This window comes from Pinus tabuliformis, chromosome 9 (assembly GCF_031772625.1).
Source record: "Pinus tabuliformis cultivar Carrire ecotype Pingquan chromosome 9, CPIR1, whole genome shotgun sequence".
Lineage (NCBI taxonomy): Eukaryota > Viridiplantae > Streptophyta > Pinopsida > Pinales > Pinaceae > Pinus > Pinus tabuliformis.
In genome coordinates, this window is record NC_142307.1 from 1,554,214,834 (window position 1) to 1,554,286,922 (window position 72,089).

The window sequence follows — 72,089 nt, forward strand, 5'->3', positions numbered from 1 at the left end:
GTGTGTTTTTTTTTCTTTTTGTTTAACTTTTATGTTTTTTTTGGCATGGCCATGCTAATTTGTGACTTGATATTTTATTTTTTCTTATGTGCTCTTTTATTAATTTTTTTTGCTTTCATTTGTCTTTGGGTCCAGTGGTGGGGAAATTAAACAAGTCTTTACAACTTTTATTGTGGGTCTAGTTCCAAAAGTGTAGTGAGCAAAGGTGATGGAGGTATGTATTGAGGAATTTACTTGTTTACTAGTGCATAATTCTATGGTTCCATGCTTGTTTTAATTTAACTTGTTTGTTCCTTCAGGTTAAGGAAGGTGGAGAAACATTGATGAAATCATTGAATATCTTTATGTGAGAGATGTGGGACACTATAGCAAAGGTAATGTAGGTAATATATTATGAAGAAATCACTAACTAAACTACTAAAATGTACTTGTGAGAGATTGCAATAGAGAGCAAAGTTAAACACGAAGATAAAGGTGAGTTCTCTTGGTGTAAATCTCCATATATGATACACTATATAAGTATATGTGATCCTCCCTCATCTATTTTGGGTTTATGATTTTTAGTGTTTGCGTAAAATGTACTTTCTAGTGCTTATTCATAATATCTCAAAACATTTTGTGTGTTTAATATGTTTGCATAATGTTTTGTTGAGTGCAATGCAATATAGATAATGGAATGTGGAGGACCACTAATGAAACTACCGAATATATTTATGAAAAAGAGATTGTAGTAGAGTGCAAAGAATACAAAGTTAGAGGTGAGTTCTTTTTTGATGCAAAACCTATATATGATTTGTTAAGTAATTATTTTTAGTTGAAATAGAACATTTCTCCCTCTTTATCTTTTTAAGTTTTATCATTAGTTTTTGAATAACTTGTACTTTCTAGTGCATAACATGACTTGTAATATTGTTATTCTCTAATTAAGATTTCTCATAAGATATTTTGATATTTGTTCCATGTTTCTTAGAATATTTTTTATTTTAATATATAATTCATAATATTTTTTTGGTGTGCAGGGTGTTCTTGGCCAGCGATCAATGCATGTTGGGAATCGAGATTGCAGTTCAATGTCCCCAACTGTTGTTTAGTTTTTTTTTTTTTTGGGGGGGGGGTTATTTTTCTTGTTTTTTTGCTATTGTTGGTTGCGTCTTTTGTTATTTTTGTTGTTTTTTGGAGCATGGCCATGCTAATTTGTGACTTGATATTTTATATTTCTTATTTGCTCTTTTATCAATTTTTCTTGCTTTTGTTTGTTTTTGGGTCCAGTGGTGGGGAAATTAAACATGTCTTTACAACTTTTATTGTGGGTCTAGTTCCAAAGGTGTAATGCGCGAAGGCGATGGAGGTATTGAGGAATTTACTAGTATAATAACACATAATTATATGGTTCCATGCTTGTTCTAATTTAACTCATTTGTTCCTTCAGGTTAAGGAAGGTTGAGAAACACTGATGAAGTCATTGAATATCTTTGTGTTAGAGAGATGAGGGACACTGTAGCAAAGGTAATGCAGGTATATAATGTGGAGAAATCACGAGCTAAACTACTGAAATGTGCTTGTGAGGGAGAGATTGCAATAGAGAGCAAAATTAAACACAAAGATAGAGGTGAGTTCTCTTGGTGTAAATCTCCATAAATGGTCCACTATTTAAGTATATGTGATCCAAACTCCTTATTTATTTCAGGGTTATGATTTTTAGTGTTTGCATAAGATGTACTTTCTAGTGCTTATTCATAATAGCTCACAACATTTTGTGTGTATTTAATATTTTTGCATAATGTTTTGTTGACTGTAATGCAATATAAATAACGGAATGTGGAGGACCACTAATGAAACTACCAATCATCTTTATGAGAAAGAGATTGTAGTAGAGTGCAATGAATACAAAGGTAGAGGTGAGTTCTTTTTTGGCGCAAAATCTATATATGATTTGTTAAGTAATCCTTTTTAGTTGAAACAACATTTCTCCCTCTTTATCTTATTTAAGTTTTGATTTTTAGTGTTTGAATAACATGGACTTTCTAGTGCATAAGATTACTTGTAATATTGTTGGTCTCTAATTAAGATTTTTCATAAGATATTTTGATATTTGTTTCATGTTTCTTATAATATTTTTTAGTTTAATATATTATTCATAATATTTTTTTGGTGTGCAGGGTGTTCTTGGTCAGCGATCGACACATGTTGGGATTGCAGATTAATGTCTCCATCTATTCTATTGTTTCTTTTTGTTTTCTTGTTTTTTTTGGTTAGTTTTGTTTTTTTTACTATTGTTGGTTGCATCTTTTGTTATTTTTGTGTCTTTTTTGGTTTAACTTTTATGTTTTTTGTTGTATTTTGGAGCATGGCCATGCTAATTTGTGACTTGATATTTTATTTTTCTTATGTGCTCTTTTATTATTTTTTCTTGTTTCCATTTGTTTTTGGGGTCCAATGGTGGGGAAATTAAATAGGTTTTTACAACCTTTATTTTGAGTCTAATTCCAAAAGTGTAGTGAGCAAAGGCGATGGAGGTATGTATTGAGGAATTTACTTGTTTACTAGTACATAATTATATGGTTCCATGCTTGTTTTAATTTAACTCATTTGTTCCTTCAGGTTAAAGGTGGAGAAGCACTCATTAAGTCATTGAATATCTTGTGTGAGAGAGATGTGGAGCTCTATAGCAAAGGTAGTGGCCATGGTGTAGAGGGTAAGTTATCTTCAGGGATGGAGGGTGAGTTTCTTTTTGTTTTTGTTTTTCCACCACCATTGCTCTTAATTGTTTGCATTTGTGAGTGTGGCCTCCTAAACCAAGTCAAATATCCCAAATAGTAGTAACAATCCCACCTTATAACATGCCCTTGTAGAAGAGTTATTCAATCAAGATAGACAAGATATGTGGACAATTCATTAGCATGAGAAGATATGCAAGTCAAGCCTCCTTCATATGCATGGATATGTGAGTCTTTCAACCTTTCAAGTGGACAATCTTCAATTGAATACATGGGATTATGTGCAGATAATCCTTTTCCAATGAATAATATGCAGTTAATGATGGACAATAACATGTTGTAACTAAATACAATGTGCTTACTGGAAATGCCAAACCAATTGTTGTTTTTCAATTCTGTGGGTAAGGTATACTAGATGTTTTCCTTTTAGACACCTTTAATCTCCTCAAATAGGTTGATCTTGTTTGTGTAAAAAAGTATTGCCTAGTCTTGTTGCAGAAAAATCTAGTAGATCAAGTGAATGTACTCATTGGGAAAGGACCAAACCCTATGGAGACAATCAGGAAGGGTTGCCATTATTACCTCAACAACCTTCCTCCTATCGTTTAGTGGGATTTCAACCACAAGGGAGGTTTCTCTATGCCACCTACAAGGGGTATTATAATATTATGGCTCAATATGATTTTTTTTTGGAGGTTTCAAGATAGGTAGAGGCCTTGGCAGGGCCTAAAATGACCAAGATATTCAAAGTTAGGGTTCAACCTCTCTAAGGTTTTACCAATGACAAAGGCTACTATAAGTTAGGCTTTGAATGATGTTCAATATTAGGGCATGCAATAGCATGTGGCAACTTTAGAAAAGACCTTAAAATGATATTCAACAAGAAAGGAACAAAGGGTTTCCATTACAGACTAAGGCTAATGTAGGTAAAAGGGTTTTTGGATTGTTAGATATGTGTGAACAAGAATAAATAGAGATGATGACATCCCTTCTAGGTTGTGCAAGACAACTTATGATACTAGATTTTGCTTTTATATCGTTTATGTAAATTATCCTATAATTTAGAGCCACCCATATTGAACAAGACAACACCTTATGCACAAATTGTTTTTAAAACCCTAGCAACTGTCCTAGGCATTTAGGAGAGAGAGGGTTTAGGGAAATTTAATTTAGTTTTAAGGTTGTTGAGCACACTTATAGACTAATTTCTTAACCTATAAGGCAAATGGAGTCATAATGAAGTTAAATTCCGAGGAAGTGCCTCACAGATCATGTACAAGCCAGCCATTAAAAGTGTCCATGCCAATATGTCATGCTGAAAAGTGCACTATGTCACCCTCCCAAGAGGAAAAGGAGTGATGTGACATCAAAATATCTCAAAGCATTGGTGCTCCAAGGTGATGTAGAATCCTGTCCTTGTCATCTCAAGGATGACCATCATCATCTAGGCTTTGAATCAAGTGATGCACATCAAATAGTGTCATGGCCAGCCTAGGGCCATCCTAGGTCCATTGCGCACATCATCAAAATCTCCAAAACTTAGCATCAAGGGCTCAACGTTTCAATATTTGGGGGTTCCTTCAATTGTCAAGCATTATGTGAAGTCCTCAAATAACTCAACACTCTTTCGTATGTAGGAAATGTTGCACCAACAAAACCAGTCTCTCTTTGCACTATGTTGTTGGCAGCTCAAACTAGCAGGGGACCTACAGGGGATTCTTAAAGGGTCAAATGCTAGACCAAGGGCAACAAATGGAGACTTAGCCCACTATCACTTCCACTAAGGCTCCTTACTATTTACAGAATTTCACTCATGGGAGGAGACTTGGTATATATGGAGTCACAAATGAAGGATAAATCAACAAATGAATATAAAGTGACTCAAACAATCCCTTTCCAGAATAGGGTAAAAAATGGAGCTTGCTTGCTTTCTAAGCAAGGTACAATGTTTTCTAGGAGAAGGATGTGGGGAATTGAGGGTTAGGTTTAGTGAATATGACTTGTGAAAGAGTTTCCCAATCCCTAAAGTCCTTGTTGAAATTGGTATCCCAGATGGTTTTTGAAGAATTGTGTTTTCAAAGGAGTGGGACCACACGGGACCCCATGTGGACCTAGCTTAGGTTAAGAGGCAAAAATTTAGCAACCAATGATGTTCTTAACCCAGACAAGGAGGGAAAAAGGATCAAAGCAAGAATTTTTACTTAATGGTGTCAAATTGATCCTATGAGGCACTAGCCTTGGGGATTCTAGGGCAAAGTTTGATCTCGGAGATAGGGCTTGGGTTATCTCACAACTTCACCGTCAGAATGGCTTCAAAATTGGAGGAGGCCTTGAGGACACACCAGTGCAAAAGAGGCTAGGAGATTGAACATTTTGAAGCGCTACTTTGTTGGGAAAATGATGCCCTAGGTGACCCAACTTGGCTAGACCTAGAAGAAGGTGAGAAAGGGTTGATTTTTTAGTGACCACCTCTTGGTAGATCAATGCCTTAGTCTTGGGAGAATGGCGTCTAGGATAAATATGAATGAGGACATTGTCTCTAGTCAAGGAGGCCTTAAGACTGCCTCGCTTGCCTTCTAGGGCAAAGGGAAGCAACCTTATAGCTTTATACTTCGACTTGCAAAAGGTGATGGCTTATCAAGATGAAGTCGTTGATAGAATTATCCCTAGGAAATTTCATTCAAAATTACATGGCCCATACATTGAAAGATGCTATATAGAGACAAAATTCCACAATTTAAGCAGTAAATGCATGCAACAATTAGCCCTAAAAAAATGGGGAAATTCCCAATCCAATGTATATGATAATGTAAAATAAGAATAGCATTAAAAGCATGTAGTTACATGTAATATAACATATCCAACCATCCACAATTTGACAATAGAGAAGCTCCAAAATAAGTTAACCAAATCCAAAAATTAAAATTCATCCATAAAGCTCTAATTCATCCTCCAAGAAAAAGTGTGAAATTCTCAAGAGAGAGAAGAGATCCAATCCAAAGTGATGATGAGCAACTGAACTCATCTCTCTTGTATTGATACACTAATGAGGAGTTTGAATTAGTCTCCTAGGTCTACATAAGCCCCAAAAATAAAATAATATGCTGATAACCTAACTTTTGGTGACAAGCCCACCAAACTAGCTCACAAATGAAATAATTAGCCTTTTAAGAGGTCAAATGATAAATAATACATGTCGTAGAGCCCTCCAAGAGGCCCGATGAGGTCCATAGGTGCCTCAATGAAGAATAGACCCTCAAAAGTGATGCACAAGGGGTTGGCCCCTTATTCTTCAAACAATAAACCTATGGTGCTCTCAGTGGGTGTGGGGGCACAATAATACTCTCATGGGTCTCCAAATGAGTTGAAAATGCATGTAGATCATCTGTAAGGGCTTTGATGATGGTGTAGGTGATGCCACATCATCTTACAAGTCCTGGCTCAACTGCCAAGTGCATGGTACATTTGTGGGGTTGGCTGGGCAAAGGTGAACCAGGTGCATCTTCCTCGTCCAATAGGTGAATCTCAAACAATATTTGAACATCCTTGGGGATCCATGGGGTATTGTCTATTGTTGTGGAGGCCCATGGCTCTCAACACACACCCTACACGTGCTAATGTAGCCCTCTGAAGGGTTATGACCCCATATAGGGAGACCAAACCCAAGATGGAGACCATCTGCAATCCTGCATAAGATCCAATGTGTCCCCTAGCCTTCCAATACAAGAAGTCATTAGAGAAATTGAATAAATGAGCTTACCAATCATGGACCACAGGTGGGGACTTCATAACGACCTGCGCTTTCATAATGGACTTTAAGATGTGCCAATCTCTCAAATTCCAAATGGGGTTAACCAAGTATCTTGTTAGGTGGTTTCTACTTGTAAAGGGATAATATGTTCAAGGTACATCCTTTAAAAGGTGGTGGTATGTGATAGAGGTGAATGAAGTAGGGGATGAGAAGGGGCAGCCTTGGGCCACATACTGGGGTACAAGGGTAGCTAATTAAAGGGAAACCCACACTTGGGTTTATAATGTATAGGAGGAAGCAATCGTGGTACATCGTACATGAGGTGCCCCGACCTTGATTTTTCCACCCTTCTTTATATGTATTTTGCTTTTTTATGATTTTTCTTTGATTAACTGCTCGAGGCTCAAGGGGTAAGAGCATGATGTGTGAGATATAGCAGTGAATACCCCTTTTAAGGTAGGGTGGTTCATTGCCCATCGGGGGTTGGGACAATCATGGGTTCCTATATGATGGAGGCTCATAGAACCTGTAGCAACCAAGGTGATGGCCATGGTGATGGGGTAGAGCTCATGTATGCTTTTGCCCACGTGTTAAATGTGTTTGTCCCGACCATCTTTTGCATTTTGTGGTACATTTTCCTGTTGAATGTGGCCAGTTATGCTTTTATCTTTCTTTTTAGTTGCATCAACCTTCGGGGCATCATTCCAGGCCTAACCCAAGGTGTGGGCAAGGGGAAGGGGAAAGCTAACCTTATGTGGATCGAGTGGAGGAATGTGGACCCAGGTGGGAGAAATGATGAATGGGGTAATAATGAGTGGAAAGGGGGTAATACATGCGGATAAGGGAGTGGGACCATGCAACCAAAATCAGGGTTTCCCGTGAAATACTGTCCCTAAAGCCAAATGGTCAGTAAAATAGATCCCATGGGACTAGAATCCAAGGTTAAAATCCAAAAGGGGTCTAGGGGACAAGAGCACAGATCTAGCCCATTCTTTCCGCTGAATCCCCCCTTTAATCCATGCCAGAAGTGTCCATGATAAGCAAACTACAATACTTTATTACCAAATGATAAGGCATACCTTTAGGTTCGGGAGGCCCACCTTCAAACATACGATCATGGCAGATGGGTGAGGGACAACATGGTTGGCTTAGGTGGTAGAGAAATGGCACTATGAGCTAGTTGGTGGCGACAAGGGGTTGCTAGTTGTCGGTTGAAGACCATCTTGGAGAAAATTAATCTCCTAGAGATATCACCCACAAAATGGTGGGTAACACATTGGATAGTACAACTTCTATTGCTAGGTTGAGGAGGTGATTGCCAAGAAACCTTTGTTGTTGTGATGTGGACCACCTTACAAAACCTCGTCAAGATCAAGTGTAAATCAATTAATTATTAGGTAACGAAAATCGTAGATGCATCGTAGTAGCCCATACTCAAAGTTAGGGACACAACCAATACTTCACACAAAGATCACCATAAAATATTTAACTAGACCTAAACCAAGTCTCATATAGGTGTTTCCTCTCTTATGTTTGGGATGGCTAGGTGGATAATCCTATTAGGTGTTTCCAACTCCCAAAGGGAAGTGACAGGTCCTAGGTCAACCCATCAATATTGGTGCATTTGTACATGGTGACAATGGAGTGGGCAAGACTTCAGGGCCAAGGGACATAGCCAAGTGACTAGCTAATGGTGGTGGTCCAACATCCCGGGTATATGGATGCAAGGGGGGAGCAATCGTGGAGGCATGAGTTATCCCTTTCATTGTCTTGCTTTAACCACCCCTTTAGTGTGCATTTTACCTTTTTATCATAATTTTTTGATATGGGTGCATGGCTCAAGAGCCCAAACTTGCATTTGAGAGATTTAGCATTTATAATTCCTCAAGATGAGGCGGTTTATTGCTCGTTAGGGTTGGAGCAATATAGGGCTCCTTTTATGTGTGGAGCATTAAGTGCTCTAGGAATTAGGTGATGGTTATGTGGGCAGAGCTCATACTAGGATTTTGTCCACATGATATATTTTTTCCCAACCATTTTTGCATTTTTCGTTTTTCCTTTATCGTGGCTTTCTTTGCTTTCATCATTTTTTTAGATGCATGAACCTCTAGGGCAATGTTCTCTGACCCAAGCACAAGGATGGGGATGAGTGTGTCAATCTCCATGATCAAAGGCTACCTTCCCGAAGAATGGATATGGGTGCATGGCTCAAGAGCCCAAACTTGCATTTGAGAGATTTATCATTTATAATTCCTCAAGATGAGGCGGTTTATTGCTCGTTAGGGTTGGAGCAATATAGGGCTCCTTTTATGTGTGGAGCATTAAGTGCTCTAGGAATTAGGTGATGGTTATGTGGGCAGAGCTCATACTAGGATTTTGTCCACATGATATATTTTTTCCCAACCATTTTTGCATTTTTCGTTTTTCCTTTATCGTGGCTTTCTTTGCTTTCATCATTTTTTTAGATGCATGAACCTCTAGGGCAATGTTCTCTGACCCAAGCACAAGGATGGGGATGAGTGTGTCAATATCCATGATCAAAGGCTACCTTCCCGAAGAATGGATATGGAATAGAGGGAATGATGGAAAGTGGCAAGTATGGAATATGATGGCCATCCTACTTCAATTAGAGCCTACCTAGTATTATCCTTTTTATAATCATAAGGCCTTAGAAGAGGTCCCATTGGACTAGGATCAAAGATTAACCACCCAAGTAAAGTGAGGGAACAAGAATACAATGAAGATCGATCAGTCATTTAGATCACCCTTTGATTCATATTAGTATCCCTTAAATTAATAAGCAAAAGCATAACTACAAAATGGTAGAAGTACCTGTCGATGGATGACCACCTTCCTTCAAGAAGAAATGACAGATGGGAGAGAGAGATCTAACTAGAGCATATATGTGGAGGGTCCATGGCATCATGTCAAGTGTTGGTTGGTAGCCTCTCCAAGGAGGAGAAAAAATTCTCCTATGGGTTACCCACTTTTCAATGGATAACATGGCTCTCGCTTATTATGCTAGTTGCTACTAGTAAATTAAACTAATGCTGCAAATGCTTGATGCAGATCAGATCTATTGGTGTAGCTTGATAAGAAACATGTTTACATCTTGCATACAAGATTTGTAACCTCCCTTTCAAATTTTATGCATATAGGGTTGGCTTGGAACAAACATATTTGAAATTGGAATCATAGACAAATAAGTTTAAGGGCTGACCATATCCTAAATAATATTGTTGTAGAGCATTACAACTACGGATTCCTTTGTAGATTTCTACGTCTTGTAGCAACCTTAGATGTTTGATATTAAGAGGAAGATTGTTTTGAGATAATCTTCTATGTTGTGACTATAATAGGTTTGTGCACTTCCACACTCTAAAAACCTTCAACATATACTTACCACAAATAAGCCCCTATTAACGTTTCATGGAAGTCTTTTTGTTGGGACAAGTGGGTTTAATTCATCAACCAATAATGTACTCTTTTTCCTTAGTAATCTCTTGTTGAATTTTGCTCCCATTTTACACTATTTTTTGTTCTTGCCTTGATTTTTTTGGGTTTGAGATGGAGGATTTGGAGGTAACACCTTCAAAATTCTTGAAAGTTCCTTACAACGCTGCTCTTCCACTGCCAACTATGACATATCTCAAGATCTTAATGTCTAGGACAATATAACCCTCTTCTCATTTCTTTTTTATGTTACTTTTGTAGGTTCTAATTCCAAAATGACCTAAAACTCGCCCAACTGAGGTGATGCATGAACAAAATATTCCTCTTTTTATCTTTCGAGAACACAGGTCCCCATTGTAGACCTAGAGAGATATATCACACTTGGAGCATTGTTGATGAAGTTGATGAAGCTACTGAAACATTGAGAGAGAAAGAGAGAGAGATTAGTGCAGTAGAAGCACATGTAGATGGTGAGTCTCTTTCATCGCAAAACACATGTATGCTTTACTATGAAATGCTCATTTCAATTATAATGATGTTCCTCCCTCCTTAGCTATTAAAGGTTTGTGATTTTTGGTCTTTGTATAAAGTGTACTTAGTTTTGCATAAGAGTTTTGGCCAGTGTTTAAGATTTCTCATGACATATTTCAATATCTGTTTAATTTTTCTCTTGAGATTTTAGGTGTTTTTAGATGTTTCCATAAACTTTTATGATATGGTTTTTGTTGGGTTTTGTTTGTGGGGAAATTAAGGCAGGTCTTAATAACCTATGTTTTGGATATACAGCAAATGCACATCCCACAAGTGTAGTGGGTGAAGGCGCTCATGTGGTATGTATAGTTCTATTTGTGTTAATTTAAATTAGAAACATCTTACATTTTTGTCATTTATTTAAATATTAAGTGCAACACAATGTGGAGGAATTAACATGAAGGAAAAATGATGAAGCTATTGAAATATATATATCAGAAACACTATATTATAATGAAGAGGTAGAGGTAGAGGTGAGTTTTCTTTTGGTCAATCCACACGATTTTCTATGAAATCCTTCTCATTGTGGCCTTTGGCCTCTGTGATCTCAATTTAATACTTGATGGTCCTAATTTAATAATTATATATTTTTTTGGTGTGCAGGATGTCGTCCTTGATTGGCCATGGATGTTTTTTGGGCTTGTAGAGGAGACTGCATGTCTATTATTTCTCTGTTTATTTTGTTTTTGCTATTTTTATTTGTTTTTGCTATCATTCTTTGTATCTTTTGCTCTTGCCTATTGTTATTTTGTTTTTCTACAATTATAGTTGTTTTTTGATGCATCTGTGAGCATGGCCATGCTAATTTGTGGTTTGGTGTTTTGTTTTTTTGTGTTCGCTTTCTCTTGTTTTTCTTACTTCCGTTTCATGGCTTTTGTTTTGGAGTTAATGGATGGGGAAAGTAAGGCAGGTGAAGATTTCATGGATGCAATGAGCAAATGTGAAGAAGGTATGTATGAGAGAATTCATTTGTTTATTGCTACAAAATTTTATGGTTTTCTGTTGTTTTAATTGAACTCTTTTTGTGCTTCTTATATCATGTGTTCTCATGTAAATTTATAGGGTAAAGGAAAGTAATTGGAATCTTAGGGCAAAAGCAAAAGTTGCCTCTCACTGAGTAGCATTTGTAGATATGGATGAAACAAAACAAAATTTTCAAGCCCAGTTATAAACATACTACTTTTTGTTTCAAGCCTTGTTATAAACATACTAGTCTTTGTTTAAAATTAGGAGGGGGGATTGGGCACTTTGTGCCATTGGAGAGTGTGGGTTTCTCACTTGTATTTCAATCTCAACAATTTCATTAAAACATGACACATTTGTCCTTTCAGCTCCATAACATTTGTAACTTTCTTCATCTTAGATGGTTGCTTCATGTTACTTAGATTCTTCTCCAACTCCCAAATACACTTCTCTTCTTCAGACTTCAGCTCTCAATCTTGGATAAGGAACCAAAAACATCATGGAATCCCTCTATCACCCTCTCTTAGAGGAATACATGTTTGACAAAAAATTACCATATCAAGGCAATAAAATGAACAAAAGAAATTTGGCCTCCCTAGAGTTATGGGAAAGAGTGTGTCCAACTTTGGTATGTGCAAGGTTTAGAGACAAGCATGGACTTCAAACTCACTCCAACAACTCCCTTTAGACCTCATCATACATACATCTTTTTGCTATTTTTTTAATCAACTTCGGTTGGGCCTTAATTGATAGGATATAACTTTTTTAGATGTTTTGGTTTGAAGTTGTTTTCTGAATTCATTGTATTTGACTGCAATATGATTATTTCCTTGGGCTGGGAGTCCTCTTTTCATTGTACACAGAGAGGGACTTGTGGACTAATTGTTAAAATTGGCAACTAGGGCCAAACTCCATGTGGGTCATCTTATTTATGGCAGCTGATATTTTTCTTGAATTCCTCTCATCGAGAGGTGTAGGATCGATCTAACGATCACCCGATTCCAATAAGTATTCATGGAGATATGAATTTATTTGTGTTATGGGACAATTCGTCAAGGTCGGCTAGCAACTAAACTGCCCCCTCTTGTGCTCCACGTTTTGGTATAAATACAAGTGCCTTGCAAGTCATTTACACACACAACTCTCTTGAGATTTCCTCTTGTCCATTTGTTTTGGGTTTTAGTGGAAAGAAGAATCTCTAAGGGATAAACGTTGTCCTAAAAGGATGCCCTAAAAACAGTCCTAGATGATGCCCTAGCAACTCTACACATGATCTAGATTTAGGACGCAGCCAACCCTAATCCTCTACGCTGTCAATGAAGAAAGCCCTCATCTACTACGTTGTCCCAACGGTGACCCTAACCGGAGTTATGGAGATGCCCTAAATATGCAACCATGGAAATGAAGGCAAAAACCCTAGCCGCAGGTCTAAGGAGGAGAGATGCCCTAATCTTAGTTGCTACGCTGCCTCATGGAGATGGTACCTAAACGCTGTCTTAGAAGAGAAGTTCTACACAAGTAATTCCCTCGCTGTCATGGAGCTCTCACACTTAAACGCTGAGGTAAAGAAGCCACCTCCAGCTATCCTTAACGTTGTTCTCTAACTATTGTTTTGATTGTCATAGATTAGTGTATTAATGGAAGCCTATTGTTGTCACCTAAACGCTAAGAAGAGAAGACATTGGCATTGCTATGTGCTAGGCCGCAAACCATAGCACTATAGCTAGCCACCTTGAATATGACAGTTGGATGTATAGTGCAACATAGTGCACAATGTGACAGCAATGGTGCAATGGTACAACAATGTGACAACAAGGTACATGGTGCTGCAAACTCATTGGACAGCACAATGATGGGACAACAGCATGTTGGGACAGCAACATGTTAGGACAACAGCATGTTGAGACAGCACAATGATTAGGACAACTATGACATTGTGCAGCAGTGGCACAATAGGACAGCAGCAACAACAAGTACATGGTGGTTGTACATAGTGGTATGGTACATGGGACAACTGTTTTTAGTGCAGCAAGTTCATGGTGCTACAATAGTATGGTACATGGGACAACAACAACAACAAGGTGCAACAAGCATAGTGCTGCAAGCACATTGGGACAACAGTATGGTACTTGGTGCAGCAAGTACACAAAGCAGCAATGGTGCAACAAGCATATGGGTGACAACATGGTGCAGCAGTGACACAAGGTACAACAGTGCTAAACACTGGGACAACAGTGTAGCATAAGGTGCAACAATATGATGTGTACAACATTGTGATGATGGGTGCAACACGGTGAGGTGCAACATGATGATGAGATGCAACACAATGATAGGTGAAGGAGTCACCTTGGAGAATCAATTGAAGTAACATGTCTTCAACTGATCTCATGTATCATCCTCTTAGAGATGATCTATGCTCTTATCTAGATAAGTCAAAGTGTTGACTTTTGTTGTACACATACTATTTCTCTCTCTCTGTTGAACTATTGAAGAACATATATGAAGAATTGATCAAGGGTTTCCCCACATTGGGGTTTGTCCCTAGCTAGCACCACATCTTGTGTCCTCTTGTCTTGGCTTGTCTTCTGTGATTTATGTTTATGTTCTATCTGCAATTTACTTTAATGCTGATGTGATTGCTAATCTGGAAAAGATATTGAACTAACTGTGAAAATTGAAATAAATTGCTCTAAGCATAGAACATAACTAAAATTAACACTAATGAGCTCCCAAAGATCTTCTCTCTCTAGAGTAACTTTGTTTGATCCTTTGGGGAGGTAAACCCTCTCTCTCTAGAGTAACTTTGTCTAATCAGGTGATTTGGAGACTGCTCCACCTAGGTCACAAGGATACCTATGACAGGAGGCTTAAATGGATAGGCTCTAATATTTTTGGGAAGAGTAATTTGGAGATTGCTCCAAGTCACTAGGATTGTTATAAATGGAAAGCATAAATGGATAAACCATGATGATTGAAAATTCAAATGTTATCCATGCTTCTTTCCTAGAGAACCTAGTAAGCATTGAGTCATGTTTGAGCACTCATACAAAAACACATGGAACGTCTGTGAGGATAATCACATGCTTAATATAAACAAGTTTGAAACTGTAAATTTGGAGTGTAGTTGAATCAGATTAGTTGTTTGGTTTGGTTAATTGATGACAGTTTTCTAGTGATAATATAAATCCCATAGACTTATCTTTGTTGCATATCACCGTCAATGCCATAGGATTGGAAACATAGGTAACTATTGAGCTTTAGCACTCTCTTTGTTACAATAAACACACTGTCTTTTAACATGGGATGCAACTGACAAGTAGGTCATTTTTTGTGAAATTTAAGTGGCTTCCACCTTAAGCGCAGCCCCATATTGGTGGTTTTTCTTTTCAGCCAATTGGGTTTTCTTCTCTGGTGACATTTCCAGAGATTTTTGTAGACAAGGTATGTTGTAATTTGTTATAATAGTAAGCAGCTTGCTAGGACATTTCAAGCCATGTTGATGATGCAGTTACCTAGTAAACAGGTAGAGCTAAGGAGTTATGATAAGCAAAATCCTAAGGCAATCAGAACTATATCAGTGATTCTCCACGGTTCGACTCATAAATTCACCTTATTTTTCGATGGATCACTAGGGGGATTATGAAATTGCTAGTATGCAACACACTATGAATTGATCGAAGCACAACAATTATCATGGTAAGGTTAGTGTGCATCTTATTTATAAGTTATCTATGGGAAATCCTAAACGCTCTTAACTTAATTCATATGAACCACAACATATAACTCACATGTAGCTACTCCAAATAAAAAAGAGGATCACAAGGATTGAGTACATGGATAATGAGGAATATTCCAAATTAAAAAAAGTTCATAAAGGACACGAGTACATGCATAATGAGTACAATGAAGGACACATGGTTCATAGAGATGCTTAATCTAATCATGTAGATGTCTTAATTAATGATGTTAGTAATATGAGGGAGGATGGTGGTTAAAAAGATCTAGCAACAATTTATAGACAGGTTAATAAACTACTTGCAGAAATAATTGCATGTTCTATGAATATATTTGAAACTGTGAATTGGAGAAAAGTTGAATTGGATTAGTTGGTAAGGATAGGGGTTACTGGGTGGCGATTTGCGACTAGTGTTATTATAAATTCCATGAATTCATCTCAGTTCCATACACAACATCATACTCAGTGATATAGGAATGGAAACCTAGGAATATGTCAGTCTTTTCGACCGTCCTTTGTTCTACCTAACACTATCTTTTAACATGAGATGTTGCTGACAAGCATATAGTTTTGGTCAAATTGACTTAGTTTCCACCTGAGTCACGCTGATGCCACTGTATCATTTTTCTTGTTAAGCCGGATGGGTTTCCATCTGGATGACATCCCTACATAACTTTTGTGAGCAGGCTGTATTGGTTTGTACTATATTTTGTAGCAGGAATCTCAAAGCATGTCATCTGTCAGCACTAGGACAGATGAAAGTAACCTGTCAAATCTGAATCTGAAGGTCAAATTTTGCCTTCAGTTGATCTCAGGGTTTTTCAACTTTAACCTGCTGAAAAGTGCTACAATGAATCTGTCCAGACAATCTTGTAGAAAGAGGCTTTGATGGTGTTTTCAAGTGATGGATTGATGAACAAAGGATCATGGCAGCCAAACCAAGCAAGGGTATGAAAACCAGGATAGTTTGCAAGGTCATAGTGAATGTTTGGCACAAACTTTTACAGTTTTGGACCATTTCTTGATTTTGACCTAAATTTTGACTCAATAAAAATATCAAAATTCATTCTTAACATCTACTGAAGTCTAAACTAGAATCAAAGACAGAAAAATGTAATTTCAACTTATTTTTAGGGCATGGCTTGTTTTACTTTCAGCATGACCATTTCTTGATTTTGACTAGAATCAAAGACAAAAGAAATGTAACTCCAGGTTATTTTTAGGGCATGGCTTCTTTTACTTTTGGCATGACCATTTCTTGATGTTGACCTAAATTTTGACATAGCAAAAAATCATTCTCAAGGTACATCTATTGAAGTCTGAACTAGAATCAAAGACAGAAAAATGTTACTTCAGTTTACTTTTAGGGCATGGCTTATTTTACTTTAGGCATGTGAATAGGTAGAGACGTGAGATAAAATGTAACTTCAGTTTATTTTTAGGGCGTGGCTTATTTTACTTTCGACAAGTGAAAAGGTAGGCGTGAATTATCTCGCTCAACTTCACCACCCAAATCTTGTATAGCTCATGGGATATTGCACTGAATATGATGATCATCTGCCAGTGTATGAGTTTATGCTGAAAGGGATTTTAGAGAATCAACTCCTTAGAACTCCTTCCACAGAAACAAAGTTTAGGCTTAATATGAATGATGTGGTTGAAATACTAGAAGAGTTGTAGAGAATTAACACACCAAGGAATCCTCAAAATGAGCAATCTGGAAAGAAACATCCAATTGCTGATGGAAATTCATGGCGGACCATACAATGTCATAAAGAATTGGAACTAAACCGGTTTAGTAGATGCCCTTCATAACGGTGAAAGAAAATGCTATACTGTAAAGGTAATTTTTACTCTATATTCATAGCATGGCCAAGGGCTTCTTGTTTCTTTTGTCATATGGTAGTATTGGTATTGTTTTACATGGATCTTTGTTTTCATTTCAAGTTGAAAGATCAATGGATGCAATTTTTTTTTGTTAATTTAATTCAAATTGCAAAATATGATAGCCCCAGCATAATTCCCCTTCAATGTAAATAACTTAAAAGGGCATGACTTAAAAAGGCACGAGAATTGGGACACAGATTCCAGAGTTTGAGGAAGGAGCTTGCTTGGGATTGGAAGGAAGCTTGACTTGTTTCATGACAGCCATTCAAGGCTAGTAGGTGTTCCTTAAATGGAATAGGTTTGCAAATTAATTGAGCAGGAAGACAGGACTGAAGAACCATGATTGTTTTGGGTAAATCTACAAGGCGGAAAGGACAAAATTAAATGAGGAAAGGGCTGCATTGATAGATGGGGTATAGGGAAGTCAATCAATAGGAAGTGAGGTGGAAGTATGTGCTGACACCTAGCATCACCTACCATTATGTCGAACAGAAGTAGTGTAGACGAGAAGGAAAAAATAGCTAAGTTTGCCCACACAACGAGAAGTGGTTGCAACAGAGTAATGGGCATGATGGGCATCACGCTCTAGGGGGAGAGGGAAAAAATGACGGCAGTAGAGAATGGAAAGTTGGAGAGCCCTGTTGAGATAGAATAAAAAGGAGAGACGACACATGCTGCAAGGAAGATAGCTTATGTGTAGAAAACACTCCCATGGATAGATAAAGAACAATTCCAGTATAGAGGAGGGCACAGGGAGAACGCATTGTTGGTATCATCCTAAGACCCTTTTTCCTTCCCAAAAACATATCATTTATCCATACATTTTCATCATACATCCCTCAAAATCCTTGAATATTGATTATTAATTGTTCTATAGTTATTAAATTGCATAGAAATTAATTTAGGGGTTTTATGTTCCAGAATTAGAGGTTTTTGATGACATGGTTACAGGAAGTACCCACATCCTGTAATGAGCTTACCGTTTGACATGTGGCGCAGCAGATGAGCTAGAACGAAAGGCATGGGCGAAAAGCAGAATGTCCAAGCATGGACAAACACCTCTCACCCAGCCAAATCGAGCCTCCTATGCATGCGGTCAACTTAAGTCAAAGCAGGGCACTCTGACAGGCAAAAGCAGAAACAGCATCGTTCCATTTTTCATTTTAGTCTTTTTGATTTTTGAAACACTTGGCATGGAAACATTTTGAAAAGGCTATGTAATAAACGCGGCAACAGCACTATGTACATTCATTGTATCGATGACATGGCTGTGCGTACGCATATGTAAATACAGTCAGGGTTATGTTTAGAGTTTAGTTTTTGAATTGTTGAATCGTATTTTCTCAGAACAGAGTTTTACTTTTAATACAAGGACATATTTACAGTCACGAAGTGTGTATACCCTTTGCATTGGTTTGATTGCTGAACGGTGATAACCAGTATACCCTTAGGCGCGGACGGGCCCTGCGTTCTTCGATTGGTATACTGTCCATTCGTTTTGTTACATTTCAGTTCTTATATGTTGCACAGCGTTTATATTCAATTCGATTTCTATATCGCATATGGTTTGCATCACAGTATTTACATAGCTTTCGATTTATATCACATGGTTTGTATCACAGTTTCAATTTACATAGCTGTCGATTTACATAGCATACGGGTTGCATAACATTTGTATAAGCTTTCGATTCCTACAGCCTTTGAATTTCATTACATAGATATGGTGTGCGCTTATGAACGGTTTATGGTTATGTTGAATGGTCAGCACTAGGATCTGGAAGGGAGTCTTGTAAGGGATTCGATCCCTGTGTGACTCATAGAGACATTATCTCATAAACTCTGTTTTGCTTTACAGTTCATTTATGCTTTCTTTATATAGTTTGATAGTGTAAATATCTTGCATGCTGTGTGTGGTTACCAAGCAAGGGTTTTTTGAGTGATACCTCTGTAAGGAGGTTAGAATCATTGCCACAGTCATATACAGTACTTAGGTTCATGGTTTGATTAGATAGGTGCATCTCATAACAAACACCGTAATCAAGCATATCAGTGGGGTAATCTAGGTGTGTGAATGATAGGCTACATATTCCGGCTTCCGTAAAGAAGCATTGTATCCTACATCCTACTCACTTGGCTAGAGATTCTTTATGTCTATATATTTTAGACCACGCCTCTAAGCTTACGCACCTCGGTCGATATTAAATATAGAGTCCAGTCTAGTACCCTAGCTGGAACCACTACATTTTGGCGCCGTTGCCGGGGAGGCGTACGTAAAGGATTCAAACAAAAAAGAAAAAAAATTTCAATACACAAAAACCACCAAAAACACAGTTAGAAATCATGTTCATTTATGCCTAGACTTAGAGACAATCAAGGGAGATTTGTAAGAACCCCCCACCATCTCAACACTAACCCATCATCATCAGGAGCAGACTCTCCAGAGCATACAACACCAACTGAGGAGGATATTCAAACAATAGTTGAGAAATTTTATTCAGGACAGCACATTACTCTTGCTGAGAGGGAAACTCTGTTTGCACATAAATCACAGCAGCCACCCTTTCCTAAATCTTCTACACAAGGGAAAAGTAGCACCATTACCAAACAATTCTCCTTTCTCTCTTTTCCACCAAGAGACACCAAGAGACCAAGTAGGATGGCTGAGGAGGGATCTGGATCAGTTCCCCATCAAGAGGAGGAGGAATCAACTTTTAAATTCCCTATACAAGAACCACAGGAGGATGAGGAGATCAAAATGAAAAATATACCCCCATCCGTGCTACCCAATTTCTATGGTATGGCTTTAGAGGATCCGAACTCATTCTTATTCGAGTTCGATATTGTGTGTCGAACTTATGGCTATACTGATGATGCTCACAGACTGAGATTGTTTCCAGCCACCTTAAAGGCAGCAGCCTTGAAATGGTTTATGGGGCTAGGTGAGCATGCCATAGTGGATTGGGATGGCATGAGGAGAATATTTCTGAGGAAATATCAGCCTTATTGCAGATCCAAAGACTCTAAAGATGACATCTTTAGAATGAGTCAGCAGGAGGATGAAACCTTAGAAGAATATCTAGAACGGTTTGTCTATAACTTGCAAAAATCTAAACACCGAACAATGCCTCCTGATCTAGTCCGCACAATATTTTTGAAAGGTATCCGGGAAAAATACATGGATGATCTCAACTTAATGGGCAAAGGTGATATCTCTGCCTTACCCTTTGAAGAAATCGCTGAACTGTGTGAAAAATATTCAAGAAGTAAAGCCAAAATGGGAAAGAGAACCTTGTCATCTAGGGTCATAAAAACTGCCTCTGCTAGTGTCACCCGGGCTGAAATTGGTAATCTTTTAGAAGAGTTCAAAACAGATTTGTTGAGTACTCTAGGAAACCAAATTGATACCTTAAAAGCCAAAAAGAAACAGGAGGAAGAAGACAATATCATGGCTATTTTCTGCCCCAAGTGTCGCAAGAAGCATGCATTAAAAGACCGTCCTCTAGACAATATTCAAGTATGTGCTTTCTGTACTGAGCATCATGATATGTTTAACTGTCCTAAAGTTAAAATTGTGCAGAACTGTAACATGGCAGCCAGCACAGAGATGGAGAACGTGTACTACATGGGTGCAAAGCGACCATGGCAGCCAAGGCAAGCACCCCAAGGTATGTTTCCTAATCAAAATATGCAATTTCCTATGAATGATCAGATGTATGCACAAAACTCATGGAATATACCTATGCCATGGCAGCATGGAAACCAATCACAAAATCAATGGAGACCGTCTCAACAGTATTCCCAATCCTACCATCAGTATCCTCAATCATACCCACCTTACTCACAGCCATATCAGCAGTACCAACAGCCATATCCATCACATTTATAGTCATATCAGCAGCACCCTCAGCCAGTTGTTTATCAGCCCCAACCTTCTCAACAGACCTTACCTGCTCCTCCACAAATAAATGTACCACAACTTCAATTTCCAACTAACCCCCAACCTCCCAGACCCACACAAATACCTGCTCAGGCTGTCCCAAATCCGAACAATAGAGCAGAGAGGCCAGCTTATAATGTAGAGGAAGGAGCCTCCTACTCCACACTGCTTTTGCAAAACATTAATCTGAGGTCTGGTAGGGTGCTCCAGAAGGATTCTCTAATAACAGATCAGCAAGAAGAAAACTTAGAAAAAGAAAATGAAATGACCACTCAAACAAAACCCAGCAGTGAACCCAAGGACAAACAGATGCAATCACTGCAACCACCTTTTCCGGACCGTTTGGTCCAAGTAAAACCACCATTGCCTCCACCACAATTTGATGTCTTGGACGAACTTAAAAATGTCTACATAAAAATCCCTTTGCTGCAAGCTATAAAGGACATTCCTATTTACACCAAAGCCATCAAAGACATGTGTCTCAAGAAACCTGCTAGAAAGAGGATTGATCCTCAGACCATTCATGTTTTAGGAAATTTAGCAGGCCTTATGACCAATACCATCTCCATGGAGAAGTATGTTGATCCAGGCATTCCAAAAGTGACCACCATCATTAACAACATACGGATCCCAAACACTTTGATAGATCTTGGAGCTGCAATCAATGTCATGACCCTTGAAACTATGAGAACACTCCAACTCATGAATTTGCAACATACCACAATTGTTCTTGAACTAGCTGACAGGTCCAAAGTCATTCCTGAGGGGATTTTGGAAGATATCATCGTCTCACTGGACTCTTGGGAGTATCCGGTGGATTTTCTAGTCCTTCAACCCAAATCCAATCTAGGAGGACATCCTATCATTCTAGGTAGACCATGGTTAGCGACTGCTGATGCATTTATTGGATGCCGATCAGGTAACATGATTATCTCTAGAGGGACCGAAAGGAAACAACTCACCCTCTATCCATCGGCACAATCACCTGCAGTGACACATAACTTGTGGCTTGATGACAAATTTAATGACAAAGAGGAGGTACAATTTGTTTTTAGCATTGACCAGATCTATGATTTCCATGAAGACAATACTGATTTGGTAGAATTATTTCTCTCACAACCTGATGTATCTGAAAATTTGAGAAACGAACAATATAATGCTACAGATGTACTTCTAGCTCAAAACTTTCAAGAGACATGCACTATCCACTCCTTGCAATCTACATTTCATGACATCTTTCCTGTTCAATCCATCACCAATACACAGAGTCAAGTCATAGAGATCAGTCCAGGGAAAACTTTGAACATAGGCAACCACCTAGACTCATCTCAACAAGAAAAATTGATTAGACTCTTGACGAAGTACCAAAAAGCCTTTGCTTGGGATTACACTGACATGCATGGGATTCACCTCGACACATGCACTCACCACATTTACACTGACAGCACCATTAAACCGGTGAGACAACCACAAAGAAGAATGAACCCCATGCTCCAAGACATTGTCAGAGAGGAGTTGCAAAAACTTTTGAGAGTCAACTTTATATATCCTATTTCTGACAGTCAGTGGGTATCCCCATTGGTTATTGTGCCTAAGAAGAATGGCAAGTGGCGTATCTGTGTTGACTACAGACAGCTGAACAAAGCCACGCTCAAAGACTACTTCCCACTGCCATTCATCGACCAAGTGTTAGACACCCTAGCCGGCAAATCATCATTTTCCTTTCTTGACGGTTTCAGTGGCTACAACCAGATCCAGATTGCCTCTGAAGACCAGGACAAAACCACCTTCCCCTGTCCTTGGGGCACCTATGCCTACAATGTTTTGCCATTTGGACTTTGTAACGCTCCAGCTACATTTCAGCGAGCTGTGTTAGCTATCTTTGCTGATTTGATTCATGATTGTGTTGAAGTGTATATGGATGATTTTTCAGTATATGGCAATTCTTTTGAACATGCATTAGAAAATCTAGAGAGAGTTTTGAAAAGGTGTATTGAAGCTAACCTGTCCCTCAGCAACGAAAAGTGTTTCATGATGCTAAACGAAGGGATAGTGTTGGGCCATTATATCTCTTTTCAAGGCATCCAGGTTGACCCAGCCAAGATACAGATTATTGCCGATTTGCCTATTCCACAGAACCAGAGAGAGGTAAGAAGTTTTCTCGGGTATGCTAGCTATTACCGCAGATTCATTGAACATTTTAGCAAGATAGCCTTACCTTTGTTTAAACTTCTAGCCAAAGATGTATTTTTCAATTGGACTGAGAACTGCCAACATGCATTTGAACAACTCAAGAAGAAACTATCTACTGCACCAGTCCTGAGAGGGCCTAATTGGAGCTTACCATTTCATATTTTTACCAATGCATCTGACACTGCCATAGGTGCATGCTTAGGCCAAAAAGAAGAATCTTGTACATATGCAATTTATTTCATTAGTAAAAATCTCACACCTTCCGAGCTAAACTATATAGTTACAGAGAAGGAAACACTTGCCATCATTTATGCTGTGAATAAATTTCGCCATTACATAACTGGTTATGAAGTCTTTGTACATACTGATCACTCTGCCATTCGACATCTCATGAATAAACCAATAACTAGTGGCAGAGTTACCAGATGGTTACTATTGTTACAGGAATTTAACATCACAGTGTTAGATAGACCAGGCAAAGAAAACCAGGTGGCAGATTTCCTGTCTAGACTGCAAAATCCAGGTGAGATTGTTCCTGTTGAGGATTCTTTTCCGGATGAGCACTTATTTGCAATTTCCATAGTAACTCCTTGGTTTGCTGATTTAGCTAATTACTTGTCTACAGGTAGGACACCTCCACATTTCACTGCAAAAGAGAGGAAAAGACTAATCAAACAAAGTGCCAGATATTCATGGCTCAATGGCGATCTCTTTTACACTGGTTTTGATATGATCATTAGGAGATGTGTACGTAATGATGAGGTAATTGACATTTTAAAATCTTGCCATGATGAACCGTGTGGTGGGCATTTTGCAGCGAAGCGGACAGCCTTCAAAGTTCTTACTCTTGGATACTATTGGCCATCCATTTTCAAGGATGCCAAGAAGTATGTAAAGAGTTGTGACAGCTGCCAAAGGATGGGCAGACCCATAGCTACCGATCAGATGCCCCTTCAGCCCCAAGTTCACTTGGAACCATTTGATAAGTGGGCTCTGGACTTCATAGGACCTATCAACCCAGCCTCTAATGGTAAGCAGTACATCTTAGTATGTACTGATTATGTCACAAAGTGGGCAGAAGCAAAAGCACTGGTAAGAGCAACCGAACACACAGTAGTCAATTTCCTTTTTGAGGAGATCTTTGTGAGGTATGGGGTGCCAAGAGAAATTGTCACTGATCAAGGTACCCAATTCACCTCCAAGCTCATGAAGGACATCACAGACAAGTACCAAATAAAGCATAGGAAAAGTACCCCCTACCATCCACAGGCCAATGGGCAGGGGGAATCCACCAACAAGACTTTGGAGGGGATCATTACCAAAACTGTTGCAATGAACCGCAAAAACTGGGAAGAAAAGCTCAAGGAGGCACTCTGGGCTTACCGGATTACTTGGAAAGATACCACCGGATTTACACCATACCAATTGGTGTATGGTAAGGATGTCATGCTTCCTATTGAATTCCAAATTCACACTTTTAAATTAGCTGCAGATTTACTAATTGATTTGGATCAAGCACAAAAAGAGAGAATCCAGCAGTTAAACCAGCTGGATGAGATGAGGCAGCAAGCAGAACAAACCACCACCCTCATGCAAAAGCACAGGAAGCAATGGCATGATTCACACATTAAGAAGAAACACTTCAAGGAAGGTGACTGGGCTCTGCTTTTTGATTCAAAATTCAAGGATCATAAAGCTAAGTTCACCACCCATTGGATGGGCCCTTATGAAATTGTTCAGGCTTATGACAATGGTTCAGTAAAACTCCAAACTATTGATGGCAAAGGTCATTCTTTCACAGTCAATGGTCATCGCCTGAAGCTGTACAACAAGCCCATCAGCAAGCATGATTTTCTGCATACACTATCTCAGCAAGAAGAGGTTGAGGTACTGCAGCCCTCAGCTGCAGTATCACTGCCTTAGTTTTATTTCCTTTCAATTTCAAAATCAAGAAAAAAAAAAAAAAAAAAAAGAAAAAAAAAACAAAAATAATAAAAAAATAAATAAAACAAAAACTAAAGAAAAAAATAATCATGGGTTAGATGTGAAAACCAGTATCTGGCACAATCTAACCCCGAATTCCTACCTGAAAACCAATTTATTGGCGGGTATGAATTCTCTTTCTATTGTTCATTGTTTCATTCCTTAGTTGCATCATGACTTGAGGACAAGTCAACCTTTCAGTCGGGGAGAGGGAGACATCTGTTCTGTTACTTTTATCTCTCCCTTGTAAATTCTTCAGATTTCTTATTCTATATTTCACTGTAACTTTCCAACAGCAGCTTGTTACCAGCATTCCAGACTTTAACAAATAAGCTGTTCTGTCATGATTTTCAGAGGGACCTGGTTATAAATATTTTGCAGGGGGACCTGTTCTGTTCAAGACATCTATGCTACTAACACCACCAGCAAGGGGACCTGTTTAAGATATTCAGAAGGGACCTGATAAAGCAATTGACACCTGTTTGAGACATTCCAACCAGCAGTAAAAGGGACCTGTTTAAAACATTCAGTTGGGACCTGTTAAAAAAAAAAAAAAATTCTTGACATCAAAGGCTACTTCAACAGACTTCCACCAAGACTTCCAGCAAATTGCAAGCAGTGAACCTGTAACAATACAAAGAGCTGCATGAACATCTTCAGTTTTTCCAAGGGACCTGTATCTTCAAATTTTCTTAAGGGACCTATTGCATCTTCAGTTTTCAGTCTTCAAAAAGGGACCTGTACATTCCAATTTTTCAAAGGGACCTGTTACATCTTCAAAACTTTTCTCAAAGGACCTGTGTATTCAACCTCCCTCAGAGGACCTGTCAAAAAGAACAGTCAAAAGGATTAGCAACTCAGCATGTCAAATGATCAACAAAAGAGTAATGTATTTCTGTTCTTGGGCATTTAATTTCCTAGATTAGTTTTTAATGTAATTTTGGTGACTATAAGCTGTTGTAATTGATTTCAAGGACACCTTCATACATCCACTTATCCCCCTTATCCCACCAAGTTTCATCATTTCCCTACATCAACCTATCCCTAAAGCCCATCACCAACACATTCACCATGTCATATACCCTACAGGCATACCAACATTCTCTACATGACCGAGTATAATTGAAAAGGGCACGTGGTGAGCTGTGTGTTTGTTTTTTTTTTTAAAAAAAAAAAATATACAAAGGATGAGATAGAAGCGGCCTATATATATATTCTTCACCCCATACAGTCAAATCATAACAAGCGGCCTATATGTTTTACACCACACACACCCGCATCATAACCTCGCCACCCAGCATTATGGCTCAGCACTATGGGTACGCTCTCAGCGTTCTTATGCTAACATGTATACAAGCGTACAACACTCTGTTTTTAAATGAATGATTGCATTGTAAGGCGAGTACAGGTTATTTCACATCCTTTCCACCCTCGGTTCCCATAAGTTACAAAGTGAAAGAGTGAAGCAAGGAACGCCGAGGAGATTGTTGTCATTTGAGTGGGGTCACAAAGTGAAAATCTGAACAAGGAGCGCCGAGGAGAGTATCACTGTTTGGGGTCGGTTTACACAGTGAAACCGGTGAGCGCCGAAAAGGGAAGCATCACCATTCTATCTCTAACTCCCACCACAGTCACATCGACCAGCCAAGCACCATAATTGAAGACTGAAGGAAGCGATATATGCCAGGTAACCAACTTGACACTTCTGTGTTTAAATTTTAAAGAGTATAGACAGAGAAGGGTTCGAGGCACAACCCTCTGCCATCACCATGACTAATAGGGTCGAACCCAGTACATTTGACAGCTCACAATACCATAACGATTGCATTGAGATTCTTAGAGAAGCACAGTGGTTACCTTTTCTGGAAAAATTCCATGGGAGTAATGAGGAAATCACCAAACAATTTGCCTTCACCTTTAATGGAGAAAAGGCCCTAATAGGCACCTTCTCCTTCAAAATCTCAGAGGATACTATAGCTCAGGCAATTGGACTCAGTCCTGAGGGAGAAAAGTACTTTAAAACTAAACAATTCAAGGAGAAATCATGGACACAGTTCATGTCCAGGTCTAGAGTTTCCTCAGTAAACTGGAAGAAGGGAGTTCCAAGAAGCTGGTTAGTTCATCCTTGGGATGAAATGGTTTACATTATCCAAAAGTTCATAACCTGTGAAGGTAGATACAACATTGTTTATCTATATCACATCAAGCTACTCCTCCATTTAAAGAAACAATGTGTAATCAGTGTGCCATATTTTCTGCTGCAAAGTTTAACAAAGATGGCCAAAACTATCCAGAAACAGAAAGGGAATGAGGACAAAAGCCTGTACCATTTTGGCCTGATTAAAATCCTCATTGAACATGAGTTGCAGAAGCGAGGGAAGCCATGGAAAGAATTCTTAACTGTCAACCAAATCAGAGATGAGGAGGAAAAAGAAGAAGTGCAAGAAGATTCTGGGTTTATGAAGGACATAGATGAGGAAATTCCAGTGTCCAAGGCCAGCAGAGCACCTCAACCTGTGGGCAGCATAATGACCAGGAACATGCAAAAAGAGGATGCCAAGAGGGCTGAGAAAGACAAAATTTTTACCACCTACTCCCGAAGAACAAGGAGGACACCAAAAACTCAGCTGCAAGAAGACCAATTTGAATCTCATGCCCCTGCACAGATGGATGTTGAAAGTGGTGATCATTCACCACCAGCACCAGAAGTTGACATAGAGGTGGAAAGCCATAACAAACAGGAAAAATGTTCACCACCTTCCACCAAAAGACAGAAGAAGTTAGAAAAACAAATTGAAGAATTGAAAGAAGAGCTCATGGAAGCTAACATGTTGGAAAAGGTTATTAAAAGAGAAAATGAAATGCTCAGGGCGCAAAGCAAAGAAACACAGAAGACAAATGAAAAGCTAAAGGAAATAATTAGTGAGTTAGAGACTGAGCAATCTGAGATTTCCAACTGGGCCACTAAGTGGTACAATCAGAAGAAGGCTCTTAAAGAGAAATATAAAAAGTTAAAGCAGGAACTCAAGGGACAGAAGGATCACCAGGTGAAGAAGAATGTAGATACCTTGCTCAAGGCAGCAGAGATCCATGCAGGCACAGAGTTCAAGGGGAGTACTTCTGGGGTAGCATGAGGACATGCTAAGTCCTTAAGTCGGGGAGAGATGTTGGTATCATCCTAAGACCCTTTTTCCTTCCCAAAAACATATCATTTATCCATACATTTTCATCATACATCCCTCAAAATCCTTGAATATTGATTATTAATTGTTCTATAGTTATTAAATTGCATAGAAATTAATTTAGGGGTTTTATGTTCCAGAATTAGAGGTTTTTGATGACATGGTTACAGGAAGTACCCACATCCTGTAATGAGCTTACCGTTTGACATGTGGCGCAGCAGATGAGCTAGAACGAAAGGCATGGGCGAAAAGCAGAATGTCCAAGCATGGACAAACACCTCTCACCCAGCCAAATCGAGCCTCCTATGCATGCGGTCAACTTAAGTCAAAGCAAGGCACTCTGACAGGCAAAAGCAGAAACAGCATCGTTCCATTTTTCATTTTAGTCTTTTTGATTTTTGAAACACTTGGCATGGAAACATTTTGAAAAGGCTATGTAATAAACGCGGCAACAGCACTATGTACATTCATTGTATCGATGACATGGCTGTGCGTACGCATATGTAAATACAGTCAGGGTTATGTTTAGAGTTTAGTTTTTGAATTGTTGAATCGTATTTTCTCAGAACAGAGTTTTACTTTTAATACAAGGACATATTTACAGTCACGAAGTGTGTATACCCTTTGCATTGGTTTGATTGCTGAACGGTGATAACCAGTATACCCTTAGGCGCGGATGGGCCCTGCGTTCTTCGATTGGTATACTGTCCATTCGTTTTGTTACATTTCAGTTCTTATATGTTGCATAGCGTTTATATTCAATTCGATTTCTATATCGCATATGGTTTGCATCACAGTATTTACATAGCTTTCGATTTATATCACATGGTTTGTATCACAGTTTCAATTTACATAGCTGTCGATTTACATAGCATACGGGTTGCATAACATTTGTATAAGCTTTCGATTCCTACAGCCTTTGAATTTCATTACATAGATATGGTGTGCGCTTATGAACGGTTTATGGTTATGTTGAATGGTCAGCACTAGGATCTGGAAGGGAGTCTTGTAAGGGATTCGATCCCTGTGTGACTCATAGAGACATTATCTCATAAACTCTGTTTTGCTTTACAGTTCATTTATGCTTTCTTTATATAGTTTGATAGTGTAAATATCTTGCATGCTGTGTGTGGTTACCAAGCAAGGGTTTTCTGAGTGATACCTCTGTAAGGAGGTTAGAATCATTGCCACAGTCATATACAGTACTTAGGTTCATGGTTTGATTAGATAGGTGCATCTCATAACAAACACCGTAATCAAGCATATCAGTAGGGTAATCTAGGTGTGTGAATGATAGGCTACATATTCCGGTCTTCCGTAAAGAAGCATTGTATCCTACATCCTACTCACTTGGCTAGAGATTCTTTATGTCTATATATTTTAGACCACGCCTCTAAGCTTACGCACCTCGGTCGATATTAAATATAGAGTCCAGTCTAGTACCCTAGCTGGAACCACTACACGCATATAACACAACAAAATAAGCACGAGAGAAGAAAAACTTAGTATTGCAGATGTATTCTTTGGTTATGCATTGGGAGGTGGAAGAACAATTCTTAGGTGATGACAATGGTCTTTGGAGTCCCTATAATATTGGAGGGCAGAGATGGTTTTCTCTGGACTCCCTTGACAACATGTGTGGAGGCCTGTGCCTTGGATTCCTGATAGGAGAGTTCTTTAGCCCCCCCTCTGCTTGTTTTCTTCATTTTCAGTGAGCTGTGGATTCTCTTGTTGATTGAGGGTGGAGGTACAACCTCTGGACTCCTTCCCTACTTAGAGGGTGGAGGCACAACCCCTGGATTCCCTTGTTGATTGAGGGTGGAGGCATAGCATCTGGATTCCCTTGTTGATTGAGGGTGGAGGCATAGCATCTGGATTCCCTTGCTAATTGAGGGTGGAGGTATAGCCCCTCTAGATTCCCTTGCTAATTGAGGGTGGAGGTATAGCCCCTCTAGATTCCCTTGTTGATTGAGGGTGGAGGTATAACCTCTAGATTCCCTTGTTGATTGAGGGTGGAGGTACAACCTTTGGACTCCCTTGTTGCTTAAGAGGGTGGAGGCATAACCTCTAGATTCCATTGCTAATTGGGTGTGGAGGTATAGCCTCTGGATTCCCTTGTTGATTGAGGGTAGAAGTACAGCCTCTGGACTCCCTTGTTGCTTAGAGGGTGGAGGCACAGCCTTTGGATTCCCTTGTTGAATTGAGGGTGGGGGTATTAACCTCTAGTTTCCCTTGTTGATTTGAAGGGTGGAGGTGGTGGACCTTTGGATTCCCTGTGAGATATTGAGTGCATGAAGTAGCTGGTGGGTGGAGGTGGTGCTCCTTTGGAGTCCCTATTCCATCAAGCTTTGGAATCTGGCTCGGGGTGACTACTACAAGAAAGATTTCGCTGTAATGTGTCTAAGGTTGGGTGGAGAGTTGAAGTCCCAATCTAGTTGTTTGAATCAATTTATCAAAGATAAGTGTCTGTTGACCTCTCCCAGATATTATAGGTTACCATTGGTTCTCAGTTTGCAGGCAGGAGACGAGGAGCTCGGGAGGGGTCAGAGGATGAGGTGGAGTTGCTTGTTTGACTAGTGACTCAATTCAGAACAGGGTATCTATGTTAGTCGAAGATGAGTTTGCCAGGTTTATGTGGATTCGGATTAGCGTCAGAGTCTCTCGTCCGAGGGACATCTACATTGCAGTCTGTTACTTTCCCCCAGCCTCTTCATCATTTGCCATCCATAATGGCTCAAATGGGGACCCCTTTATAGACTTGTACACTGGCATCACCCAATACTCTGTTGTTGGGGAAGTCATCCTTCTAGGTGACTTCAATGCTCGTACTAGAGATCTCTAGATCCCTCTCCACGATCGATCAGAGGATGTGTTTTGTACCCAGGGGATAGATCCAGATTCAGTTGGGCTTCACCGAATGTCAGATGATGCTTTGGGGCCTACAACAGTTTATGGTAAGCATCTATTACAGTTGGGGGAATCACTGGAATTGTTAATTCTAAATGGTCTTCCTTGTTTCCCAGATTCTTGCTTTTTCACGTGTCGGCCATATGGCGAGGGTGCGAGTGTAGTTGATTATGTCCTCGTTAGCCAGAACTTGCTCCCTTTTATTTGCCATCTCTCGGTCTCCCCTATACCCCTTGCTGATCACGCACTTCTTCCCTTCTCTCTCCAGTTTGACCCTCCCCTTCCACCCCATCCTTCCCCTTTAGGCCCACCCAAAACCACCTTTCGATTTGACGAAGGCGACCCTGACATATTCTCCTCTACTCTATGCAAGATGCTCCATCAGAAACCCAATCCTCCTTGCTTGATTATGCTTCCACTAAATACACCCGTCTTTCATCTGCCATTTGGGAAGCAACACTCAAATCCTTCCCTCACTCCACTCGTCCCACTTTCACCCCTTGAAAAGTTGGATCTTGCCCCATGAACAAATGGTATGATGATGAATGCAAGACTCTACATCGAGAACTTTGATATGCTTTCACCCACTCTCAACCCTTCTACCCTGACATCAAAGCTTCTTACCATTGTCTCCTTCGTCGCAAGAAAAGACTCTCTGTCTCTCGTAGAAGACGAGAACTTTCTACTCTCCTTGCCCACTCCCCTAAACAATTCTGGGACGAGAACTTTCTACTCTCCTTGCCCACTCCCCTAAACAATTTGGGATACCATCCTTCCTCGACGCTCCCCTCTTCCATCTGACCTTGACCCTACATCCATGTTCTCTCACACTTCCAACCTTTATGATATTCCGGGGCAGGGCCAAGTTCGTGTTATTCCCCACCCCCTTCCTGGTAACTATTCTCAGACAAAGAAATTAGAGAGGCCATTTGGGTGATGAACAATAGTAAAGCAGCCGATGAGGAAGGCTACCAAGCAGAGTTCTTTAAACACGGTTTCCGTGCTTTGATTAGTTACTTGGTTGATCTCTTCAACCATGTAGTCCGTGAAGGTTTTCCACCGGCATGGTCACACCACATCATCCATCCGATCCACAAATTAGGCTCCAGCTCAAATCCTAATAACTACAGAACGATCATGGTGGGCCACACGTTCTCGAAGTTGTATGTTACTATTCTACATAGGAAGCTCTCCAGTGACCTTGAGCAAAGACAACTCAGAGCTAGGGGACAGTTGTTTTCGACCAGCTCATCAGACCATTAACCACATCTTCACCCTTCACACTATGATTGAGGAGGCACGACATCACTCTTCGAAAGTCTACTGCTGTTTCGTAGATTTTCAGAAAGCTTTCGATTCTGTTTTGAGGGAAGCCTTACTCCAGAAACTCAGAGATATTGGCATCTCGAAGACCCTATTGGCAACTATTACGCACCTATGTGAGTTCGTCCTTGGTCGTCTTCGCATGGTTCATGGGATGTCTGATTTCATTCGAAGCACTATTGGGGTTAAACAAGGTTGTCCACCGTCCTCTATCCTGTTTGGGAACTATATTGATGAGTTGGAGGCTTTTCTACATGAGCATATCTAGGACACTGATGATTTCCTTCTTCACGAGGTCATGATATCTATTCTACTCTTTGTTGATGACGTGGTCCTCCTCTCCTCATCTCTAGAAGGATTACAGAGGTAGTTGGATGCCTTAGCTTTGTTTTGCAATCTTCAACAGTTGACGGTCAACCTGGGTAAAACCAAGGTTATGATCTTCAATGGGGTGAAGAAAACTTCGGACCTTCACTTCCTATTCAGAGGGGAGGAGGTTGAGATCACCAACACATATACGTACTTGGGGGTGCAATTCTCAAGTCCCCGCTTCAGTTTGCGACCAACTCTTCAGCCTCAGATCAACAAAGGATATGGATCCTTAGCCCTTCTCGAGAGACAGTGCTTTCGACATCACTTCCAGGACATCTCGTCCAAGATGAGCCTCATGGACACCTTGATTCGTCCCACTGTTCTATATGGCTCAGAGATTTGGGGACCGTCTTTACTTGAGTCGGATTGGGCTTCAGTTGAGAGAGTCCAGACTCTTCTTCTCCGCCGCATCATTAGATGCAAACAGACAATACCTCAACACATCATCCTTGCAGAGTTTGGAGCTCAACCCTTGCATCGTGTCCGGGGATTTGCAGACTCGATAAAGAGTAGGGACCGTTACCCTTATTTGGCATATTGCTCTTCTAAGAATATTGCTCGCTCTACTCCCTCGGGCCAGGCTAGATGTTGGTTTACAGGATTTTCAAATCTCTTAGAGTCAGTGGGCATTCAGTTGGATCGTCTCCCTCCTTTGTGATATTCCTTGGATGCTCTTGGTCACCTTCTACCTACTATACAAAGAGTTGAACAAGATCATCAGGGAGGACATCTATAGGCAGTTCGTCCAGGTTACGTGGGTCAATCCTCCTGGAGGGTTGCGCCCAAAGATGGCCTTCTACGCTAATCACTTCTCGGAGTTGAGAGACGGGCTCATTATTCGACCCTAGTATACGTTTCATCACTGCTTGCATGCTCTTCGCATTCCTCTAGGCCAGTTCAGAGTAGGTTCTCATAGACTTCGGGTAGAGACAGACCACCAGATTGATAGGCCAGACAAAATCTGTCAGGTATGTCATTTACATGAAGTAGAGACTGAGGTGCAGTTCATATTTGGATGCCCTATCTACTACGAGATTAGAGGAAGGTTCCATTGCTTGTTCAAAGACTCTCAAACCCTCATAGACTTTTTCAGGTATCCCGATCAGAGATGTTTGGCCCTATATATGTAGGAGGCTCTCAGGTTCCGAGCGCATATTCTTCAACCTCCCATCAGACTAGACCCCACAAAAAGGATCACGACATTTTTTAGGGTACTACCTTCAGACAGGGGCACAAAGAGAACAACTGATACTGTTTCATATCAAGACTCTAGACTAGAGAGGATACGTGGGACCTCATCCTGCCACACGAGACCCCAACAACTAAACCGTCTCAAATCCATCCCTGGGAGATGGATTCGGTCCTCCAAACCTCAACAGTTCACAAACCCCCCTAGACAACGAGTTAGTGGACAGTCCGTACCTCCCACTTCCCACTGACCCTTCATCAGGGCAACAAACTTTGTGGAAATTTTTTCAGTGCTCTTCAGTTAGTCTCGGATGTTAGGAGAGATGGGTCTAATCCTCTTCATTGGGTCATTCCATACATTGTATCTTTTATGTTCCTGCATTGTACCTTTTATATTCATGCATCCTATTTTTTATAGGAGACTGTTTGGTTCTCCCACATTTTATGGACATCATTGTACAGTCCCTTTGACCTACTTTGTGGTCATTAGTTGGACATTAATACAATTATCTTATCTTATCTTATGCTTGTACAATGCATTGCTTTATCATGGCTTGTAATGTCGAGGACTGAGGTATTCCTGTCTGAATGGACGTTGTTGTTTTATAGACATGGTTATGGAATGGTTTGAATTTGTGTGTTGGCCTAAGGCCTGTATTGATATGAATCCGATGTAGTGGTTCAATGCATGTGTTATGCCATGAAATGTGACTTTTTGTATGCTGAAGAATGATGATTCTTGGATGAATTAGAAGTGCAAACTTCTTGCATAGTTGAATGGATTAAATGCTTGTAATATCCTGAGCACAGAGTTCAGTTGAATGGCATGTGTGCAATGTCTATATGATATAGTCGCTGTTCCTAAGTTTGAGCATTGTTTAGTTGCCTGTGCACTGAGAGAGATAGATCTCTATTCTATGTAATCTTTTGGCTTCCAGGCCTTATTTTTCAATTGCCAAGTTTAGGAGGAATTGTGTTATATATATATATATATTATGTGTAAATATGTTGACTGGGTTGGGTTGAGCCCTGCGAGGAGCTCAGGAGGGGTAGCGTTTGGGTACTGATATACATATATACATGCTTAAGAACCCAAGTATAAATTGACCGGGATGAAATCCCCATAAGCCCAAAAGGGATGGCGTCAAGACTAGTTATGCACACACATTGAAGTGGAGGGATAGCTCTGAGAGCTACATAAATATACATGTATGGAAATAAGCAGGGCCCGAGTTCAAAGCGCTAAGAGGCTTGGCCCTTGCCCATGTGTGCGGCCACTATAACCAAGTGCCAAGGGCAGAAACAACTTCAACGACATATATGTACAAGTGCCATAGGGCCGGGAGTTAGGGACCAGAAGAAACAAAGGATCTGAGGTTTAAACCTGTGTGATCAGGCACCATGCCCAAGGGCATAGGAGAGATCCTGGTCGTCGGATGTCCTACACTTAAATCTGTCCACGCATCCAGAAACTTTGTTCCTGGAGATTTCGAGGGGAGTCTAATGGAAACCTTTGTGATATTACTTCCAAGATGACTCTACAGGTGGGCCGGTCGATGAGTTGTTTTACATATCAAGGTAGAGGAAGAATGAAAACAATTTTAACGTGGAATTTTTATTCTGACGAGCCTCGGAGGACGAGGTGGGACCCATGCTTATTGTGGCGTCTGCAGAATGGGACACTAGTCTGCAAGTTTGAGGGTTTTATTTTCATTCCAATTTTCTTATATTTTTTCTTTTGCTGGCATGTTCCTCTTTATGTCTTTATTTGTTCGCGAAATTTAGTTTTCCTCAAAGAGTTAATCTATTTTTTTAAGCTTCATTTATCATGCCCTCTATTTTTAAAATTTTTCTTAAATCGTGCAGCTCTGGAGTCTGGAGTGTTCCTGAAGTGCTACGCCACTCTATGAATCATGCCTCTATAAATTATCTGCCGTATTTGCCCAAAAGTTACAATGGCGGTAAGGGCATTATCCGGTGCCAATTTCAGATTTTATGGTACTTCATTTTTTTCTATTAAAATTAAAATTTAATTACATTTATCAACATTTTCTTAAATCATGCAGCTCTGGAGTGTTCCTGAAGTGCTACGCCACTCTATGAATCATCAACCACTCTATAAATTATCTGCCGTATTTGCCCAAAAGTTACAATGGCGGTAAGAGCATTATACGGTGCCAATTACATATTTTATGGTACTTATTTTTTACTATTAAAATTAAAATTTAATTACATTTATCACAGAGTTGAGACACATGATGGGTAGTTTTGACTTGCAATTACAGAATGAATGGCAGATCCCGTTGGCAGGTGGTTGTTTTCTGAGAAAAATAGCATATGCTCTGCTTCAATTGGCGAAAACGATTTGATCTCTTTCACTCAATAAACGCCGCAACTCACTTTACTAGAAAACATTCTCAGACAGACTAGCCCTGTCCTATTCCAATGCGACCAGTAATTGGAAGTCTGCATAATATTTTAAATATGTATTACGCCTGTCTGCCAACTAGCTAGAAATTGCTGGCCTTATCTCAAACTCAAATAGTGTCGTATACTGTTCACAAACCAGGCAAACATCCAACTACGAATGACCTGAGGCATTGTGCAAGTGAGTATTTTGTTTGAGTTTAGTGTGCGTTTTCCTTGTATATATCTTCATATTTTTGTATGAGAGATTGTCTTGGAATGATGTAGGGGTTTTAATGAGGCAGTTAACGGTTTCAGAGTTGATGGATTGTCGGGTAACGATGGAATGATGTAACTATTCTCATCAGTTCATTCTTTGAGTCAACACTTCAGGGTCTGAATGAAAAAGATACTGTCAAAAGCTTCAAGTATTCAACCTGTTCTTCTCCAACTAAGGGTATACTGTATTGCTTTGTTTTTCTGAAAGTATTAAGCATTTCCATCTTAGTTGTTTTTCTTATTTAGTAGCCATGTCTGTCTATATTCAGGTGATCGCATTATCGTGGATTCTTCTAACTGTATGGCCATGTTTTCAGTACAGGTAAAGAAAATCTAATGGGCTCTTTGTCATCGTCATCTTTTTTCACTATTGCATCTTTCAGATACGTTGTTCAATCTTTCATTGATTGTCCACATATTTTATATATTATGGTCTAGGGAGCAACAAATTTACCAGAATCAGCTTCCAGTACCTCAACACAAAAACTGTTGCCAATGGATTTGTCATGGAAGTAACATTTACTATCTGATGGGAACGAATTGTTCTCTGAACCCGATGATTTCGGACAGAACATGTGAAAACAAAGCAGCAGGTAGAAATAATGGATGGGTGCATCATTTAGAGAAATCTATGGCTTGTGACGACTTTCTTTGAAATAAATTTGTACCAGAACAAAAAAACCAGGTCCTAGTCAGGGCGACCTTCCTCATTGAATTATCTTCAGAGAATGAACTCTAATTTCATTTATGTGATTTAGTTCTCACTGGCAAGTGATCCAAGGTATGAATATACATATTGCCCTTCATATTCTCTCCATTGTCATTTCTTCCAATCACCTTACTCATTTTTGGTTGGCAGAACCAATTGGTCATTTGTTGATATTTACATTTTTTGGCTGTAGCAATCCTCAGCAAAAATGGGTCACATTTTAATTTATAGCCATCTCCGATGAAAATATGCAGATGGTGAGCAGTGCTGAAGATAAGCTACACGGCCCATCTCTATCTGCTGCTTTCCATTATCACAGCAAGATGGAGCTGAAAGAATTTCAGGTATAGTTTTGCGATCCCTTACCGTTTTGCCTCAAATAAGCTTGAAAGGTTCATCTTATGAAAAACCCAATACCAGAGATTTCTAGCAAACCTTGCTGTGGCAATGCCAATTTTGTGGACCAGTCAACAATCTATATACGAGTAAATGTAACATACGCTTTAGAGATTATTTAATGCTCTTTCATTATTACAGGGGATTGTATAAAATATCTACATGCATACCATTTTCAATTTTACATGTTTATTTTGTAACAGGAATTTTACATGTCTATTTTGTAACAGGCTAGAGCATTCTAGGAAATGGTAGAGATATAACATTAATGGAATATTTAGGAATATTTTAATAATAATCAGATATTTTATATAATGGTAGTTACTCATTTTTTTTGCTCTTTAGAGTATGAAATATGTGGTTATTTGAGCTTGTGGTATTAGTAAGCAATTACTAGCAATGCTTTTATCATTTTGCATCTATATGTTTATTCTAGACTAGTATGGTAAACATTAGTCTCATTTTCACTTGGCAATTAATAGCAGTGTTAAATACCTTGCACAGAAACTTTTATGCTTTTATCAATTTGCATACAAAGGCGTTCTCATTTTGCTGGACAAAATTGCACTAGCTTATCTAATCATTTACACTCACATTTATCTTCTTTTTGAGCTCCTCAGATAGGCATCTTTTTATGTTTTCACATTCAAAGAACTGACTTTTCCTTTTCAATAGCCTTGCCAATCTCCATGAAAATGCTTTGCTGTTTCTTCCAAATTGCCCACAAGAGGGGAGGGGAAGAAAGAACGTAGATCTTTTGTTTAAAATTATTTGAACAACTCATCTGGTTTTCATTCACTTAAATTATATATATATTGGTACATTCCAGTTATTGGAAATTTAGAACAATTTTGGTTCCGAAAACCATTTGAGATTGGGTTTATTTACAACTTTTTTATGTTTAGAAAAGCTACGAGCAGATCAATTATGGGAAATGGAATTGACAATATTTTGCTCACTTGGATTATGAAATCGAATTTGATTAGAAAGAAATCATATTTAAATATGCTCTACTTTCTTATTGTTCATTTTTAAGCCAAAATGTGATTCTTTTCTCTGTTTCCAGGTAATAGATGCTTTGGAGCTTAGTCAGCTGACATCTCCGATGGTGAGAGTAGGGGCTTCGGATACTCTTTTCAAAACTCTCCTGGAAATTCATGTTTAGGATGTATTTGTGGAGCAATTGTCACCAATTTTGAGAGGCTATGAATTCAAGTTTGGTTGATTTTCGCAGTTGTTCGTTGCATAATTTCCTGTTCAGTTGTATGCTCTAGGCTGGCATTTGGTGTTGATCTCCACTGCTGAGGAGAGTTTTGGCTTTCGGAAGAAAGCAGATTATGATTTATGCCTTCCAACAAGGATGGTCCGGTGCAAACACAAATGGCTGTTGCTGTTCTAGATGGTGCCTTAATATCATGGCTTTGAGAACATGGACCGAAAGCAGACAGGGAGGGGAGGGGTGTATTCGTTCAAGCATACGCAGGCGGTGCATTGAGCATTGGGAGGAATGTATTTGTTCAAACATACGCAGGCGGTGCATTGAGCATTGGGAGGAGTGTATTTGTTCAAACATACGCAGGCGGTGCATTGATGACAGAGAAAACAATGCACACACTCGTAAAAGGAAAGACGCAGATGGACTTGAATCTACCCACTGAAAAAAGTTCTCACATCTGGAGACACAGTGTTGAAGAATGATCTGAAGACAATGCACACACTGGTAAAAAGAAGATGCAGATGGACTTGAATGTACCCACTGAAGAAAGTTCTCACATTTGGAGACACAATGTTGAAGAATGATCTGAGTACAGTGTGAAACGATGCTTCTGTTCCTCTTACGAGAGCTCACTGCAACACAGTTCTACACTTTGTTTCCCTACCATTGTTGATTGTCAGCTGCAAAGAAATAGAGGTGGGACTGTTGAGATTTTGGAAGGTGCTGCACAAAAATTAACAAGTTGGTCAAGGACGTGATTGAGGCAGTTGACTGTGGTGTAGATCCAATCCTTGTTCGATGGGGGCTGGGTGGGGCTGACTATTCTAGAAATTATGGAGGTATCAGTGTTGCTATGATAAAACCAACAGATGAGGATCCCTTTTCTCCCAACAATCCAAAAGGCTTTGTCTTCAAAGTTCTGGGGCAACCTGATTGAAAGAGATAGGTTAGAGTTGTAGAAAACAGGTATCGGAGAAGTTGCAGCATAACTTCTAGAGCATGATCATTTTGCAAATGTTCTTCCTACTGTGCTTGTCAAAATAACACATTCAATTTTTAATGTAATGTGACTACAAGGAAGAAAAGAAATAAGAGACAGACTGTTAGTAAGATTGCATCGTTTCAGCAGTTTGTCCCACATGATTGTGATGCCGTGACCATGGAACATCTAGTTTCCCAGTGACCGCTCTACATAGGATTGGAATACCAGATATTAGGATACTTAATACTGACAGACATGCAGGCAATCTTCTTGTGAAGAATATTGAAAATGTAGGAGGATATCCCCAAGTTGGAGAAGAATCCGTTGATATCACACCTATAGATCATGGTCTTTGCTTCTCAGAAAATCTAGAGGATCCTTACTTTGAGTGACTCCATTGGCCTCAGGCTTCTTTTTCTCAGAGGACGAACTGGAATATATTTTTAAGTTTGATGCTATCAAGGATGCATAAATACTGAGACGGGAGTTACCCATGATAGGAGAGGCTTGTTTAAGGGTTTTGATGCTGTGCACTATATTCCTAAAAAAAACTGCTGAAGCTGGAAATTGGAGAAGAATCCGTTGATATTACACCTGTAGATCATGGTCTTTGCTTCTCAGAAAATCTAGAGGATCCTTACATTGAGTGGCTCCATTGGCCTCAGGTTTCTTTTTCTAGAGGATGAACTGAAATATATTTGTAAGTTTGATGCTATCAAGGATGCATAAATACTGAGACGTGAGTTGCCCATGATAGGGAGGCTTGTTTAAGGGTTTTGAAGCTGTGCACTATATTCCTAAAAAAACTGCTGAAGCTGGTCTTCGTCTTGCAATGATGAGTCGTGAGTTTCATGGAGTGGAGGAATATAGTGAGCTTCAAGCAATTTACTTGACTGCTGTTAGTCAAGTGATGTGTAAGTTGGAAGTTGATCAAGAAATGTTTGTCGTTAAATCTGAGGGAGAGGATAATCGTTCAGAACATTTTTCAGAAGAGGAACATTTGCCTGAACAATTTCAATTTGATATGGATTATGAAGATGAGGATTTCAGTTACGTGAACTCTATTATCAGTGCTTGGTTTTCAGTTACATGAACTCAGTTATCAGTGATTGGGTAAAGGAATCGTACGGCAGTTTTAGCAACAAGTGGCTTCTATGGGAGTAAATCGTTTCAACACGTTTCTAAATGTGCCTGAGTACAGTGGAATCCCACAATTATTTCCTAGTTTTTCCTTAACAAATTCTGAAAGACATGATCTGCAAATTCCTCCTGTTTCATATGGCACACTTAGAATTTTCAAGGAGGTATCAGATCTTCATTTGCATCAAACTGGCCTTCCGCAAGAATGATGCCGGAGTCCACTTTCAAAGGTGGAAGAGATTTCACGTCTAGAGGAAAATGAAATGCAGGAGCCAGTTCCAGGGGTGAATGCAGGAAAGGGCTCTTTCAACCATAAAGGCCCTTTGTCTGCAGGGCTCTCTACATCAGTGAGATTTATTAGGTGCTCAAAGTGATATCACTGAGATGTATTAGTTACTCAAAGAGAAACCAAGGTTGTAGTAGACAAGGAATCTTGCTACTGGAGCAGTCCAAAGCGGGTATGAACAAAGTGCCATGACTGAATACTATATCAAAGTCTCAGATATGAGTGAGCAAGAGTGGCCTTTGTTTATTGATACTTTCATAAGCTGTTATCAGAAGCTTTTCCTTCAAGGAAAATCACAAGTTTAAATCAAAGTATCAGATATGAGTGAGCAAGAGTGGGCTTTGTTTATTGATACTTCAGAAGCTGTTACCAGATGCTTTTGCTTCAAGGAAAATCACAAGTTTAAGTCAAAGACAGAAGCTTGGTACTTCATGCCAAATTTGAGCTCTTTTCCCTCATGGAGAGTGCTTCAAGGAAAATCACAAGTTTAAGTCAAAGACAGAAGCTTGGTACTTCATGCCAAATTTGAGTTCTTTTCCCTCATGGAGAGTTTTTGGAACCGTTTAGTAGTTTCCAGCATCCTTGTAGTATAGTGTACACTATTTGTATATTTCTCCAGCCAAAATAAGCTTGGAGAAGCTGTTAAACTTCTAAAATGTAATAATTGAAGTGCATATCTGTAAGAAGGTCATTGTATGCCAATTTCAGCTGACTTGTAAATATTTCAGCTGACTTAAACTTTTAAAATGTAATAATTAAGTGTATATTTGTTAGATGGTCACTGCATGCCAATATATGGGTCATTTAATTCTAGCTTGTTATGCAATATATGGGTCATTTAATTCTAGCTTGTTATAAATATTTCAGTGTAATAATTGAAGTGCATATTTGTTAGATGGTCATTGCATGCGAATATATGGGCCATTTAATTCTGGCTTCTTGTAAATATTTCAGTGTAATAATTGAAGTGCATATTTGTTAGATGGTCATTGCTGGCAATATATGGGCCATTTAATTCTGGCTGGTTGTAAATATTTCAGTGTAATAATTGAAGTGAAGTGCATATTTGTTAGATGGTCATTGCATGGCAATATATGGGCCATTTAATTCTGGTTGCTTGTAAATATTTCAGTTGGCTTGAAAAAATTAAAACGTAATAATTGAGGTGCATATTTGTAAGATGGTGATTGTATACTAATATCAGGGCCTGGCTTGTAAATATTCAACTATTGACTTGAGGTGTATATTCAATTATTCATATGGGCCATTTAATTCTGGCTTCTTGTAAATATTTCAGTGTAGTAATTGAAGTGCATATTTGTTAGATGGTCATTGCATGCCAATTTATGGGCCATTTAATTCTGGCTTCTTGTAAATATTTCAGTGTAATAATTGAAGTGCATATTTGTTAGATGGTCATTGCATGCAAATATATGGGCCATTTAATTTTGGCTTCTTGTAAATATTTCAGTGTAATAATTGAAGTGCATATTTGTTAGATGGTCATTGCATGCCAATATATGGGCCATTTAATTCTGGCTTGTAAATATTTCAGTTGGCTTGAAAAAGTTAAAACCTAATAATTGGGGTGCATATTTGTATTGCATACTAATATCAGGGCCATTTAATTCTGGCTTCTTGTAAATATTCAATTATTGACTTGAAGGTGTATATTCAATTATTGATATGGGCCATGTAAATATTTCAGTGTAATAATTGAAGTGCATATTTGTTAGATGGTCATTGCATGCAAATATATGGGCCATTTAATTTTGGCTTGTTGTAAATATTTTAGTGTAATAATTGAAGTGCATATTTGTTAGTCAGGGCCATTTAATTCTGGCTTCTTGTAAATATTCAATTATTGACTTGAAGGTGTATATTCAATTATTGATATGGGCCATGTAAATATTTCAGTGTAATAATTGAAGTGCATATTTGTTAGATGGTCATTGCATGCAAATATATGGGCCATTTAATTTTGGCTTGTTGTAAATATTTTAGTGTAATAATTGAAGTGCATATTTGTTAGATGGTTATTGCATGCCAATATATGGGCCATTTAATTCTGGCTTCTTGTAAATATTTCAGTTGACTTGAAAAAATTAAAACGTAATAATTGAGGTTGAGGTGCATATTTGTAAGACGGTGATTGCATACTAATATCAGGGCCATTTAATTCTGGCTTCTTGTAAATGTAATAATTGAGGTGCATATTTGTAAGATGGTGATTGCATACTAATATCAGGGCCATTTAATTCTGGCTTCTTGTAAATATTCAATTATTGACTTGAGGTGTATATTCAATTATTGATATGGGCCATTTAATTCTGGCTTCTTGTAAATATTTCACTGTAATAAATTGAAGTGCATATTTGTTAGATGGTCATTGCATGCAAATATATGGGCCATTTAATTTTGGCTTCTTGTAAATATTTTAGTGTAATAATTGGAGTGCGTATTTGTTAGATGGCCATTGCATGCCAATATATGGGCTTCTGGCTTCTTGTAAATATTTCAGTGTAATAATTGGAAGTGCATATTTGTTAGATGGTCATTGCATGCAAATATATGGGTCATTTAATTTTGGTTGCTTGTAAATATTTCAGTGTAATAATTGAAGTGCATATTTGTTAGATGGTCATTACATGCCAATATATGTGCCATTTAATTCTGGCTTCTTGTAAATATTTAAGTTGGCTTGAAAAAAGTAAAACGTAATAATTGAGGTGCATATTTGTAAGATGGTGATTGCATACTAATATCAGGGCCATTTAATTATGGCTTCTTGTAAATATTCAATTATTGATGTGAGGTGTATATTCAATTATTGACTTGAGTTTTTGGTATCGTTTATTAGTTTCCTACATCCTTGATGTAAAATAATAATAATTAGGTGTATATTTGTAAAATGGTCATTGAATTTTTATTCAATTGCATATTTGTAAGATGGTGATTGCATACTAATATCAGGGCCATTTAATTATGGCTTCTTGTAAATATTCAATTATTGATGTGAGGTGTGTATTCAATTATTGACTTGAGCTTTTGGTATCGTTGAGTAGTTTCCTACATCCTTGATGTAAAATAATAATAATTGAGGTGTATATTTATAAAATGGTCATTGAATTTTTATTCAATTATTGACTTGAGTTTTTGGAATCCTTTAGTAGTTTCCTGCATCCTTGATGTAAAATAATAATAATTGAGGTGTATATTTGTAAAATGGTCATTGAATTTTTTAAATTGACCAAAACACTATTTGCTTAGGTCACATTTGTAAGTAGCAATATTTTGGGATGAATTCTTAGGTCATTTTTTACCAAAACACTGTTTGCTTAGGTCACATTTGTAAGTAGCAATATTTTCCCCTCTATACACTCCTTGTGTATATATTGATTATTTTTTAATATTATTTTTATTTAAAATTTGCATTAAAATTAATACATAAAATTGTTTTATTTCAAAATTTTTAAATATAAATATTAATTTGTTATCAAAATATATAAATTTTTCTTAATTTATATATATATATATATATATATATATATATATATAATTATTTATTATTAATTTAACGCAAATTTAGATATTGAAGAAATAATATAAAGTTTTTAATAAAAAAAAAACAATTTTATGTTAAAATTTTATGGTTAACATCACTTCATTTTCAAAGACCTTTTCAAATACTAATTCATAATTTCATAAGTGGTTCACTTTATAGTTGTACAATTTATAAATTCTTGATGGGTTAACTTTGTAATTATAATTTTTTTTAAATTAAATTATTTTTAAAAAATAAAATTTAATACAAATTTAGATAGAGTAAATAATATAAAGTTTTTAATAAAAAATATAATTTGGTGTTTAAATTTCCAAAGACTAATTCATAAATTCATGAGGGGTTCACTTTGTAGTTTTACAATTCATAGATTCATAAGGGGTTTACAGTTGTTTTGTTTACTATGTAGTTGTTTTGTTGTGTGGGTGATGTGATGTTGTAAGCTTATACTACTTCAAGAAGTATATTTGTCCAATACCTTTATTGCTATTGACTTTGATTTGCACTGGGTTGAGGTCGGTTCTTTGACTGGATATGAAGCTAGAGGATCTGGTCGGTTTTTGGACTGGATATAAGCTAGAGGATCTGCTTCTAGAATTGGGGAATGCTCTTGAAGCTTCATCTTTAAATTGGTAATTAATCAATTATTGTAATTAAAGTAATAATTAATTAATTATTGTAAATGAATTCAATATTAAATCGGTCATGGAAAATGGGATTAATCATAACAAATAACTTAATTTTAGATAGAGGATTATGGAGCTTCTATATTTTCATGGCCATGTCCAGTAAGAAAAATACATTGTGATATTTGAGCATGTCAAGACCTTTCACTTCGGTCACTTTTTTGCTTGTATTACAGAATATACTATCATGTGTTGTTTATGTTATATTGTCCATTTTGTTTAATGAATAACCCCCAAAATATAAAAAGTTCACCAATTTTAAAGCGGCGACAATGCGTAACCAAAATTAAACTACACTAATAATAACAGCAATAGTGGCCACTCTCGGTATTTAAATCTCACTTCTGCAAATCTAAAAGCGGTGTTGCTCAAGTCATTATTCTAACAGTTGGGCTCAATCGGTCCAGCCGGTGAGGATTTAAAAAATTTAACGCCTCTCAACTTAAAATTCTTGGTCTGTCATGGAGGCCGTCGTGCGGATAGCAGAACTAAATAGCGAGGGCAGAGGTTTCGAGCGCCACGGTTGATTGGCCTGAGATGCCTTCTCTTCTTTGGACCCTCTGCGTGTTCCTTCGGGCCTTTCCGTCTGTTATTTTTCCCTAATCCGCTCTGCCTCAAGACTACTGGTTCATTGGTATCTGATGGATCTGCTGCTAGGTTTCCATCTCGATCCGCTTAAACTGATGCTCCCACATTGGTTTGTTTATTATATTAACAGTCAAAATGCCCGCCATCGCTGTACCCTCGAGGTAGGAGGGTGCCCATCATCGCTCTACCCTCGAGTATTTCAGTTCCTCCTAGATTCTGACTTTGAGGGATCCAGGGCCTGCTGAACTTCGTGATCGGGAGAGGGGCGAACAAGGCCGAGCGAGATTATGCCACTTGGCACACCATTGTTGGTTGAGATTTCGTCCAACAACAGGCCGCGACTTGGCAGCCCGTGGATGGTCAGATCTGGCCAACCACAGGACGCCACTTGGTTGCCACGAGTCGGCCATCCAACGCCTAGATCTGAGCGGCCTACAACCCGCCACGTTTCGGCCATGCAACGGCTAGATCTGAATGGGTTGCCAGATCTGGGCCAAGCACAAGCCGCCACTTGGCAGCCCATGGTTGGGCTGGACCTGGCCACCCACAACACGCCACTTGGCACCCCGCGGCTTGTAAACTTATAAGACGAACTGCTTATAAGATTAAAAGTTCAACTGCGTATAAATTGAGAAGTCACTTCACTTATAAACTTATAAGATTCTGTGCATATAAATTGATAAATCTTGAGACTTATAAACTGATAAGATTTACTGCTTATAAGTTTATAAGCTATTCTGCTAATAGAGCGATAAGCTTACCCGATTATAAATTGATAAGCTACCTGCTTATAGACAGATAAGCTTATCAGATTATAAATTGATAAGCTGTTTGGCTTATAAATTGATAAGCTATTCTGCTTATAAACCGATAAGCTCCAGCGCTTATAAACCGTAAGCTTCTCTACTTATAAATTGATAACCTTGTCTGCTTATAAATTGATAACCTATGTTCGTATAATTTGATAAGCTTATCAGTTTTCAAGATTATAAGCTTATCTGCGTATAAGCTGATGAGCTTATCTGCTTATACGATTATAAGACAATCTGCTTATAAACTGATAAGTGTAGTATCTTATAATTTGATAAGGAAATCTGCTTATAAACTGATAAGTGTACTATCTTATAATTTGAAAAGGCCATATGCTTATAAACTGATAAGTGCACTATCTTATAATTTGATAAGGCCATATGCTTATAAACTGATAAGTATTTTATCTTATAATTTGATAACGCTTTCTGCTAATAGGATAAGCTATACGCAGATACGCAATTAAAATGATAAGCTTGTAAGCGGATAGGCCCATTTGGTTTTAAGTTTATAAGCAGATAGCCTACCAAATTTTCTGGGCTCCGCGTTTTCTCCCAACGTCTCCACAGGAATCTCTGCATCATCAAGAAACCCAGCGCAATATGAGTTACGATCAGGTAAATCGTTATAACTCCATTTTCCGCGTCAATGGTGCTGTGACTGGCCCGGAAGGATCTGCATTTCTCATGAGGGTCAAACTGTTTAGTGTTTTTCCGCCTCATTGCTGTCGCAACTGTGTTTAGGGGCAATTGCAAGCCTTGAATAGCGCTGAGTATCCTCCGTTCGCTCTCCACTGAGTACGCCGCCAGTCCCTGCGCTCTTACGGTTTCTTGTAACATTGTGTGCAGGGAGTTTGATGAGTTAGAAAAACTGATTGAGAAGGTAAGGTCATCTTCAAATAGTAGCGGTATCTCTCCATCGTAGCTCTGCTGGAAAGACTGGTAAGCAAATAAAAGCTCGTCTGGATGGAGGTGGCTCCCCCGACATTGCATGTGCAGCCCACTATCTGGATATCAGTAGCCTTGTGGATTTGGTTGTAAAAATATTGCCGACCTCGTTTGGAAACTTCTGAGAATGTCAACAATGCAGGAGATCAGGGGCAAAAATATATGGGCTTTCCAATCAAATTGTTATGCTAGAGCGTTACGTTTTATTAAATTTAGAACCTGCAATTTTTTTGCCGAAAAAAAAAAAAAAAAAAAACATTTTTAAAGATTATTATTTTAAAAAATTAAAATTATTTATTACATGAAACGTTAAGTTAGTATGTCAGTTTTATTTTTTTCAATTATTTCAAAATACTCCTTTTAAATCTTAGTAACTTAATAAATAATGATTATTAAAACAATTCGTCAGAAGAACATACAAACTCATCTAATATATCATTCGTCTCCAATATCAGCGTTGTTAAAGACCTAGTAAACATGGTTTGCCAAATCCAAACTTCCAGTCCCGTTAAAATAGCTGATTAAGTGGTCTTTTAATAAATAAAAAATAATCTATATTTTTGAGGTGACATTTTTTATTATTTACAAAAATATTTTCATATAATATTTATACATATAAATATTAGAGTATCCTACGACCAACTACATTAAATCTTAGTCTCAAAATCTTTGTTGCAACGCTGACACCTTCCTAACTTTTTAGGTTGTCAAAATTACAATGAGTGAGGCTTCTCTCCAAACTTTTTGAGTACAGGAACAAAATCTTAAATCCACATTAGATCTTAGTTCAAAATCTTTGTTGCAACACTGACAAACCTTCCTAGCCTTTTAGGTTGTGCCTTTTAAGTTGTCAAAATTACAATGAACTCGGGAGGCTTCTCTCCAAACTTTTTGAGCATAGGAATAAAATCTTAAATCAAACTAAATAATTCGTTTCTTTAGGTCTGATAGACAGAAGTTTGGTCAGTGGACCTTAACCATCATCATTATCATCATATATATATTTTTGCAATGTAAAATATTTTTATATAAATTCTTTATAATCTTATGAGGTATATAACATTATAATTTTACATTGCTATTTTTTTAAAGTAATTTAATTTTTTTAAATCATTTATTATAATTGACTAAAACTCAATTTAAAGATTTGTCACGCAGTTTGTTGAGCTAGAATGCGTGGAGTGGCTAAGGGATGTATAATGTGATGCCATCAACAATGATCCCGGAGAGGAACAGGATTATGATAGGTCACTAAGATGATGGCCATTTCCAATTTTACCACATGCCCTTTATGGATAGACACTCACATGTGCTCATGTTTAACTTCTTTACATCTCACATTATGTTGCATGGCAGAATTTGTATGTATAATTTTCAAAAAAATTACCATGATCAAAATTGCAGGGACTATATATCTTGATCAGCTAATATATAAATGTAAGCATATATATAAACAAATATTAATTTTTTTTGGGCAGTTTTCAGATACTATTGCCACTAAAAGATGTATTTTCCTTTTCAAATATGAATGAAAATATGATTTTATTTTCCTAAGAAAAAAAATAATTACATATATATAATAATGACATTAAAGTTCAAAGCATCTTTTCAAATTCTCTTTATATAAGAGATTCTGATCCATAAGAATTGACATAAAGGGATTTAGGAAGTGATGATTTACTGTCTATATACAAAATGTATTTTCCTTTTCAAATATGAATAAAAATACGATTTTCTTTTCCTAAGAAAAAAAATAATTACATATATATAATAATGATATTAAAGTTTAAATTCTCTTTTCAAATTCTCTTTATACAAGAGATTCTGATCCATAAGAATCAACATAAGGGATTTAGGAAGTGATGATTTACACCTTCATAAGTATGCTATTAAAAAATAGTTTGCCATATATATAAAGTAGGCATATTAGCTAAATTATAAACTTTTTAATATGAATATGACAACATTGTTGTATAAGTCTCAATTGGATATTTCAATGCTCTTCAATAGCTCTACTTGTTGGCTTGTGTGTTTGATGGATTAGTTGAACAAGCAAACAATAAAGGCTCTACTAGATGGAGGCAGCGCCCCATTTTATTGTGTTCCCCTATCATTTCATTCATTTAGGCCCAACAAAGTGCTTGGTTACTCCTCGTAACGTTAGATTAGAAAGGTTAATTGCCCTTTCTATATGTCATGATATAACCAACCATGTCCAACCTTCATCATTCTACAAATAATTAGATGCATAAGTTGGAACTCAAATCAATGATTTGGACCTCGTGTAGATAAGTGTGGCAGGTGAAAAGAAAAGAAAAAATTGGTTCTGGAGCCTAGGCAGGTTTCCAAATTCAAACTAAATATTCCATAAACCCTCCATAATTTCCTTAGTAGAAAGGCTCAACATCAAAGAATAAATGTTTTGGGTAGGTTTAAATGATAGGTTGAGAGGAAAAGTGGTTTACACGTTTAGAATAGACCACATAATTTATCTCAATAGTGTTGTGTCTAGAAATCAATGTTGTGTACATGGTGCAAGGAAATCTACATACTATGATTCATCTTATAACAAAATCAATTCATTCCAAAAATAATACATTGTGCAAAATGTCCTCGTATCTAAAAAAAATCCAATATTTCAAAAAAAAATTCAAATCCCTTTTATTATAAAAATTATTTTTATTTTCATATATATATTTATTTTTTAATATATTCTCTGACATTTCTTTATATTCTTATAAATTTTATTTAAAATATATATATATTTTGGATCTATTTTAATATATTTATATTTTAGAGTGTTATTATATTTTTTGTGTTTTTTCCTTTTAATTATATTTTTTAATTATATTTTGTTTTATTGTTGTTGTTTTTTTATTATTTATTATACTTATATTTTATTTATATTTCAATTATTTTATTATTATTATTTAGTTGTTATTAAGTTATTAAAAAAAATTGGTGTTTTGTTATTAATATTTGTTTACTTTAAATTTATATTGTTATTATTTTCGTTTGTGTTTTTATTTTCTTTTGTGTTTTTTCCTTTTAATTATATTTTTTTAGTACACTTGCAATTTTATTTTATTATTTTTTTTTCTTGTTATTAAGTTATTAAAACAAATTGATGTTTTGTTATTAATATTTTTTTACATTTATAATATTTATTTTACAATAAACATAATTAAATCATTATTTATATCTCAATTATTTTATTATTAATTTTTACATATTATTAAATTATTAAAAAATGATGTGTTTTGTTATTAATATTTTTTTACGTTTATAATATTTATTTTGCAATAAATATCATTGAATCATTGTTCTAATGATCAATCATGTTATGATTTTGAAATGTTGATTTCAAAACGACTTCCTTTCATTGGAAGGTTTCTTTTGTAGCTTCTTTAATCTTTGTACTCTTGTACAATTTATTGGAAAAGGCATTGGAAGGTTTCTTTTGTAGCTTCTTTAATCTTGTACTCTTGTACAATTTATTGGAAAAGGCATCTAATGTATTTGGAAGCATGTCTAGCCAAACACTTTCATCTTAGATGAGAATTTTTCTTCCGTAACTTCTTTAATCTTGTACTATTTATTGGAAAAGGCATCTAATGTATTTGGAAGCATGTCTAGCCAAACACTTTCATCTTTATAACTAAGAATTTTCCATTGACTTCTGCAATGTTCGATATGTTCAACAAGATCATATCCTGCCTTTTCATAATGTTGGTTCATAATGTTGGTTTTTATTGATGGATTCTTTCTAATGGCTGCTCAACAAAATATGTTGCTATCATCATCCATGTTGGTTCATAATGTTGGTTTTTATTGATGGATTCTTTCTAATGGCTGCTCAACAAAATATGTTGCTATCATCATCCAAGTTTGAATTCGATCGGCACGAGTATCCCACCATTGGGTTGCTTGTCCTATAAGATTTTGGACAAGACTTTGTATCATCTCTTAGTCACCAACACTTTTGGATCGTCACCAACTCTTTTGGTTACTTCATCAATACAAGTCAACAGAGAGTTGCATTTGCTTAAGTCTTGAGAGTACATGGCATGATTTTTAATGTGTTTTCAGACGAAATACATAGTTTGCTTGAATTTATTTCCATAAAGGATGAGTACTACTATTAAAAAATGTGGTCAAAGCCCTTCCAGTGGTCGAACTCATAAAAGTAATAATCAGTATATTTAATGGCACAAATGAAAAGCACTCATATAATCCCAAATATTGAACAATTTCTTGTACTAGATATGTCTTTTCTGTTACGGAAAAACCTGTATGAGAAAATCAAACTTTCCCTCTGGAGCCCTTTTAATCAGTATATTTGATAGCACCAATGAAAAGCATTCATATAATCCCAATATTGAACATTTTTTTGTACTAGATGTCTTTTCTGTTAAGGAAAAACCCGCATGAGAAAATGAAACTTTCCCTCTGGAGCCTTCACTTTAAGCTAATACTTTTAATACATGCTGAAACAAGTAACTTTTGGAGCCCGCTGAGTAGATCCTGTTTTCCTTGCAGGTGCCGTTTCTAGAATATTATGTTAAATCATAATCATCCACCCTTATCACTATCAAGCATATGGCAGAAAGATTTTAGGTTGCACCAGGCATTGCAGGAGGCAATCTGCATGCACAAACCATTAAAATTAGTGAACGTCAGTCTGCTTTTAGATGTTTATGCATAATTATTAATGTCAGTACAGAAGAAAGGTAGCTACGCATATTGAAAAAACACCACATTGATCATTTTGATGGACAACAAAACAAAAAAAATAACAAAGGCAATCATTACCTTGAGCAGTGCCAACAAAAACAAATTTCGCTTCTTTTCTGTTAAACAAGAAATGTTGAACTTTTCCAGACGAAATGTTTAAAAATACAAACCATACAGTGCCTTAATCATTAAATGTGCCACAATGGGTAGTTATGTCTTACTACAAACTTTAACATCATATGGCGGTACTATAGATGATATCTTTGACATCTAGAGATTGACTTAGTTTCTGGTGGATTATAAAGAAAATATTTAAGCAACAATAAATTTGGTGAAATTCAAAATTTTGGACCAAATCTGCTATCGTACAACCAGCAGCATTGTCTAAGACCTCTAGTATGATATTCGACCATCACCTTCTGTGATATTTTCCTTGAAACTTCCCCAGCAGGTGTATCATTGGCAACACATGCTCTTGATGAGGAACAGTTACATCCAATAAATCTGGTCCAGGCATTTCCAACATCCTAGCAAAGGCATCTCCCTCAGATGCGTTTTATCTGTAACACAGGTTGCAGGAATGTTGCACGATTCAGCCATCTGGGAAGATCTCACATTCTTGAGATGGATCTCCAAGGCATGTGTGTGCTCTATTTTTTTTATAAAACTGATCTTCCCATTGGACAACCATACTTAGGTGTTGATTGTCCAATATCATAATCTTTAATGGCAATTTTTCTACTCCAATTGTAGCCAGTTCTTGAACATTCATCATAAAGTCACCATCCCCATCAATATCAACCACAGTCACTCTAGGATTTCTAACAGCTGCTCCCACTGCTGCAGGCAAACCAAAGCCCATAGCACCAAGACCTCCTGAAGTCAGCCACTGGCGGGGCCGGTCATATTTAAACCACTGAGCAGACCACATCTGACATTGACCCACTCCAGTAGTGATAATGGCATTGCCATGTGTGAGTTCATAAAGAAATTGAATGGCATATTGAGGAGGAATTCCCTCTTGAAAATTCTAGTAAGTCAGGCCATTTTGTCTTCTGTTCTAGTTCCTCTACCCAAGCATAGAAATCTGGTCTATCCTCTTTCTTTTTCGTTAAATGGTTTAGCCCTCACAGTGCAAGTTGCACATCTGCGCATTTAGCCCTTGCAGTGCAAGTTGCACATCCGCACAAAGAAACATGTGGCCGCTTGTTCTTTCCGATCTCTGTGATCTATGTCAATGTGAACAATGCTTGCACGGTTTGCAAATGACTCCAATTTACCAGTCACTCTATCATCAAAGCGAACACCAAAAGCAAGCAAAAGATTAGCTTTATCCACTGCATAATTGGCATAAACAGTCACATGCATGCCAAGCATCCCTAAGCATTTCTCATGAGAAGATGGAAAAGATCCCAAGCCCATTAAAGCACTGCCCACTGGAATGCATGTATGATCTACAAATTCTCTGAGTTCCTGACTAGCATTGAGGCAACCCCCACCAACATATAGGACAGGTTTCTTAGAGATAAACACCAAGCGCAGGATCTGCTCTAACTGAGAAATCTGTGGGGCCTTTGGGAGTCTATCAATATAGGTATGAAGTTTTATTGCCTTGTTCCAATCTGGAACAGTTACCTGCTGCTGAACATCCTTTGGGATATCAACTAAAACAGGTCCTGGCCTCCCAGATGCTGCAAGATAAAATGCCTCTCTGATGACTCGGGGGATATCATTAACATCCATGATCAAGTAATTGTGCTTTGTGATAGATTTAGTCACCTCCACAATTGGAGTTTCTTGAAAGGCATCTGTGCCTATCATTCTCCGAGGCACCTGACCAGTAATAGCAACCAAAGGAATGCTGTCAATCAATGCATCTACAAGACCACTTACTAGGTTGGTGCACCAGGACCAAAGTTGCAATGCAAACACCAACCTTGCCAGTGGACCTGGCATACCCCTCTGCTGCAAATACTTCTCCTTGCTCATGACAACAAAGGACATTTTTTATGATCTTGGATCGAGTAAGTGCCTGGTGAATTTCCATAGATGCACCTCCAGGGTAGGCAAAGACATCTTCAACACCCTCCCGCTCTAAAGCAATCTTACAAAGAAATGAAATCGCTCACCTGACAACGAAAGGTGAGGAATGAAATTGCGTGTCCTTCCAAGGGCAAGGAAATAAGAGGATGTTCCGTCAAGAGGATGGCTTCTGACTTTGTTGCTGTTAGTGTTGTCCCTGCCTTTGCATAATAATATGGAACAACAGCTTATGTTACCACAAAGAAAGGAAGTCAAGAGGCAGGAAAGCTCTCTGTGTTGTCTCTGTCTCTGGTGATGCTGCTCACTTCGGCGGAGCATCTTGAGTGCCTTGGAGTTTGCTGTGCCCCCCCAAAATATGGGACACCGAAGTTGAGGCCAGTGAAAATGAAGAAAATACCTGGGCCACTCTTGCCCAAGAGTATGCACAGATGTCTCGTTGCTACTGTCCAGGGAAACCCCCCAGAGGCCCCTCGTCCAGAGACACCAAGACCAGATATGCCCCAAATCAGATCATTTGTGGATGACCTGTAATGTCCCAGAGGGATTAGTTGGCCCAAGGGACAAAGTAGTCTATCGATTCCCATAGGCTATAGTCCTCAATAAAGGGGAAAACACCAAAATACTCAATGTTTGGGCAAGTTTGGGGCAGCTTGCACAAAAAAAGCCAAAGTTGGGGATTGATGTGAATTTCACTCAATTAATTATGGAGAAAATCCCCTCAAGGAAATCTATAAATACAAGGGTTGGATTTGGAGACTTCATTGATCAGATCATTTATCTGTTTTTCTTTGAGCTTGAGGCTCTAAGGGTTTAAAGACCCCTTTTCTCTCTTGGACTAGTTTTGGTGGAGGTATCCCACCCTACCTAGTCACTTTTCTTTTTATGTTTCGCTACTTTGTTCTGGCAACAGGGAATTTTCTATCTAAGCGGCAAAGCATTTGTGGGACATCTTGTGGCAAGGCAAAAAAACTACATTGAAGCTGGACGAATTTCTCCGAGGATAAAATTCTGGAACAGATTGAAGTTTCTTGTTCAAACCCTTGCAAGACCCCTTTGTGGCAGACAAGACAGTTTTTCTGGGCAACGAGTTTTGTTCTGTAGGAGACTGCAGGCTGTAATTACAGGTCGCAGGGCTGCAGCTGCAGGTTAGACCTTTAGAATTTAAACTTGTGCGAAGGTACTCCTATCATTCTCCAGACAATCCGCAAGTTTCGAAGCAGAACAGAGGTATCCGCAAGTTTTGAAGCAGAACAGAGGTATCCTTAAGGAATCGTACCTTCCTGAAAGTCTGTTTTTGGGGCTTGATTGGAGACTGTGGCAGACCAGAATCCCCCAAGAGATATTTCTGACCCTGAAGCAGGCTGTGAATAAGTTCCCTGAGGTGATTTAAACGGTGGAATCAACGGAACACGGTGGAATCAACGGAACTTAAATCTGGCACTTATTCTCCTGTAGCAAGCTTCAGACTAAGGGTATTCCGTTAAGTTCGTTGATTAGAATTTGCAAGAGAACACTAGTTGTAGTCTTTAGATTTGCAGAGGCAGTCCTGGTCATTGATAGTTAGGTGTAAATTAGTTCATTGGCTATATGCTGTTGGACTTCATTGTTGATTGGTTGAGGATTGGAAAAACAATGATATTGATGATTGGATGTACACTGATGTTATTGATTGAATGAATTGTAATATTGGATTATTGTTAAATTATTGTGGACGCTATAATACTGTACTACTGAATAGTTTGTTTGTCTCACCACTGAATAAGCAAAAAAAAAGAGAATTGAAAACCTAGTTTCTGAAACCATAAGGCAGGAAATCTCCCTAGGATACTAGGGTGTATCAGAGCTGGCTCTCCTGCCATCCTGGAGGATGTTTGAAGAGAACAGATGGAAGCAACTTTTGGCAAGGAGTATGTAGAGTCTTGAAGGAAGCTGGAAGAGCAGCAAGTGGAAACTATAAAAAAAATTGCAATAATGATAACCTAGATTGACCTAAATAAGCAAGCCCAGATAGCAACCAATAAAAGCTGCTCATCTCCCACAGTGGAAATGGACCAATAATCACATCAAAAGTCCACTAGTTTTCTATTCCAACAATCCCATAAATTGAACTTACCGCGTGTATAGAGGACCTACCAATCTAGAGCTAGTTGTTTCTACTACTCAAAGTCAAAACTCCCTTTCTAACTAGGTGTTTAATAGTATGCTAGCTCTTTGTACTTGCAACATTGGTGTGAGTGATGCAATCTGTGATTGAGGAGTCAAAATATCCCTTGATGGTATATTACTAGGGATGGAACTAATTATCATGATTAAGAGGCTCCAAACAGAAAATCACTGGATTTACCCTTTTGATTAGGAGCAGACATTTGCATTGTATATTAGGGCATGCAAGTGGTGGTGCAAAATATATTGCTTCACCATTATTCAAGACAAAATTTTAACAATGTGATGTTCAACTAGGTGCATAACAATATAAAGCATGGTGTATTTATGGAGTGACTTGCTTGTTCTCTTAAGTAGTAAGCAACGACTTGATTAAACAAAATGAAATTTGTATACCTTGCCCCTTTGAGAGTACCAATCATAGATAGGTTTGTGCTCATATTGATATCAAGTATCAAGAGGCAAACTGCGACAATCCATGGGAGTTGCATGATGGTGTATTGGGTCAATCAAAGGCTTGATTAAAATGTTAACACAACATTGCCAAAAAATGGTTCAGAGGAGTAATACCCTTTTTAAGCTAGCTGCAAACTCAGGTAGGGCTGTTTTCCCCCTCACTGCTCTTTGGAGCCTAGAACCAGCCCACACCGCTAAAGATTAACCCTCTTTGCTACCCAAACAACCACAGAGCCATGCTGCTTCAGGAAAACGGCCTCAGAGACCCTCGCTGCCTCAGGTAGGGCCCCAGGGAAGCTTTGCTACTAAGATCTTCCTTGAATAAATTTATTGCCACAGAAGAAGGGTTGTTTACTACCCAGGTTTGACATTTGTTGTTCCTAGAAATGTCTTGGACAGAATTTGGTGCCACAAAATTTGCTTCTTAGTTTCTCAGACCAATCAATCCACATATATTCTCCCCTGATTGCCAAAAAACATATGAAAGATGCCTCAGAAAATTATACCAAACAGAATATAGAGAGAGATTGGCTAGGGTGTGTTAAAATTGGCAACTAGGGCCAAATTCCACCTTGGGACAGTTCATATGATGGAGATGATTATTGCATTGGATTCCTCTTTTCAAGAGGTCCAAGTTTGATATAAAGATCATCTCATTCGGTATAAAGATCATCTCATTCGGACAAGCAGAAGTGGAATTTTGTATTTATTCTCTCTCATGCACAAATTGTTAAGGTCGGCCTCAGCTTAATGTAGGCTCATGACGCCCAATAGATGTGTCATTTCACCCTCATCGAATTGTATAAATAGGAGTGACCTCTCTCCTCATTTGGACATCACTCGCTCATCATTTTCTTCTCTCTCCAAATCTGATTGGTTCGTACAGCTTGAAGATCAACTCTCTCTCTCACACGTGTGGATGGAGGGACAAATTTCTCGATCAGATTGCAGACCGAATTTCAGAGTTTCAGGACAGCGTTGACCAAGTCTTCATTGACCAAGTTTGACTGCATTTTCAGGGGCAGAATTTCACTCTCTTGAGGCCATATTTATTGGCACATAAATCAAAGTGTTTGGGACAGTTTGACCAGCGTTGACTTCAGGTTGACTTTTGTTTTGACCGCAGAAAATCACAGCAGATTTCTCTCCTTTAACTGGGTTTGACTGAGCTGTTTTGGGCAGCGTTTAACCTCCTCTTCAGGCCGAGTTTGACCAAGGAGGACCAAGCTGCGTTCGTGAAGTGTTGCTGCTGTTTTGACCAGCATTGACTTTCTGGTTAGGGCTGAAATTGACTGCAGTTGACTGCAGAATTTTACAGGGTTGATTTGACAGTGTATTGGGCAGGTGAATTTGATTTTGTACTCTCTCTCTGCTGAACTATTGAATAATAATAAGACGGTTTGATCAAAGGGTTTTCCCCTGGCATCCGCCAAATCTGGTGTCCTCTTTCCTTAGCTTGTTTTCTGCATATGTTTTTATGTTCTATCTGCATTTACTGTCAATGTGATTAAGTTAATGTGATTACTACTGAAAATTATTGGAAATTGTCATTGAACTGCTAAAGGTGTTATCACCAAAAAATGATCACCTAGCCATTTCTCACTAAGTGGATCGAAATACACCATGTAGATTTAATTTTATCATAGTAAAATCACTTTCACTGTGGAAAACAATTTAGTAAACCATTTTTATTAAATTATTTTCTTATTTAAATCAAAAAAGCCCATGAAAATAATTAGATAAATCATTATTTATTTAATTTTCTCTAAGAATAATTATTAAATCAATATTTAAACAATTATTCCTTGTCAGTGTGTCACATTTGATTAAATCCCTTAGGAATATTAAAATAATTCATTATTTATTTAAATTTCCTTATTTCTATTATTAGAATAATTATTAAATCACTATTTAATAATTATTTTGATTTCACATCTTTCTTATTTCTCGCAAAATAATTGATAAATCATTTTATTTGTTAATTATTTAACCATTTTAAATATTTTTTTCCCTCTCTAATAAATATAATAAAGTAATCTAAGTAGTTAGATCTAAATTTGGTTAATAATATTTTATTATTTTCCAATTTCGAGGATAGCTCTATACTTTGCTATATAAAGGAGGGGTCTTTCATTCATTCTTCACCATGATCATAATCATCGTCAACATTATCGTCATTTTTCTTGAGCTCCCATTTTGAGTTCTTCACTTTTGTTTGGGTTTTTCACATATTGAGAAAGAATCAGTTTCTAAAGCATAAAGGATATCAAAAGACCCATCCCATGGAGGGGGACATACAGACCAATCTGTAGATCTCCTTCACCAAGTGTTATCAATAAAATATTTATTCATTTAAACTAGTCTTTCCAATTGGGTTTTCTATTTGTGTTTCAGATCTAAGACGACATCGACCATCAACTTGTTGTTAGGGTCACTTGTCACCTACTGACTTAACTGAAGTATTTTTGGTACACCTTCCAAGAATTTCCACACTAACAAATGGCGACTCCGAAGGTGTAATAACAGCATTCTTGGGTGACCGAAGTTTCAGAAAATTTCAAGGTTTTCTTCAACTACTTTTAGCCTCTCAATTTCTATCTATAGTATTAAACCCTATTTTGTCAAATTTCGGATTCTGTTGGGTTTTTGGTCTTTTCTGCATGTCACAGGTACCAACCAAGCACGAGATGGCAAAATTTGTGCGAGATCTACCCACTGAGACTCCCTTATTTTACCTTTTCTCCCTTTAGAGTTTGGGTTTGCCTTTTCCCCCTTAGGATCCCCTTGAGCATCCTGGGTCTTAGAGCTTCACACCTGTCCTTTGCAACATTTTTCACCTCTGATTTTTGTTGTTTGTCTGCATCATTTACAACATATTAGAGCCTTTAGATCCCAGTCCCTTGACATTAGATCTTTTTGGCCTCTTTTTGTGTCTTTGAGTTGCTTGTTTGCCTTCTCTTGCTTAGCTGCTTAGTAGCCCTTGTGGGTGGGGTTTTGTGTGCTTGATTGGCTGTTTATTTTTCTGTCATTTTCATATTTATTTACAGTATTTCAGCAGCATATGGCATCATGAAACATGCTTAATTAACTCATCCACTTGACACATCATTTTCACACACTCACACCTTAAGCGAACGTGAGTTTGGTTAACACCACCAAGCCAAGACTTGAAACACTACACCTTAACATGGATTAAGCCCACTTTGGCATCAGTGCCAAACAATCTTTGTAATGTAGGTATAGGGTCAATAGGATAGGCTTCCAATAACACCCATCGGTCACTTTCATTGAGACATAGAAGTTGACATATTAGGGAGCTTAAAATCCTTCACCATCCAACGGTCAAAGGGTGAGTGCGTCAAAAACCTGATTCAGAGGGGGTTGGTCTAGGTCATTGTGCGAGCAGTTCTCCTCGAGGCTACCCAACTCGTGGCAGGGAATTTTGTGCGGTCGCTGACTACCAAGAAGCTCAAGACTTGACCACCCCCGTGAGACAAAGGTAACCATAGTGACCAATCTTAGAAAAACACCTTATAGGACTAGTTGTGGGAAGCGGTTGGTCCTCCACACCACCTTTCTCTGGACAGCTCTGCTTGCGGGGATCAGATTCCATCAAGTAAGAAGTTCTTTGGAAGGCCATCTGAAATAGTAGATCTAGGATTGTTTGAAGATTTATATCACCAATAGGCTAGAGGCCTTTTTCTTTGATAGAACGTGTTTTCTTGTATTAGAGTAATGTTAAGTTATGGTATGTTTTATGCTTAGCGCAATTTTTTTTCTTTCTTATTATTATTCATAGATTAGCAATCACATGTGCATAAGTAAAGTGCAGATAGAACATTAAACAATCAACAGAAAACAAGCCAAGACAAGAGACACAAGATGTGGCGGCTAGCCAGGGACAAACCCCACAATGTGTGGGGAAACCCTTTGATCAAATCTTCTTTTATCTTCAATAATTCAGCAGAGAGAAATAGTACAATAAATCTGATTTGTATCAGCAATAGCAAACCCTAGATCAGAAACATCAACATTAGCGGCTTCATCATCAAAACTAGGGCAGTCGATATCTCGCAAACCAACCATCGAATCGGCTTGATTCCACCACCAAAAAAGTGGCCTTCAAAGGAGGTCCAAATGGACCTACAGCGCAGTTCAAAAGAGGAGGTTTGATGGTCAACGCTAGTCAAAGTTTGGATCTGCAGTTGCAACTTCAGGTTCAACAGCTTCCTTCCACATGTGTGAGAGAGAGTCTCTTTTCTGCGCAGTAGAGAAGAGCCTCTTTTCTGCGCAGGAGAGAGAGAGAGAGATGTGATGAGATGAGTGAGTGCAAATGAGGAAAAGTCCTCCTGTATTTATACACAACTGATGATGTTTGAATAGATGCGACTGTTGGGCTTCTAAGCCTACATGAGTTGTAGGTCAGCTTGATAATAATTCCATAATCAAAATAAATTCATATCTTCATGAATACTTATAGGAATCGGATGATCTTTAGATCAATCCTACACCTCATGACGAGAGGAGTCTAATAAAAATATTATCAGCCATGAATAAGATGACCCACATGGAGTTTGGCCCTAGTTGCCAATTTTAACACTCCCTCTCAACTAAGAACTCCATCTACAATTTGTCTGTCTGTCGCTACTATTCATCCATCAAATGCACTGCCCTGTACAGCTTGACCCCTGCTCTGCTCTGCTCTACTATATCCTGTCTGTTATGCTCTGTTATGTCTGCTCTGTTTTGCTCTACCCTGTTCTGATCTGCTCTGTTCTACTCTACTCTGCTTTGTTCTGTTCTACTCTGCTTTTGTCCGAATTATCAAGAAGAAGAAATGATCGAGGATGTATCATACTTACTCAAAGTCAGTCTCAGAGTATGTACCACTGGTCCCAGACCAGTGTCAACCAACCTGAAGTCAGTGTCATAGTGAGTACAACTCCTACCACCGGTCCCAGACCAGTATCAATCTCCACTGACTCAAAGTCAGTCTCAGAGTGCGTACCACTGGTCCCAGACCAGTCTCAACCAACCCGAAATCAACGTCATAGTATGTACCACTTCTACCACTGGTCCCAGACCAGTATCGCAGTCTCAGAGGGTACCACTGGTCCCATACCAGTCTCAACCGACCCGAAGTCAGCGTCATAGTATGTACCACTCTCACTGGTCCCAAACCAATCCTACACTGACCCGAGGTCAGTCTCAGAGTATGTACCACTGTTCCCAGACCAGTCTCAACCGACCCAAAGTCAGCGTCATAGTGGGTACAACTCCTACCACTGGTCCCAGAGCAATATCATTGATCCCAGATCAATGAAGATCATCCTAGCGTAGGGAGTATGGTTGATACATCGATGTGTCCATCGATACTACTATGGTCCCTAACTTCATTTCCCCAATCATTGATCAGATGAGAGGTACTTCCCATGAGTCCCTGACTGCATGGGTAGGATGCCTTGACAGGAGAACTTAATCAATCTCGTCCTCACAGGAGAACTAATCATCCTGCTACACAATCGTCATGGAGAACACATCATCTAGGCCTCACAGGAGAACTAATCATCCTGCTACATAATCGTCATGGAGAACAAATCATCCAGACCTCACAGGAGAACCAATCATCCTGCTACATAGTCACCACAAGGTGTACATGTACACCACCAGGAAATAGTGAGTCACCCTGTGGTCATATGTCGCTCCAAGAAGTACCCCCGCACCCCGCACCCCCCCCCCCTAGAGCTCCCAAAGCTCAATGCATCATACAGCACCCTCATCAGAGAGTCTTTGAACAACCCCAAGTTGTTCTTGGAAAGTCAGGAATTTGACTTTCCCTAGGGGCTTTGTCAGAATGTCGGCGACATGTTCATCTATACCGATATGTTGGAGCCTTATAGCTCCCCGCTACACCATATCTCGAATATAGTGATACCTGATATTGATATGCTTGGAGCGATCATGAAATACGGGATTCTCTGACAAACGAATCCCACTCTGGTTGTCACATAGGATCATGGTGGTATCTAATGTAAATCCAAACAACTCACTGAAGAGCTTTCGCAACCAGACTGCCTCACAGGAGGCCATGCTAGCAGCAATATATTCTGCGTCAACGGTGCTCAAAGCCATCGACTTCTGCGTCCTTCTCATCCAGGATATCGAAGCAAACCCCAAGGAGAAACAGCACCCGGAAGTGATCTTACGGTCCTCCACATTGCCTGCCCAATCAGCATCAGTATATCCAAGTAGTCTCACATCTCCAGCAATGTATCTTAACCCATAAGTGATTGTGCCACGAAGATATCTCAACAGATTCTTGGCACTAATCCAATGTATGTGGTGAGGTTCAACCATATGTTGACTCAATGTGTTGATTGCAAAGCATGTGTCTGGACAGGAGTTCACTAAGAACATTAATGCTCCGACAAGTTGCCGATACTCGGTAGCATTTTGTAAAACAAGTCCAGCAGCACTACCGCTTAACTTCTTGAAGTCAAGTTCCATTGGGGTAGTTACAGGCTGTAGTCTACCATACCAAATCTTTCCAATATCTTCACCACATATTTTCCTTGAGATAAGAAAATTTTCCCTGGCTTCTGCCATACTTAAAGTCCTAGGAAATAATGCATCAATCCTAGATCCTTCATTTCAAATTCAGAAGCCAACTCCCTCTTACATTTGTGAATAAGAGGGTCTGCGCCTGTTAGGAAGAGGTCATCCACATACAGCACCAATATGAGAGGTTTGTCATCTTCAACCTTAAAATAAAGGTTAGGATCGGCTTCACTCCTAGTGAATCCCAACTTCATCAAGTAGCTATCGATCCTCTCATACCATGCTTGAGGTGCTTGCTTCAGCGCATAGAGAGCTTTCTTCAACCTGCATACATGAGATTTTCGATCATAAATCTCAAATCCTTCGGGTTGCTCCATGTAGACCTCTTCTTTGATTGAACCATGCAAGAAAGCCATCTTGACATCCATCTGATGTAGGTTCCATCCTTGTGAAGCCGCAAGGGCTATGATCGAGTGGATGGTCGTATATCTGGCAACAGGTGCAAATATCTCATCATATTCTATACCTTCCTTCTGGGAGAAGTCACAAGCAACAAAACGAATCTTATACTTTTCCGTACTTCCATCTGCTGCATGCTTTATCTTGTAAAGCCATTTTGAAGTGACAACTGTCTTGTCCTGGGGTCTGGGAAATACTTCCCAAACATCATTCTTCGTAATAGACTCATATTCTTCGATCATAGCATCCTTCCATACTTGATGCTTGACAACATCTGAGAATGATGAAGGCTCATTTTGTATGATCGTGCTCATGATAGTCAGGTATCCCTGATACCTGTTAGGTTTCTTACTTTCACGGAAGGTTCCTCGGGGTGCAACATGTCCTTCAGCATCATCAAGTAGCCCCCTAAGCCATGAAGGCCTCTTCCTAGAAGAGGAAGACTCAGGTGGATAAATAGGATCCATGAGTTCCTCCACATCAGGCATTGTTACATCATCTACCCATAGAAACTTCGGAAGTCTTTGATCATGGAGCATGGAAAGGACAGCTTCCACAATCGTACGGTTCTTCCTTTCTGCCACACCATTCTGCTCAGGAGTATGTGGTGTAATAGTCTCCCTCTTAATGCCAGCCTCAAATATGCCTGAGTGAACCAACTGTAGTATATCGGAGGTCTTGCTTTGGCTTGAGGGAATGGTGCCCTTTTGAGCTTTCCTTTGGCACATCCTGTACATACACCTCCTTTCTCTACTCGGAATTCTGGCATCCCTGTCACCATTTGTCTTACATTGGGTAGAGCTTTATAATGAAGGTGGGAAAACCTCCGATGCCAAAGTTCGGACTGAAGAGATGTGTCATAAGACATGACACCTAGCAGACTTCCACCGACCTGATATAATGAGTCAACACGAAACCCAAGAGTAAAGGCATCTTTAACATTATTTTTCCATATACGTACCTTGCCATCGCTGAAGGTTACCTTGTAGCCTTTGTCTTCCATTGCCAAGATGGACACCAGGTTCTTTTTGAGGTCAGGTACATATAATACATCCTTTAAGTGAATCGTATTACCTAGATTCAATTTGAGAGAGACATTGCCTACACCTTTCACGGGATATTTCATATTATCTCCAAGGACAATTTCCAGGTTAGTTTCTTTCTCTATCAGATTATGGAGAACTTCTTTGTAACCAGTGAAGTGCCTTGAGGCACCACTATCAATGAGCCAAATTCCCATTGAGTCCGAAGGAGCAGAGGTAGATAGAGCAGCTGGTAGATAATATTCATCCTACTTATTTTCAACAATGTTGGATTCATACCTGGAATTTCTAGCCTTCTTGAATGGTTGTCCTCTTCCTTGGTTTCCAGCGCTCCTTTTACCTTTGCTATTGAATTTGCCATTCCTTTGATTGCCATCAGAGGGATTTTGATCATCGTCCCGGTGTGAGTCTTTTCTATCAAGGCACTACCTTGCATAGTGACCTGCTTTATCGCAGATGTAACATCATCCTTTTCTTCCACCCTTAGGTCCAGCGTTTCTTTTTTATTTAGTCCCAGAATTATTTCTTTTCTTAGCATGAGAAGAAAAGGCAACAGGAGGACCTTTAGGGATGGAATTTCTCTTCTACCCTTGTTTATTCTTGGATGCATCTAGCCATTAATTCCTCGAAACCAGGAATTACATTATTGTTCAGAAGAGTAATCCTGAACACGTACCATTCGGATGGTAATCCTCCAAGAGTCGTGAGTGCCATTTCCCTATCAGTAATAGTCTCCCCAATAGATAGAGATCGTTCCTGATCTCAGTGATTCTTAAGAAGTATGCTTGCATACTCTCATCTTTACCCTTCTTAATTTCCTTCAGGTCGGAGATGTAGGCCACCAAGCGCTTGTCAATAGAGTCTCGGATGATCTTCTTTGCTTTGACTTCTCCGGTTTTCCATTTGTTCCTAGCAACAGCGGATGCATTTGATGAAGGCTCAACAATATTTCCTCTCACATGGTCCAACACTCCCTGATCTTCTAGGGTTAGATCGATAGACATCTTCCATCCGTGATAGTCAGCTTTCTCACAGAGCTTGTCATCGGCAGGAAAGAGTGATGAGGACCCCATAGTTCTTTTAGGATAGCCTTGCCAATCTTCTCTTTGGTGATTGCTCTTGCTCGAGCTTTGTCTTCACCTCAGCTCTGATACCATGTTAAGTTATGGTATGTTTTATGCTTAGAGCAATTTTTTTCTTTCTTATTATTATTCATAGAATCACATGTGCATAAGTAAAGTGCAAATAAAACATTAAACGATCAACAGAAAACAAGCCAAGACAAGAGACACAAGATGTGGCAGCTAGCCAAGGATAAACCCCACAATGTGTGGGGAAACCCTTTGATCAAATCTTCTTTTATCTTCAATAATTCAGCAGAGAGAAATAGTACAATAAATCTTATTTATATCAGCAATAGCAAACCCTAGATCAGCAGCATCAGCGTTAGCAGCTTCATCATCAAAACTAGGGCAGTCAATATCTCGCAAACCGACCGTCGGATCGGCTTGATTCCACCACCAAAAAATGCGGCCTTCAGAGGAGGTCCAGATGGACCTACAGCGCAGTTCAAAAGAGGACGTTTGATGGTCAACGCTGGTCAAAGTTTGGATCTGCAGTTGCAGCTTCAGGTTCAGCAGCTTCCTTCCACATGTGTGAGAGAGAGTCTCTTTTCTGCGCAGTAGAGAAGAGCCTCTTTTCTGCGCAGGAGAGAGAGAGAGATGTGATGAGATGAGTGAGTGCAAATGAGGAAAAGTCCTCCTGTATTTATACACAACTGATGATGTTTGAATAGATGCGACTGTTGGGCTTCTAAGCCTACATGAGTTGTAGGTCAGCTTGATAATAATTCCATAATCAAAATAAATTCATATCTGCATGAATACTTATCGGAATCGGATGATCTTTATATCAATCCTACACCTCTCGACGAGAGGAGTCTAATAAAAATATTATCAGCCATGAATAAGATGACCCAAATGGAGTTTGGCCCTAGTTGCCAATTTTAACAAGTAACATCATTAAATAAGTTAGTTTACACTTGGCACCACTGCATTAGGTGTTTGCTTGTTGTTTGTTGCTCTTTTATTCCTATCATCGCCCTTTAGTTTAGACACCATTGCACCTCCAAGGTGTTTGTCGCATTAAATTCGATGTCTTCACCCTCAGTTCCTGTTAGGACATATTACTCCTCCCCATCGAGTTAGAGTTCATTGTCCCAATCCTCCATCGAGTCATCATTATGATTTTGATTCTATTGATTCATCTTGTTCATCCTCTGATTCCGCGTCTTCTCAACCCCATATTTCCACAATGTCAAGCACCAATGTGGATATGGGACCCCAGGTGGTAACCCGGGTGCTAACCCAAGTGCTAACCAGGGTACCCCCACTAGCGGAACCCCCATCGATGTGGACACTCCTTCTCCCTTACTTCCTTTTACGGCTAGTTTAAGTCTCTCAGATTTTAGCCAGCTTACCAATGATCCTTTTCTCCACAATCCCACATGGCCAGCAATGCCTACTAAACTCCCTTCAGACATCCCCAAGTTTGAAGGTAATCCTGGAGAAGATCCAACTAATCATGTTCGCTCCTTCCATATGTGGTGTTCATCCAATTCCATTACCGAAGACTCCATTCATCTTCGTTTATTCTAATGCACGCTCACTGGAGTTGCTGCCAAGTGGTATGTCGACCAGCCCAAAGCAACCCATTCCACTTTAGCGACTCTTGCCACAACCTTTCTTTCATATTTCCAGTTACCTCTCCGTTATGATACCGGTACCGAACTCTTGACTTCTTTTCATCAAACTTCTACCACTCACCTTTCCGACCATGTTCAGGAATGGTGTAGGAGGAACATTTGTAGAGCTCCTAACTTCGAAGATCGAGTCCATATGGATTGGTTTCTTAGATCATTGTTGGCCCCCATTGCCAAAGATGTCGCGTCACACTTTCCCCATTCTGAGGAAGAGACACTCCAAATAGCTCTAAAATTTGACCTGATTTACACCTAGTCGGGTTATGTTTACACTGTCATCCCCGATCTGCCTCAGCCTAGTGCTGCTAATGCACCGAGAGCATCTCATGCCACGGATAGCATAGTTGGAACCCTTTCACACCCTCAACCTTATGCTCCACCTCAGATAAGTTATGGTAAATCACAGAGAGGGACCAATTCCATGAACAATTATCCCTCTCCCAATCCTCCTCAGGGCAATCCTTATTCAAGTCCCAGCACGGCGTATGCACATCCCCATCCACATCAACAGATGCCAAGGCCAGTTATTGCTCCCCATGCTTATACCAATGTTTCCCCATCTCCTTATTATTAGTAAGCACACCCTAGCGCTCCAGCTGCTTCGGCACCAGTGCCCCATGCCTACTCCCCCTCCACTGCAGCAACCACCTCCTCCTTAAGGACAAGTGTATGCTTAGCAGAGTGGACCCAATCCCCCTAACCCGAAGAAAAAGAACAAGGGGAAGGGTAATAGGAACCCGCAGTCCCAAGGTAATCAAGGCAACCAGGGTCCTCCACCCAATGCCCCTCAGGGTACTCAACCTAATCCCGCAACCCAACAACAGGGCGGTCAACCCAAGTAGAACAAGGCTCTTCGTACGAACAAACCTTGTGCTTGTTGCAAAGTCTATGGTCATTATACCCCATGAATGTCCCCTTTTACCTTAGATGCGGCAAGTATGGGAAGCTCAAGCAGCGTCTCGAGGATTGCAGCCCACCGCTCCTCCTCCTCCTCCTGCCCCTCCTCTTGCTTCATCTCAACCGACCGTGCTTACCAATCCTTTTCCTCACTAAGGATACATAACTGCCCAACCTACACAAGGTCAAGCAACTCAACCAGCTCCACCATTTGGTCACCATGATTATCAGATTCTTATCATGAATCCTAACAAGGTAAATACCGAGCAAGTCAACCTTCAAACTCGATCACGCCAATATGACAAGCCATTTGCTAAGTCCACGACTGAGTCCCAACCCAAAGTGTCCACTGAGCCTCTATCGTCACCCAACGGTACCTTACAGATCCATCCGCCTAAGGTCGAGGTTATTCCCAAGATCCCCCAAAGGTTTGTTACCTCGAAATGTTGCTTCTACCAAAGCCGCCCATACATATAGCATAGTAGAAGATTTGGCGTAGTCTCCCACTGCCATGTTAACACTGGAAGTCCTCCAGACGTGTCCTTCACAACGAAAGCTCTACAATATTCTTTGTGCATCGTGGACCCTCAAGATGATCAGATGATTGTCTTTCATGTTGACAAGTTGGGAAATCCTCCCTTACCTTCATCTGTTGCATTTCAAAATCCAGTCTCCATTCAAAACACCATTGTTCAACAGTGTATCATTAACTAAGGCGCATCCACCTTTATGATGGCCGCCAGTGTTTTGAAGCAACTTGGTTCCCCTGACCTATCCTCATCCACCATCACTCTGTGTTCATGGGATGGTCATCCTTTACAACCCCTTTGCTTATACCGCAACCGCCCAGTCACAGTTGCTATCAAGGCCGTATGTATTGACATCGAAGTCATTGATGCTCCCTTATAGACTATAACATCCTTTTGGGTTGTAGTTATACTTATGTTATGTCAGTTGTTGCATCTGCGGTTCACTGTAAGATGTGCTTTCCCCACAATGGAAAGATTGTCACAATTGATCAGTTGGCGTACTATGATCCAAAAGCCCAGACTTCACCTCAATCTAACATTTTTTTCCGTTGTTGACAATAAGACTGTCTCGTCCATTTCTCCAGGAGTCTATAAAGATTCCTCTTTGCTTGGTGCGTATTATGGCCCACTGGCGACTCCTTTTGAGCCTAGCTCATCGAGTGTTTGCATGCTCCAAGCATTGTGGCCTGCTATGCCTTCACAATAATCTGCACCTCCACAACCTGTTGTGCCTTACTCAACCTCGCCTGTCGGTACCACTCCTCAAGGATCACTTCCTTCTCCTAATGTCTCTCCTAATCCATTTCCGCCCAAAAGCATTCCCCCAGGCCTTAACCATTGTGGAGTAGTTCCTCCAGGCCATTATCCATTTGGTCAAATACCATTCTTATTCCCACCACCTGGAGTCTATTCTACACTTGTAATGGCTAAGTTGAGATTACCCAATATTACCTTAGGGATCCCAATCTGGTACATCAATCCCCCCCACAAACACTCCACCTAATCAATTGAAACCTTACACCACTTTGACCCCGGTCCAACCAGTTGTTCCTACCCCTGCCTTTGCTTCAGTTCCAAAGCAACCTCAACAGGAGCCTACTCTTGTTGCGAAAGCATCTAGCGAGGGGAGCAGAGCCCGAAAGAAGGAAACCCAAGACAAGGCTTCCCCAGTGACTCCAGCTCCTCCTAAGCCGCCAAAGCCTCTTCCTCCTTGCACTTTGTGTGATGTTGTCAGTCACGCCACCAATAACTGTCCTGAACTCCCTCATGTTAAGGATGTGGTCACTGATACCTTCCCTGATTCTAACATTCCTGAGGTCCATGTCACCTTACCTGAGTCAACTAAGAAGATTTGATCGTTACGCACAAACCACCCTTGCGCTTTGTGTGATAACTATGGCCACTATTCCCATCACTGTCCCCGTCTCGAAGATTTTCGCGATACACTTCAAGTGCTTCACGAATTAGAGGTCGCTCGTAATGAGTCCACTTCTCCTTTACCTGCGGATTCTAGTCCCACTCCTACACCAGAACAGGAGGTCTCTCCAACACCCATTGTGATCCCTCCCCCTGATGTCGAGATGACAAATAGTTTTGCTCCTATTCTCTACCTGTCGTCATTCATGAGATTGATACCTGGGAACTCCCTTGATGTCTCCTTTTGTGATTCTATTGAACCTTCTTCGACGAACACACCAGTCTCAACATCAATAGATATTCCATCTACTAGTCATATGTCTCCCACCTTTGACGATGCGTATGTGAACCTTGTCTCTCATGAAGAGGCTTCAGGTAGCTCTTCACCATCATGTGGTCTTTCTTCCTCTAGTCTGCCCATCTTCCATTCTGATGAAGACATTATGGAAGCTATGACCACCCCTGATTATCCTAGGATGATATGCACAATCGTGTGTACTTCCTTCCGCAGCAGACCCATGACCAATATGTTGTGGAGTCCAAAGACTTCATCCATGGTGAGGTCGATTGGTTCAATCACCCCTTACTTCGAACCCATGAATTCGAACCACATCCACCTTGTGGCCATTACATTGCCACCCAATGTTTGGGTAAGGAGGCATCTACTTTTGAGAGTCTAGGAGAAGCAATTCTCCCCAACCCTCCTAATGCATCTGCTAGTGTCGAATCTAGTACCATTATTCTTCCCCATTTAGAAGAACCTCTAGAGTCTCATATCACTTCAGATCACTCTTGGGATGATCCACTTACTCCCTCCATCTTACCTCAACAACCCAATCCCTTAAACATTGTTGTTGTTCAACCCCCATGTTTTCTAGGTAAGCATCAATTCATTATAT

At 39.0% G+C, this 72,089-nt stretch overlaps 1 protein-coding gene and 2 pseudogenes across 6 annotated transcripts; 2 read left to right on the forward strand and 1 right to left on the reverse strand.

Annotated features, from left to right (window-relative positions):
* The first annotated feature begins 3,130 nt into the window (after positions 1-3,130).
* Positions 3,131-39,478, forward strand: LOC149154540 (uncharacterized). Of its 6 annotated transcripts, none has more exons than XM_089439764.1 (9): positions 3,220-11,401; positions 35,990-36,084; positions 36,190-36,281; positions 36,409-36,731; positions 36,848-36,986; positions 37,078-37,130; positions 37,247-37,589; positions 37,711-37,861; positions 38,980-39,478. In XM_089439764.1, the coding sequence occupies exons 5-7, from the start codon at positions 36,930-36,932 to the stop codon at positions 37,461-37,463; spliced, it is 327 nt and encodes a 108-aa protein (XP_089295890.1). In that variant the 5' UTR covers positions 3,220-11,401; positions 35,990-36,084; positions 36,190-36,281; positions 36,409-36,731; positions 36,848-36,929; the 3' UTR covers positions 37,464-37,589; positions 37,711-37,861; positions 38,980-39,478. The 6 variants fall into 6 exon arrangements, with proteins under 6 accessions (XP_089295893.1, XP_089295891.1, XP_089295892.1 ...); XM_089439763.1 differs by having other exon boundaries at positions 3,221-11,401; positions 36,818-36,986; XM_089439767.1 differs by lacking the exon at positions 36,409-36,731 and having other exon boundaries at positions 3,131-11,401; positions 36,818-36,986.
* LOC149154541 (phosphatidylinositol 4-kinase gamma 6 pseudogene) lies at positions 39,329-41,036 on the forward strand (annotated as a pseudogene).
* Positions 41,037-52,790: 11,754 nt separating this feature from the next.
* LOC149154542 (acetolactate synthase 1, chloroplastic-like) lies at positions 52,791-69,362 on the reverse strand (annotated as a pseudogene).
* Between the last annotated feature and the right edge of the window lie 2,727 nt (positions 69,363-72,089).

Excerpts from the sequence above, each read along its gene's own strand:
- LOC149154540 (XM_089439764.1), top strand. The coding sequence starts at position 36,930 with ATGAAAAAGATACTGTCAAAAGCTTCAAGTATTCAACCTGTTCTTCTC. Across the intron at positions 36,987-37,077 it reads CTGTTCTTCTCCAACTAAGG|GTGATCGCATTATCGTGGAT; the intron begins GTATACTGTATT and ends GTCTATATTCAG. Across the intron at positions 37,131-37,246 it reads TGGCCATGTTTTCAGTACAG|GGAGCAACAAATTTACCAGA; the intron begins GTAAAGAAAATC and ends ATTATGGTCTAG.